Source organism: Benincasa hispida, chromosome 9, assembly GCF_027475165.1.
Source record: "Benincasa hispida cultivar pf3 chromosome 9, pf3_genome.v1.1, whole genome shotgun sequence".
NCBI lineage: Eukaryota > Viridiplantae > Streptophyta > Magnoliopsida > Cucurbitales > Cucurbitaceae > Benincasa > Benincasa hispida.
Window position 1 is genome coordinate 78,890,728 of NC_143486.1, and position 72,089 is coordinate 78,962,816.

The 72,089-nt window shown below is 36.3% G+C and overlaps 3 protein-coding genes across 3 annotated transcripts; all 3 read right to left on the reverse strand.

The window, feature by feature from the left end:
- Positions 1–18,646: 18,646 nt before the first annotated feature.
- On the reverse strand, positions 18,647–22,133 carry LOC120085226 (uncharacterized). The gene is made up of 2 exons (XM_039041124.2): positions 21,762–22,133; positions 18,647–18,953 (listed from the first exon to the last, which is right to left on the reverse strand). The coding sequence occupies exons 1-2, from the start codon at positions 22,057–22,059 to the stop codon at positions 18,895–18,897; spliced, it is 357 nt and encodes a 118-aa protein (XP_038897052.1). The 5' UTR covers positions 22,060–22,133; the 3' UTR covers positions 18,647–18,894.
- Positions 22,134–24,166: 2,033 nt separating this feature from the next.
- On the reverse strand, positions 24,167–41,285 carry LOC120085430 (Acyl-CoA N-acyltransferases (NAT) superfamily protein). Its single transcript, XM_039041392.2, has 4 exons — positions 41,268–41,285; positions 40,716–41,135; positions 26,727–26,794; positions 24,167–24,653 (listed from the first exon to the last, which is right to left on the reverse strand). Exons 2-4 carry the CDS (start codon positions 40,980–40,982, stop codon positions 24,503–24,505), a joined length of 486 nt encoding a protein of 161 aa, XP_038897320.1. The 5' UTR covers positions 40,983–41,135; positions 41,268–41,285; the 3' UTR covers positions 24,167–24,502.
- Positions 41,286–49,998: 8,713 nt separating this feature from the next.
- On the reverse strand, positions 49,999–52,467 carry LOC120086948 (V-type proton ATPase 16 kDa proteolipid subunit-like). Its single transcript, XM_039043761.2, has 3 exons — positions 52,108–52,467; positions 51,128–51,413; positions 49,999–50,413 (listed from the first exon to the last, which is right to left on the reverse strand). Exons 1-3 carry the CDS (start codon positions 52,184–52,186, stop codon positions 50,281–50,283), a joined length of 498 nt encoding a protein of 165 aa, XP_038899689.1. The 5' UTR covers positions 52,187–52,467; the 3' UTR covers positions 49,999–50,280.
- Positions 52,468–72,089: the final 19,622 nt, after the last annotated feature.

Consider the following 72,089-nt stretch of genomic DNA (forward strand, 5'->3'; position numbering starts at 1 on the left):
TTCTTTAATTCGGTTTAAAGAGTTTAGTCAATTAATCTCGGATCATTAATAACTTGTAGGTCCATTAAGACCTCCTGCTAGCTCACAAATGGATTAAATCTTAGAATAGCATGATGAGAGAATTTGAAACATTAAAATTCGAATTAAGGGTATCAGTAATTATATACGATATAATTGTATATTTACTTATTGAATTAAACAAAATTGGAGAATTGGATAACATTCAAATTTGATTTAAAAACTCATTACATGAATAGGGATTCATGATTGTGGAATTGGTGATTTAATAATTTAATATTGGATATTAAATTATTAATTAATTATTTAAATAAATTTTATTTAAAATAAATTGTTTAAATTAATTTTAATTTCAATTAAAAATTTGAATTTTATGAAAATTCAAATGATATATTTAAATTTGTTTTATTTTAATTTTTGGAAATTTAAATTAAAATTTGAAAAAATTGAATTTCATTTTAAAATTGGAAAATCATGTTTAATAGGGGTTTCCCACTTTGAAGACCTATATTCCATCCAAATCCTCAAGTGTTGGTGTCAAATTTCAGTGCAATGGCGTGACATGCCAAATTTGATAAAGAATCAAATTCAATTCAGTTGAGAAATGGGACTGTTGAACGAGAAATTTTGGACTAATTACAAACTGTAATGTCATTTACTAAATTAATGACAAAATTACAAATAATTGAATTTTGGACTAATTAGAAGTCGCCATGTGTCCCAAATTGAAGTCGAAAACAAATTCCGAAGATGACACATGATTTCATCATGACCGTTGAATCATATAAGATTAATTTGACCCAATTTGATATTATTGTATGGGTTGAAGTCTAACTAAGCCAAAAAAAATGGGTTGAATTTGACCCAAATGTCAAATCAAGCCAAAATCCAACTAATTGGGCCCAAAGGTCAAGTATATGGACCAACCAAGTCCAAGCCCACGAAGCCCACCTATGAACTCTATAAATAGAGAAGGTATCCTCGTTTGGAGGGGTCAGCAATTCTATACTCTAGATAGCTTAGAGAGAATTCTCTATAATTAGAAGACTCCTTGACTCCTGAAGTTGATCACGCTTGAAGTCTGAAGTCCTTTGGAGATACAGGCATTCTGAAGACTAAAGTCTTTTGAAGATGCAAACATTCTGAAGGCTAAAAAAGATACAAGCATTCTGAACACGCTTGAAGATTGAAGTCCTTTGAAGATACAAACATTCTTCCAAGACTCGAAGCTCAAGAACATCCACATGCCCCCGCTTCTATACATCAAGTGTACACATTCAACCGAGAGAGAATTAGAGGATCAAGTACTAAAGATCGAACCACATCGTATCAAATCAACATAAACACCAACTCAAGTTCAACTCTACGAAATAAGTTTCTCCAGAAGCCTCATGCGAAGGCCGATCGATCATCCAAGAAGATCAACAAGCCCAAAGGCCGATCACTCAAGAAGATCATCAAGCCCAAAAGGCGATCATTAAAGAAAATCAACGAGTCCAAAGACCGATCATTCAAGAAGATCAACCAACTTAAAGACTATAGTTTATTTTAAGAGCATCAAAATATTATGTATTAGAGATTGTACTCACTTTCCAAAAAAATTAATACAAATACATAGTTCAAGTTCCACGAAATAAATTTCTCTTGAAATCTCGTGCGAACAAATTGACACGCCCAGTGGGACCTCTCTACCTCTCATCTCTCTCTCGTCATCCAAGTTAATAAACCTACAAATGGCACCAGAAAGTTGTATCTAAATCTACCGTCGCAAGCAATACTTACATAAGCTCTGTCATCACGGAACAACTAATGGAATCTACTAAAGGTGGGATTGTTATTAGAGAAAATCCCTTATTCGACGGCTATGTTTCTACTATTGATCCATCAGATAAAGAATCGCACTTTGATGTAGTATTTGTCATGGTGACTGACGTAACGGCTGAGTCAGCCATGGCAGAGATGAAAATGAAGATAAATTTTCTAATGAAAGCTGTTGAAGAGCGAGATCATGAAATCGTTGCTTTAAAAGATCCAACAACAAAAGCCAATGACAAAGGAAAGACTGTCTTGCAAGAAGACCAGCCGCAACAATCTACCTCTGTCACCACCTTATCAATTCAACAGCTGCAGGATGTGATTATAAACTCCATAAAGGCTCAGTACAGAAGACCATAACAGTCCTCCTTTATGTACTCCAAGTTTTACACCAAGAGAATCGACAACCTGAAAATGTCAGCTGGGTATCAACCTCCAATGTTCCAGCAGTTCGATGGAAAGTGCAATCCAAAACAACATGTTGCACACTTCATTGAAACCTGCAAAACTGCAGAAACCAGAGTAGACCAGCTAGTCAAGCAATTCCTTCATACCTTGAAAGGAAATGCTTTCGATTGGTATACTGATTTGGAGCCAGAAGTGATTGACAATTAGGAACAGTTGGAAAGAGAGTTCCTCAACCGTTTCTACAGCAAAAGGCACACCATTAGCATGATGAAGCTGATGAATACAAAATAGCAGAAAGAATAGTTGGTCATCGACTACATCAACCGATGGAGAGCTTTAAGTCTGGATTGCAAAGATAGACTCACTTAATTATCTGCAGTGAAGATGTGCATTCATGGCATGCACTGGGAACTTCTCTACATCCTACAAGGGATAAAACCTCGTGGCAACACGCAACAGGGGAACTAAAGTTTTACTAGTCCCTGAAGGGAGAAAATACAAGAATGAAGCCAAGGGCACTGAAAAGATCGTGGATAGTGCCACAAAAGAATCTATGGTCGTTCATGTGACCCCTTTGAAATTTTCCTCAAAAGGAAAACATACAAAATTTGAAAGAAGGCACAATGAAGGTGAGAAGCGTCGTCCAAATCTTAAAGAAAGACAGGAGAAGGTTTATCCATTCCTTGACTCTGATGTGGTAGATATGTTGGAGCAACTGCTAGAGAAGCAACTTATTCAGCTGCTAGAATGCAAGCAGTCAAAACAAACAGGAAAAGTAGATGATCCTAACTACTGCAAGTATCATCAGGTCGTTAGTCACCTAGTTGAAAGGTGCTTTGTGCTGAAGGAATGAATTTTGAAGTTGGCTCGTGAAAATAAGATTGAGCTAGATTTGGATGAAGTAGCTCAGACAAATCACGCTACAGTAGCGACAACTTCAAGTATTCTAACACTGTCTGTGTCCCATGCTCAAAGACAAAGCCTGATCTAGTTTGGAGCCTTCGAGCCTATAGTTGTTCGGTTCCAGCAAGAGATTCAAACAACAAATTCCAAAAAGAAAAATGAGCTTGTTGAAGATGACATCGAAGGGTGGATAGTTGTGACTCATCGAAAAAGAAAACAACCAAACTGCACCCAAAAAGAGTCGCTTTCCTATCGAAGCTATAGAAGAAGGAACAAGACTCATAAAAAGAAGAAAAAAAGATGACATGGAAGCCTAAGCCTGCTAAGAAAGAAGACAAGGACTTCCCTCAATTTCGACAGCCGAAAACTTTTGCAGAATTTCTCCCAAGAAGCTTTCTCAATAATCATCTAGAGAAAGTATCAGAAGTTATTGCATGTCACCTTGTCGGCATAGTGGAAGTCGACAACAATCATATAACTATCGAAGAAGTCAACGACTAAGAAGAAATGAAGCAAAGAATTTTTGTCTTCAATCGTATTAAGCCTTCAAGTGCTCGATCTTCAGTCTTTCAAAGATTGAGTATGGCCACATTAGGAGAAGAAGACCAATGTCCAAAAACTACTTCTACTCGAACTTCAGCCTTCAAAAGGCTAAGTATATCCACATCAAAGTAAGATCAACCTTCAGCATCTACTTTTGATCGTCTCAAGATAACAATCAATCAACATAAAGGAATGATGAAAATCTTGAAGGCGACGCCATTCTATGAAGAAAACAACAACGAAAAGATTCACAATCGTGTCCCTTCACACATGAAAAGGAAATTTTTTGTTGACATAAGTATAGAAGGTTCCTTGATAGTGAAGCCAAAACTCATCATATTGATGAATCCTAAATATGAAGAGGATGATCAAAACCATGATGAAATAAGAGCTTCTGAAGTTTAAATGAAGAAGCTTCTCATCGCAAGAGCCTAAACTACATGATGCTCCTGGCCCGCATGAGCTTAAAATGTGAATGGTGCCCCCCCCACCACCCCCGCCCCCCGAAAAAAAAAAAAAAATAAAATCTTTATATGAACTACATTACGACTTGATCCCTGTCATTATAAAAGGTATGTAGGCAACTTAGAGAAATTTAAGTTCAGTCGCGCATAAAAAAAACATTCTTTTTGAACTACGTTATGACTTGATCCCTATCATTATGAAGGGTACGTAGGCAATATGCTTGATCGTGTAGGAAATGGTAAACGATCGTCTATACGATCATGTGAGAAAAGGGTGAGCGATCGTGCAAAACGATCGTGTAGGAAAAACTAAGCGATTATCTATACGATCGTTTAGTAAATACCGGGAGCTAAACGATCACTTAGGAAAAAGATAAACAATTGTTTAGATAATAGCGCACGATGGTGTAATCGGTATGCAATCACTTAGCAAAATCGTATATGTAAGCGATCGTGCAGTCCTATCGTATAGGCACTGATTTTCGAAACGATGACACTATATTTTTCACAATCCCGCGCACACCAAGATCAACATACCGTTTGCTATTTATAATGCACTCATCTGTTATTTTAAACGAAGAGGCGCCTTCCCATTTCCTTTATAACCGTCCAATTAATGTGATCTTATCACATTCATAACTTATAAATTAATATCAAATATTAATTAATATTTTTTCCTCTACTAGATATAAATCATATTTATATCCAATTTCCTCCAAATTAATGTATCTCATACATAAAGTTAATTATATCATATTTAATTAACTCGTTCAATTATATCATATATAATCAAACTCCCTCTTGTCAATTGAACATTTCAAATTGACCCAAAAACTGATTCTCAACTTGTATCCAAGCTACCAAGGGGACCTTATGAACCTATGGCTCGAAGACCGAAAATTGAACTCTTCTTGCCATAGATATATTTCTATGTCCATTGGATATAACCAATCATCAGTACGATGACTCTTCACAGATGCTCGTAATTATAGCAGGCCAATTTACCGTTTTGGCCCTGTAATTACATCTTCCTCCTTAAGTACCACTGATCCCTCTAATGAACAATACAATATAGTCCTACTATGTGTGAACACCTCTCGGTCCATGAGAAGGTGCGTGGCACCACATCGTTCAAGCCCTGGAATCAGCCCTTAAGGGAGCTATCTATCTACTTACCCCTGCCTCGGGGAAGGAGTGAATTCCATCTTGTGTAGCTGAGTTCCTAGCTCCCAAATCAGACAAATCCCCAAAATGTTAGGTTTGAGTCGGCGTTATGGCCACTTGCACCCATGCAAATCAAAGGACCGCCCTCAATGGTAGGAGTTGCCAACTCACTTAGGATTGAGGTCATGTTACCTATGGTCATCCTAGTGAAGTGAAGTCTCAGTTATGAACGGTGTTATATAACGAGAAGTTAACACTTCATGGTCAAGTCTTATACAAACTCTTTGTATAGGACACCCCTGCTCGCATGTCCCCTACACGAATGATTAGGATCAGATCATTTGTGACAAGTCACAACACTTGTGACCATTCCACAAAGCGGGCCGCATCCGTAGCGTTACCAGGATAAGGTTTCCCTCCTATATCCATATACTACAAACCATTTTGGTTATCACTCAAGACATGATCCACTTGTATGTCACCACATACATGCTTGAGTCACATACAGATAACCTGGGATTTTATGTTTATTGGTTTGTGGTAAAATCTAAATGTGCAAAGTCAAGTAGTGAAGTAAATATCATTTATATTATACATCACAAGTGCTGTACAAAGTTGTTACAACCTACTAGACACGAAACTTTAGGGCACAAACCCTAACACTCCAAGTATGAATTTTGGCTATGCCAGGTGTCCTTTCTAAGGTACGTGGTGTCAAAAGAAGAGGTGTGAGGTAGATCCAACGAAGATTGAGGCAGTTACAAGTTAGCCTCATTCTAAGACAGCCAGTGAAGTGCACAGTTTTTTAGGGTTAGTAGGCTATTACCATTGGTTTGTTAAGGACTTTTCTTGCATAACCACTCTCTTGAATCAGTTGATCAGGAAGGTAAAGAAACGGTGGAGTTCCATTTCGAAAGCGAGATCGTCCCAATCTTTTAATTTTACAGAATACAAAAATCACAGAACAAGATTATGCAAAATACAAAAAATTTACAACATGCAGTTAAAGGAGAAATTTAGGGTTAGAAATAACATACCCTTCAAGAAACCAATTTCTTCAGAAATTTCCTCTTCTCCGATCACGAACAAGAAACCACAGTAAAGAAACGAATTCCAAAGAGGACACTACCAAAAGAGTTTCCTCGGTATTCTCTGAAGGGGCTGAGAATTATAGGAGATGTGGGCTCTGTGATTTTGGAAGAGAGAGAGTTTAGAGAGGAAAAGTGTTTGGGAAAAATTATAGAGAGATTAACTCCTACAGAGAGACTCACTTCTCTGTTAAGCCAAAGAAAAAGATGAGGATCTCGCAAAAACTACTCATCACACATGTTCCACTGAGAGAAATTTAAGGGAGGGAAGTTATTTCCCTTCCTTTAATTTAAAAATAATTTAATTTAAATAATAACTATATATATAATTAATATTTAAATTAATTAATTTTATATATATATATATATATAACTATACGTTATATCATATATAACACATAACCTGTAGTTTTAATATTGTATCCAATACAATATAACCTATGGTTTAATTTTCTCTAAAAAAATGCATGACATTTAATATAAATCACATTTATAATAAATTTAATTATATGAATCTCATTCATATAATTAATATTTGAATCATATTCAAATATTTAATTTCTCTCAAAATAAACTTGATATTAAAATGTATCGAATAAATTATATTAATTATATCATATACAATTAAGTTAACATATAATTAATTTCCTCAATTAATTTGAACAAATCAAATTAATCCAAAATTTATTCTCAATAATCCCTGTTGAGCTACAAACGGGATCTTATGAACTTGTAGATTGAAGCTCCAATGGTATTTGAATAATTAATTAAACTCTTTTAATTAAATTATTCGACATCTAATAACTGTTGGTCACTCCACTAAAGACCGGCAGTTGCAATCTTTGTACTACAGATATATTTCTGTGTCTATTGGATATAACCTGTCAATAGTGTGATGACTCTTCACAAATTGCTCGTAAATACAACTGGGCTAAAACTACCGTTTTGCCCCTGTAGTTACATCTAATTTCTTAAGTACCATTGTTCCCTTTAATGAATAATAAATCATAGTCCAACTATGACCAAACCCCTCTTGGACCAAGAGAGGGTGTGGCGCCACATTATTCAAACCCCAGAATCAGCCCTTAAGGGAGCAATTTATCTACTTACCCCGATATTAGGGAATGAGTGAATTATGTGTTGTGTAGACGTATTCCCAGCTCTCCAATCAGACGAATCCCCAAAATGGTAGACTTATTGAGTCGATGATCTGGCCACTCTCACCCATACAAATCAAATGACCGCCTTCATAGGTAGAAGTTCATAACTCACTGAGGATTCAAGCATGCCACTATGGTCATCCTAGTGAAATGTAAGTCTCTATTATTAACGGCATTATATAATGAGACTATTCATTTCGTTGTCCGGTCTTATATGAACCCCTTTGTATAGAACATCTCTGCTCATAGAAGGGAGCTTCCTTTGTTTGGAATAGGACTTGTGAGGACATCTTCCAAGATCTCAAATAAAAGTTGGTTTGTGCACCAGTTTTTACGATATCAGATGGATCGAGAAGTTTCATTATTTATTGTGATGCCTCCAAGAAAGGATTGGGGAGTGTGCTGATGCAACAAGGTAAAGTAGTTGCTTATGCCTCTCACCAGTTGAAGAATCATGAACGAAACTACCTTACGCATGATTTGGAGTTGGCAACAATCATTTTCACTCTAAAGATTTGGAGACATTATTTATACGGAGAGAAGATACAGATTTTTACAGACCGGAAGAGCTTAAAATACTTCTTCACTCAGAAGGAGTTAAATATGAGACAATGCCGATGGCTGAAGTTAGTGAAAGATTATGATTTTGAGATTTTGTATCATTCAGGCAAGGCAAATGTAGTGGCAGATGCTCTGAGTAGAAAGACAACCCATTCAACATCCTTAATTACTAAGCAGATACATTTATGCAAATATTTTAAATGAGTTGAGATTGCAGTAGTGGTGGGAGAAGTCACTTCATAGTTGGCATAGTTGATAGTACAACCAACCTTGAGACAGAAGATTATTGATGGACAACAGGGCGATTACCTCGTAGAAAAAAATCGCCAAGTGGGGGCAGAATCGGGTGGTGAGTTCTCAGTATCTTCAGGTAACGGTCTCCTTTATCAAGGACTTTTATGCATATATGCAGAGGGGACCTCAAGAGCAAGTTGTTGACAAAAGCTCACAGTTCCCCGTTTTCAATACATCTTGCCAGTACCAAGATGTATTAAGACTTGAAACGGTTTTACTGGTGGTATGATATGAAAGATAGTCGAGTTTGTTAGTAGATGTTTGGTGTCACAACAGGTGAAGACCCCAAGACATAAGTCAACAGGCTTGTTGCAGCCCTTGAGCATACCAAAATGAAACTAGGAAATTGTGTTTATGGATTTTATAGTGAGGTTGCCACGAACAGTAAAGGGTTTTATGGTGATTTGGGTTATAGTAGACAGACTCACTAGGTTAGCACATTTCATTCCAGGGAAGTTTACTTATTCGGTGAATAAGTGGGCATAGTTATATATGAAAGAGGTGGTGAGGTTTCATAAGGTGCCAGTGTCTATTGTGTCTGATAGAGACCCTCGTTTCACATCTAGTTTTTGGAAGAGTCTTCAGATAGCATTGGGTACTAGGTTAGATTTTAACACAACTTTTCACCCATAGATAGATGGGCAAGCGGAGCATTTAAACCAAACATTGGAGGATATGTTACGCGCATGTGCGTTAGAGTATTTAGGGAGTTGGGACTCTTACTTGTATCTGATAGAGTTTGCTTATAATAACAATTACCAAGTTACTATTAGCATGTTGCCATTTGAGGCCCTATATGGGAAGGGTTGCAGATCCCCTGTTTACTTGGATTAGATTAGTGAACGGAAGTTGTTAGGGTCTTAGCTAATGTGAACTTCGAATGAAGCAATATAGAAAATTAGAGCTCGGACGCAAACATCCTAGACTATATAGAAGAGTTACACCGATGTTCGACGTAAGGACCTTAAGTTTGAGGTAGGTGATGAAGTGTTCTTGAAGGTGGCACCTATGAAAGGTATCCTGAGGTTTGGCAGAAAAGGGAAGCTAAGTCCTCGTTTCATTGGGCCTTTCGAGGTTTTGGAGCGAATTGGCCATGTGGCATATCGGTTGATATTGTCACCGTCTCTCTCTGCAGTTTATTATGTTTTCCATATTTCCATGTTGAGGAAATATGTGACAAATTCATCTCATGTGGTGGATTAGGAGTCATTATAATTGAATGAGAACTTGAGTTATGAGGATAAACCTACCCAAATTCTTGTAAGAGAGGTGAAGACTTTGTGTAATAGGGAGATAACATTAGTGAAAGTTCTATGGCAGAATCATCAGTTTGAGGAAGCAACATGGAAACGAGAGGATGGGATGAGGACTCAGTACCAGAGCTTTTTCAGGATTAAAACTTTTGAGGACAAAAGTTTCTTAAGGAGAAAAGAATGTAAAACCCGATGTTGAGGTAATTTTTAATTTAATTATCTTAAATTATTTGGTTGTTCTTTTGAGTTTTGAAGTTAATTTTTTATTTTAAAATTTTGGAAGGAATTAATTGAGATTTGGAAAAAAAAATTGAGTTAATTTGGAATTTGAGGAATTGTTTTGAGGGGGCAAAGGAAAATGAAGTATAATGTATATATATATATATATATATATATATAAGAGGTGGTAGATGACAAAATAAGTTGCACGTAGCGCTAGACGACTAAGCCATCATCTTCAACTCCCTCCCATCTTTCCACAAGCTCTCTCTCCCTCGATTTTTCTTCCTCTTCAGCCGGTCGACAAACCGACTTCCACCTGCCGTCTGTCAGACCACCATCCGTCGTAGCCCGATCTTCCAGCCGTCAGTCAAGTTGCATTGCACCGTCGATCATTAGTCACTGGTCATGGTTCGGTCGTGCCTCCATCTGCAGCTACATCATTCTTTCTCTCAACACTAGTCTCTCTTCCTTTTGGGCCCCACAGGTTGCTTCATCGTCCGCCGTTGTTGGTTGTCTTCGGTTGGGTGAGTTTTTTATTGTGTTGAGAGAGTCTTGGGTGGCTTCTTGACATTCTTGATTGGGTCTCGAATGCCCATTGAATTTTGGCTTAATTTGTTAGGACCTGTTTGGTAGAGGATCTAAAAACAAAAATTTGAAAACAATGGATTAAATAAAAACAGAGTAGTATTTCATATTTTCAAATATATGTTTGGTGGTAGAATTCAAAAATTGAATTTTAATTCAAATAATTGCAAACTAGTTGTAGTTATCCACTAAATATTAGTTGATAATAAACTATTATTAGTTTAATTATGAACATGTTTTATGTTAAAAAATTGTAAAATTATTATTTTGTAATAATATATAATTTATAGGATAAATTGAAAATTTTGTCCCTATGGTTTGGAAGAAGTTAAAATTTAGGTCTTATAATTAATTTGAATTTATCCCTATGATTTGATAAAAGATTCTTCCCTACTGTAGAGATTATTTAAAAGGATTTAACAAACCATAGAGATTATATGTGAAGTTCTAACAAATCATAGGAACTAAGATCTAAATTTTAGAACCATATATATGAACTAACTTTTAACTTTATCTTAACCATAAGGACCAAATTTGGAATTTAACCTAATTTAGAATATATTATATAATAAATATACTATATTTCTAAATATTTTTACATTATTTAATATAATTATGCATTTTAAATTTCAAAATCTGAATATAATGAAAACATAAAAATCTTGTTTTCAGAATTTACACTATTTAGATCACAGAATCCGATAACAGTTTTCAGAAATGGAATCAGAGTTATCTGTCAAACACATATTCACTGAATTCATAAATCTGAAAACATAAAATAGAATATGGATTATGAACCAAACGGGCCCTTATAAACTCATTATGTTTTGGATTTTAGATTTGGGTTGGGAATTTTGGAGGCAAAAATGGGTTGTCTGGCATCATTAAGGGTGTTTCGACAGGATTTTGATACGTGTTTATGGATTTCTTGAAACAATTGTAGATGCCCATTTAATTTTTTGTCTAAACTTGTTTTTACCTAATGTGTTTGACCTTAGATACAAGCTCTAAGGAAATTCTAAGGTTGAAAATGATGGAATGTACAAGCATATAGCGGAAGTAATCAAAATAAAAAAGCACTCTACAAGCATGTTAAAACAATTGTTCAAAGAATGGGGTTTCATGAACTTATACCTTTGAAGAAATGCTCCAAATCCAAGTTGCTCTTCACGAATTTGAACTTCAAATCCACGATAAACCACCAAGAGATCTTTTCTACTATTCTCCAACTTGGATTTGAGTGGTGGAACTCATAATTGATGAGAATTGAGCAAGAGAAGAAGAGGGTTTGGGGAGGGATTTGAGACAGAACATAGAAATCTGTAGAATTTCCCAAATTCAGCATTTCTCACTCTTTGAATTTCCAAAATTGAAGCTTTTATTCTTTCAACTCATGCAAGCACTAAGCCATAATACTAATAGGAATGTCCACGGGGCAAGGCGGGGTCGGGGATGCCATTTCCCATCCCCATTCCCATTTCATTCCCCCATCCCTGTGAAATTTCCCACGGGGATCGAGGTGGAAATTTTCCGCAGGGAATTCGCGCGTATCGGGTTCCCTGCGGGGAATTTTTCCCATCACTTTTTTTTTTATATATATAAAAAGTCAATTAATTTAAATCACTAATATAAGCAAATTTTAATTAAATAATTAACTTTATCATTAAATTGTTTATTATGGATAGTTTTGAATGACAATTTGAATTTAAAGATAAATTACTCAAATTTTGGCCTAAAAAAGCTAATTAATTTTTTTAGTAGAAAGAAATAAATATAAATCAAATTATTCACATATATAATCTAAATTTAAATATTCAATTTAAACATATTCATTATCTTTCCCAATAAATAATAAAATTTGAAATTTAAATGTAATATTTACATACTAATAATAATAATAATAACATATCATTAGATAACTATACTAAATAAATATGTAAAAGCTAATCGGGGCGGAGACGGGGAATGCATTTCCCGTCCCCGTCCCCGTTTAGCTCACGGAAATTTTTTTCCCTCACTCCCTCCCCCATTCCCCGCCTAATCGGGGAATCTCCACCCCGTCTCTGTGGAAAAATTGGACATCTCTAAATACTAATTGACACCTCAAAAAGCAACAAGGAAGTGGGCTAGGTGTTAGATTTACCAAGCAACTAAAAAATCTCGGAAATTTCTACTATCAAAATTGATTTTCAATTTTTTAATTGATTTGATTTAAAAAATTAATCAAATATAAAATTGAATTTAAAAATTGAAAAATAATTTGATTTTAATTAATTAAATAATAATTTAGTATCAAATATTAAATTAATCAAACACCTAATTCATACATAAATCCTATTCATGTAATTAATATTTAAATCATCATTTAAATATTATTAAACTCTCCAATTACGTTTAATTTCGATAAATTAAATGTTAATTATATCGAATATAATTATCCAAACCCTAATTTGAAATTGAACCATTCAAATTCAAATCTTAATTCAAAATTTGAACACTTCAAATTTAATTCCCAAATTGAATTTGAACTCTTCAAATTCACTCAATATACTAATCCAAGATTTAAGAGTTAGTAGATGAACTTTATGGACCTATAGATCAGGAGCTCCAATGATTTGAGATTAATTAGCAAAACTCTTTAAACTGAATTAATCAATATTTATTAACTACCGAGACACACCACTATAGCTCAGTAGTTGCACTCTTCTCACTGTAGATATATTTATGTTCACTTGATTTAACCATAACCAGTAAGTCGACCATTCACATGTTGTTCGTAATAACGGTTGGGTCAAATGTTGTTTTACCCCTGAAATTACATCTTGCTCCTTAAGTCCCACAGATCCTCTAATAAACAATTGGTATGTGATCCAATCACTAAACTGATTCTATCTCGGGTCAATGAAAGGGTGGGGCCCCTTGTTCAAGACCTAGATTTAGTATTTAAGAGAATAATCTCTCTACTATCCCTAAATCGGGTAGGTGTGAATTCCATCTTGCACCCTATATCTCCAACTATATACTCGGTCTTATCCCTGAAATGGGAGGCTTATTGAGCTGGTGCTGTTGAGCCAACCCTCACCTATGCAAATCTAAGGATAATCCTGAATAAACAGGAGTTCATAGTGAGCTCAGGACATCAATTTGAAATAGTCAGTCTTAAACAGTAAACTCATCGCATAGGACGCCCCCGCTCCTCATGTCATACATGAACGAATCAGGATCACTTCGTTTATAGCACTTTACAACAAATTGTAACAATTACAGAGTGGATCGCATCCGATAGTGTTACCAGAATAAGGCATCTAACCTATTCATATAATATAGACCATTTTGGCTATTTACTCGAATTTGATCCATCTTTATGTCACCACATAAAGTTCAAGTATTCATATAATAGCCATGAATCTTTAGTTTATTGAATTTAGTATTTACAAGTGCAATTTACATATTCAACAACAGTTTTATTGAATAAATGTCAATAATATGTTTATTGATTATAGAAAATGTTTAACATTACAAACTGCGAGTATTAGGACATACAACCCAACAGAAAACGTGTTTTCTGGAGTTTTGGAGATCAATTTTCGGTGGGTTCAACAAAGATTGTTTGTAAGTATTTCAAGTTGGAGTTACTTGGTTAGTTGGTGTTTGAAATTCGACTTAAAGACATGAATTCAAATTTTGGTTTATGTTGTAGGTTCCAATTTAAGAATCTATTAAGAGGTTGCTTTGTTGGGCTTAATTATTCTTTTTTACTTAATTCAAGATAAGTGATACTATTATTGATGTCTTTGCACCAAACGCCCTAGTTAGATTTACCAAGTTATTTAATGGATACTAGAAGCATGATTTGAAATTTGTGATAGTCATTTTGTTGCACAGAAGTTATGAGAATTATGAGCATGATTGAATCTATATGATATGTCATGATTTGTGTTGTGGGACCACTTGTAAGATTTATGTATGTGACGGATCAGTAGGGGCGATCTACCGTCTTGCCTTGACAAATGTTTTTATTTCAGTAGAAGGACAAGTTCAGTTCCATGTTTTGACGGTGCGCCATCAGCCCACTAGACATGCAAGATAAGGCAAGATAAGTTAACCCCTTAGTTTTCCATTCAGGACCAGTTACAGTATGCATGCCCCACTAACCCAAGCAGTCACTGCATGCAAGCATAGCTTGAATCCTGATAACAAGGTCACTTGCTAAGTATTTTTATACTCATTCTTTATGTTTACATGTTTTTCAGGTAAGGGCAAGGATATGCAAACGACTGATAAGAGGAATCCGTGACAATACCAATGAGACCAAAAAAATGCTTCCGCATTTGAGTTCATGTGTTTTTTTTTTTCATGTTTTACGGTTTTCTTTTCATGGACTTTGTTTTGACAAATTCTAGGTGTTAGCGATTTTCAATTCTATTTATTTTTTCTTATTTTAAAATTTATGCTTTAGGGGTATCCCGAATCAAATCGTCATGAAATTTTGAATGGAAATTTTGTTTGAATTCTTTATTTAATAAAACAGTCAAACTTTCTTATTTTAAATGTGAATATTCATGTGCAAGTTTATGCATGCATGAAGTAACGACCCTATCAGATGTCTTAGGAATTTGGGTCGTTACATTTAGAGCTAAAAAGTTCTATGAATTTGGGGCTTGTCTTATCGCAAGAGGACAAAAATTCGATATTGGCGTCCATAGTTCTTGGATCGAATAGGCTGGGACAATGAAAGAATTAAAAAGTCTTGTGAAAATTTTGAAATCTTACACCTCTGAAGCATGGGCGCTATGGAGGGAAGGAGTTAGCTTAAGAGGGATGGAGAGAAAGAAGAATGGGGAGAGAGGGAAAGAGATTTAAAAAAAAAAAAAAAAAATCCACCTACCCTAACCTTAATAAACAATATAGAAATAGTAACAAAATGACATCACATCTAGAATTTGTCAATTCATTGTGCTACATCATTTTTTTTTTGTTAGTCAACTAACAATCAAATTAACCCAAGGATCATTTAAAACTATTTTCTAAACTTCAAAGACTAAAGTGTCTCTGTTGAAATTTCAGGAACGAAAGTGTCTTATTTGAAACTTTAGGAACTAAATAGATACTAAATTCAAACCTCAGGGACCAAAAGTGAATTTTACCTCAGATCAAATAACTCTATACTCCAAATATAGATATATGAACTCCAAACATAGATATATGAACTTCAAACATTATATCTCAACTCAACGCCTTAAACAGTTCTTTAGTTATTTTATCTAAAAGATCTCATATCAATTAAACTAATTGTCCTTTCTTATATATCGATCATCATTTCCTCATCTAATTTAGATGGGAGTTTAGTCGCATTCTCTAATAAATTTATAGAAGCAAATCAACGGCATGTGGGGACATCTTGGAATGTGCCATAAAATTAGAGAGGAGAAGGAATGAAAGAGAGTCGGCAAATTATTTGGTCAATTTCTTAGGAAGCAAAAAGGGGTTTTATTTTTATATTTTTTTTATTCTTTACAAAGAAACAAAAAAATATTATATATTTTTTCTTTTTTTTTTTAAAAAAAAGAAAATTATCTATCTATTTCTTTCATGTGATGTGATTTGAGAAGTGTGTGCGTTAAGATAGCACAATCAAAGTGTTTTGGCAAAAATGCAATGTTCGGAAGTGGTAATGCTCTCGAGAGAAGCCAACTCCATCCTCTCTTCTCCCACTTAATTTTCAAACCTTTCATTCATTATTTTCTATTTATATATTGATTTTTCCATTTTCTTTGTTTGTGAGAAATCATTTGACAATCTTATTCATACTTAATTTAATTTCATGATTATTAGAGAACATGTAAATTATTGAATCTACATTCAATCGTTATTATGAATTCAACTTCATGTAGGAAGAGATTTTAAAGTTTGACCTCATATAATAGTTTAATCATATATATTTTTTAACTAGTTAAATTAAAAACAATTTAATACTCTTTGTTTGGACATATATGTATTTCAATATCGACTCAATCATTTTTTACTACACTAATTCTCCTTGAGTTTGAATATGAAAGTCATATAATAAATCAGCTGGTTTTTTTAAAATCAAGAGTTTATTATTGTAAAATTCAATTAATTTTTAAAATAATTTTAGAGAAAAGAGAGAATTTTTTAAATATTTTTAAAATTTAAAATTTGCATAATTATTTAAAATACTAAAAAGATTTACTTCATGCCCTTATAAATCTATCCTTAAAAATTTGGAAACTACCAAATATACAATTTTGAAAACTTAAAAACGAAAACAGCTATTTTTCAAAACTCAGAAAAAAAAGGTACTTTTTCCAGAAAAGAAAAATAAAATCCAAAATTTTGAGAGTTGCAGCAAATTACCGATAACGTCGGTGCTTTGATTGATTGATTTATTTATTTATTAAGACGATTTATTTATTTTCATTTTTAGACAAGTCCTCTTCAAATTTTAATAGTGCTTTTTCAGGAAGATTCTCAAAGAGGGGACATTTTTCTGATTCTGTTGACACGTACACATTTTTATTTATTTATTTATTTTAATTTGAGAGAAACGTACACAACTCATTAATACTGTGCAATATTTATTTTTTTTTTTAAAATACCGTTGAACTTAAATTCACTTTGTAGTTTTTTTTATTTTTTTTATTTTTTTTTTATTTTTTATAATAGGTCATGTTTACTCATATGAAAGGTATTACTTTTGTTGTTTACCTGTGTTCCATAATTGCAATGAGCTATAGGAACTACCTGTTTAATAAAAATTTGCTTGAAAATTAGTGAGATCCACTACCTTTATCATTACCATTATAATTATTATTACAATAACCGTATAATAATTATGAATATGTCACATTTATTGTTATCTTAACCTTTACCGTTACTATTACCATTAGGATCAAATAGTAATGGTAACAATAAGATGTGACAAAAGTTCATAATTTTAGGCAAACGCGATAAAAAATAATCCAATTATAGTTGTAATTCAGATCCATTACGATTCATGTATCAACAAAATCTCACTTTAATTACACCAATTTTTATTAAAGTATACCAATTTTTATTACAGTTTGGTAATGTGACCATAATTCATTACAAATGTGGGGTTACTGCAATTATATAAAAAGAGTATACATTTAGAAGAAGAATTCAAACATGTTTGCCTAAAATAAAAAACAGTTGAAGATTTAAATGGAATCGCACCAATTTCAAAACTTCAAATGGAATGTCGGTATATAGCCACGTCAAAAGGAAATAAAAATGAATTTAATCCACAGTAAGTGAAAAGATGCTTTTCCAAAAGAATTCGTTTCAATATACCAAGTAAACTGTGGTTTGTCATCTTATTTGTGGAAAATATTCTTTATAGTTCTCTAAATATCCTTTTTAGCTTTAAAAAATTTAACTTTTATTTCATTTTAATTCATTTTATTTTCAATAAATCTTAAAAATAGTAGAGTTAATTTCAAAAAGCAAGTTAATCCCAGTAAGTATTCTCTTTATAAAATTTAAAAATATATTCATATAGTACAATTTTTTTTCATGAAATTTGATATACTATTAAATTAACTTCAATCAGAATTAATTTTAAAGAATTAAATATAAGACTTATTAAAAGTTCCTAGAGTACTATTGAAAGTATAAAAGTCTAAATGATTAGAAGTATAGAAACTAAAATAAAATAGAATTTGAAGTATCAACCAAAATAATATTCTAACCTATTTAATATTTGTTATGTATTTTCACTTTCTATAATATTTTAAAAGAAGGAATGTGCCTTTTTTTTTATATCCAAATTCATATTATAATTAAATTAATTCATGATTTTCTCAATTGTATTAATAAAATGAAGTATCAAAACTCGACTTAGACAAAACTCAATTTAGAATCCATTTATTCTATGATTACTACTCTTATGATTGTATCATATTCGATTTATAAACATTGATATAAAACTTTCAATCAATTGAATTATATGATGAATAAGTTGTTGGATGTTTAGTTACCCGAGCATTTGTGCACTAAAAATCTAACATGTGGCATGTGTGAAATAAAGTGATAGTATGAAATAAGTGTAATCTAGACACCTAATCATTACAATTTTAAAATAGTTGCAAAAATGTTGCAGGATGATGTTGGGGGCATCATGGAAATTGTGGCCACAAGATTATATAGCTGTTTTATTCTTGAGGAATTAATGACAAATGAAAAGGATTTTTTCTTTTTTCTTTTTGACAATGTGAGGGAATCGTATATCTGTCTGTCATTGAAGTTAAGTTGGTAGTACTTTTGGAAAATCTAATTCCTAATACCCTGCATTATTTTATTTTAGCCTAAAGCATACAATATGCAATTTCGTGAACCAAGGAAACAAAACCTCAAAAACTAGAGTAAACTAACATTAAACCATAAGTTTGGAGCCTTGTGAATTTGCATCTTCGGTTGCAACATGCCCTACTCCTGTATGGTCCATAAAAATTGGATCAGTGGATAAATCCGTAAAAGCTAAGCTTATACAATAACGATCACCTTCTCAGATCTCACTAAGATGATTTCGGACCTATTTGAAATGACTTTTAAGTACTAAAAGTGTTCTTAACACTTAAAATAGTCATTCTAAGCCAGCCCTTCTTTTTGTAATCAAACTTGAAAAAGCATTTTCAACAGAGGGAGCATTCGAGTCATATGTTCGACAACTATAAAATATGGATGGGATTTGACCAAATCTTAATTGAGACCTGAAACTCTTAAATAATACATTATGGTTATTACAGGTAATCATTTTATATATTCCCAACATTGTCATGCAAGAACTCAACCAGCAAAAAAGGTAAAAGTTTTGCATCAAACCATACATTAGAATTGTTTCTTAAAAAATCCACTCATGCCGTTTATCCTCCAATCTACCTGGGCTAACTATTCGTTTGTGCTGAAAGCAGACATTTGAGTCGTGAATACCAATTCTCGACCAAAGATCTTTATAACTCCTCACAAGTTGTCAAATACATACTACAGTCATCGTCAACAGGGTAATATTTTTCACAAGATTGATAAAAGTAGTACATGTCTATTGACAAATGACAGCTCGATAGCAGACTGATTTCCTTGCTACATAGAAACTAGTCACTCTCAATTAGGAAAGGTAACAAACCTATAAGATCGAGCATCACTGCTGGTTTGTGTCTCTTGATCTAAACACAATGGAGTGACACAAATCCAATTTGAATATGTCCATTGATGATCTTACAACCAAGTTAAATTGGTGCTCATTATGTAGGAATCCAAAGGAAACATAAAGCCATTTACTAGTTTTCTTATCTTTCGGCAGAAAGGTTCATGAAGATCTTTTCCCATACATAATCTTTTTCTTGATTTTTTATGCAGCTTCTGTGTGGATAACTTTAAAAGAAAGACAGAGATCATCATTCTGTTTTTTAATCGACATTTTGTTCTTCCCCCCTCCCCTTTGATTTCATTGTATTTTTCATATATTGTTGGGATTTGTCTTGTTGGTTCATCTTGTACTTGGATTTTGTTTGTACTTTGGATATTTCATTTATTAATGAAATGGTTTCTTATTATTATTATTTTTTTTATATAGAAAAAGGACAGAGATCCTATAGAAGAATGCAGTCCAGGACTAGGCGTGGGACCTTGTGGCTTGGCTAGAAAGAAATTAACAGATTTCTAATAATAGGGAGAGATATAGGGAAGAAGTTTAAGCTTTGTTTTTTTTTCCCTTTCCAACTCCTTTTGACTATTCTGCCTTCGCAATTAACTTGAACTGAAGTGCCTTCCTTAAACTCCCAATAGGAGAAATTACTTCTTTTTGCATATAAGTTTTCCAAGCGTCTCCTTCTCATCTAAAAACACAGTACAGTAGCAATGTTTTCCCGGTAAAGTTTTATGAAGCATATATTAATATCAAACTCTTCTACAATAATGACAAACCTCTGCATCAGTTGTGCAGGAATATGAACTTTAATAGGACATGGTCTATCCCGTTGAAATTTCCGCCCATTGTCGAGCGGTGCATGAGTGTGGGGCGTGCTACCAGAAATAAAAGTGGAATGTGTAAGAGACCTAGTTAGAGATATAATGGAGTTATTAGTAGAATATTAGTATGGTTAATAGAATGGCAAATTAGTAAATAGTTAATAGGCTGGTTAGGTCTTTTGGTTATAAATAGAGGAAGTAGGGTGGGAATAAGGGTATGGAGAATTTTATGTGAAGATTTCCTAATTGGGAATTTGGGAGAGTCTAGCCCTCTCGAAAAGGCTAGGGTTTATCTTGTTACTTTGCTTATGAGTTATAATTCAATACATTTTCCTATATTTCTATAATTGAATTGTCCTTGAATTTATTCTGTATTCTTGAGTATTGTTCTTGTTAGGAGAAGGTCCTAACAGAATGATGACTCAAAATGAAGGACAACGAAATGGTACCACAAATCAAGTGCAAAAAGATGATGAAGGAAATGAGAATTGGAGAGTACATATAGGAAATCATCTCCGGACCTTTCCTACTCTTATTCCCTCTTTTGGACGACGCTAACGTTATCATAAACCTCGATTTTGCTAAGCTCAACAAGAAGCCAGAATCCTTTTACTCCAGATTATAAACACCCTGATCGGATCTTGGTGATTTGTAATAAGATGCGGGGGTAAGAAAGGATGAAGGTATTGAAGTGTTTGTTGGGTTTAGGATTTGACTGGATTTGGTTCCTTCTTTATCTTTAACTTTAGTTTTCAACTTCAGCATCCAATGGTAGAACATTCCATTCTTAGAACTCAAGGATACAGTTGTACAACCTATAGGATCTGAGGTCGTTAGAACATTCAATTCTCATACACTCTTTTCATATAACGGTGATAAGAACCATTCTCTATCGATTCAGAATCTTTTACTTTACTTGCTTCCTGGGTTTTGGCTGGTACTTCCGAGACAATTAGAATCCATGACAACCAAGAACAACTTGATTATGACAACATTTGACTTCATAATTAGACAATGAGAAAAATCAAAAGATAGATGAAGTAGTAACGGAACCCAATAACTTTCTAACTAGGAGTAGGGAGAGTTTGAAATGCTTTGAACAAGCCATCATTCTCAATGACGACAGTCAATTTCTAACAAGAATCTATATGTGTACCATTTCCAGTCAAAATTAACGAACATTTCGATATATTCAACTAAACACTCACTTTTTAAACAACAGCAAGTAAAAAACACAAAGAATAGATCAGAGAGAAGGAAGGGGTACACTACCGGAAGGGGAAATCGGAGCTTCGCCATAGATGGCTTTGATCCTGGCGAGGGGGACCAAAGCGGAGTCGGTTGAGGCTTCGGCGAAGAGCTGTTGCTTCCAATCCCACATGGTTTTCTTCAGCGCTTTATTGGAATTCAGAAGTGAAACTTTCTCGGCTTCCAGAGCTTCAATTTCCCTCTGCTGCTTGATCGATCTTGCGCTCAGTGCCCCAAAGGAAAGGACCAAACAAACGTTGATAAGGGTGTTGTTGTTGGTGGCATTGGTCACAGTTCGAAGAAATTTGGAGGCTAAGTCCATTCTGCAATGAAGCTCCGAGAACCCTGAGAAGGTTTTTCAGGTTCGTCGTTTTCTTGAGGGGGAGGAGGAAGACAGATCTTTGTGGGCTTTCCCGGCTTGGACTTGAAATAAATTTGGATCGTAACGTGGACCTACGGCCCACTTATTTTAGTCCGAGGAATATTTTATAGGGGATATTTATGAAAGGGATTTTTACATAAAACATCATAAAATAGCCGGACATTTAAAAAATGTCTTTAAATTTGTTTTTTTTTTTTTAAAAAAAGTAGTATTATTGAATTGAAGCTATAGTATCATCATTCGTTGGAATCGAAATATCTGTGAGATCGGAGTCACAATTTGTATCAATTAAATAAATAGTTGAAATTTCCAACGTGATACATTCTTGAAGAGCCCGATATTCTTCTTTCTGATATTATTATGATATTCCAATCCGATTGGGTACCATAAATAGATTCGGGATTTGATCTGCAGAAACAATATAGAATTTTTTTATTTTAACAACATGGAACTTTTTCGTAGATTCCACTGTTTAAAAAAATTCACTTCTACCATAATTCTTAGCAAATAATCTCAATTTTAGTTTAATAGTACATCCCAATAGAGGGCAATCATACTTGTTCAATTTATCTCTTTCAACCTGGATACCATGAGGTGAGAATTGAACCCACGCATGATGGATTCACAATCCACTGCCTTGATCCACTTGGCTACATCCGCCCCCTACCCTATATATAAGTAGAAACTAGAAAAAAAAAAGTTATGTGAATTTTATTAATAATAAAGTAGCATTACCAATCCTTTCGAGAAACAATAAATTGGTTATTGCTCCTTTACTTTCAAGAACTCGTATACACTAAGGCACCCCATAGCATGTTGCCACCATAAGCAGAACCCCATATTTCTTCTAGAGAATTTCCTAATTTTCCAGAGCAAGTTTTAACAAATTTATCATTTTTTATTATTTTTATATATATTTCCCTATTTATGAAATTTTTTTAATGATGGAGAGAGAAATTGCATTTATTATGAAGAGAGAAAATGCATTTAATATGATTTTTTAACATTTTCAAATTGAGAGAGAAAATACATTTATTTTTTTAGATTTTTCCCTTTATTTAATTTAATTGAAGAGAGAAAATGCATTTAATGAAATTTTATTTTCTATTCGTTGGTTTCACGTATTGTTTTTTTTTTTCTTCAGATTTATGGTTATTTAAAATATACCTCGAACCATTTTATTAGGTATTTGAAAATATTCTAACAAATATATGAAATATACCACAATATATAAATTAGAGATTGATTCGATTTTTGACATAAATCACCATAGAATATAACATATAAAATGTACCATGATATATAAATCACATATTGGTTTAGTGTTCGACGTAAGTCATACTATATTTCATTAGTTTCATTTACAGCATATATATCTATTTAAGCAATTAGAAATCCCAACAAATCAAAATTTGTATATATCACAATACATAAAATCTTTAAAAAAAACTCTCAATTTTTATATTATGTAATATATTTCATTGTTTATTTGGAAATATTATAACATATATTATGTATATATTATGTAATATATTCCGTTGTTTACTTGGTGTATATATCGTAGGTATTCTAATAATATATTCCCTTTATGTTTTGATATGTATGTCAATGTATTTCATTGTTTATTTGATGTATATGTCCAAAGCATTATGATATATATGTACTTCTAATTAGGTATCGATATCCCGTTGCTATGATATGTATGTCTCTATACCTTGAAACATTATTTCAGATGTTTGCAAATATTCAAATCAATATATGAAATATACTAGTAAAATGGTAAAACATTTTTAAATATTCTAACATATTTTAAATATACTAGTAAAATGATTATATATATATATATATACACACACACACACATACCATAATTTAGATTCATGGTTATTTTTAAATATATGTTACAAGATTTGCCTTAAATATTTACAAATATTATAAACAATATATGAAATATACTAGTAAGATTGGAAACAAATATATATAAATCACAAATGAACTTAATGTTCATTATATATGGGTGTATATATCATAATAAAGAAAGTCTCAATAAAAAAATCAAAGATATATATTATCTTATATATATCAAAAAGAACATATAAATATATATATATCACAGTATATTTAAAAAAACCACCCTATATATCGAAAACGAAAAATCACCATATGACAGTATATATCAAAAAACCACCATATGACAGTATATATATATATATATAAACCACCCTATATATCACTGTCGACCGTCATCATTCAAAACCCTATGCAATCGGTTCATCTCGCGTTGGATCTGCTCGCCCCATGCTGAAAAAATATCCCTACACTCGATCTGCTTGCCTACGTCGGAAAAATCATCCCATGTCGGAAAAATTGCCCCACGCCAGATCTACTCACCACACGCCGGAAGATGAGCCGAATTTGCTCGCCCTGCGTTGGAAGATTCGCTCCACATCGTCTGTCTCCCGTAGCCAGCCATCTGCAACTCACATTGCCAAGGAGACAAGAGAGGGAGGAGGAAGGAGAAAAGAGAGGGAGATCTGAAGAAGAAATACACAACAAGATATGAGGAATGTGATGACAGCTAGTTAGTGGCCTAAACAGAGGGAGGCGACGGTTGGATCTTGGCAAACGCGTCGTCCATGGTGGCAAGGTGGCAAGGTGGACGGAGGGAGGGAGGCGACGACGGAAAGATGAGAGACAAAGTTTTGAGAGGGAATATTTTGAGAGAGAAATTAAAGATGAAGCGTGGGTGATATATGAAAAAATGAGAGGAAAAAATGAAATTATAAAAAAAAAAAAAAAAATCATTAATGGAGCGTAGATAGAATATGAAAAGTTTTTCCTCTTTTTTAATGCTTGGAGGGTTAAATAGTAAAATGTCATTTACTTTCTTGAAAATATGAAGCTCACTATGACATTTATGAAAAAAAAATGGAAAGTTCAAGACATAAGTGTAATATTGGATTAAAATTAAGGCCTTACATATATAAAGCCCTTTATGAAATTTTATCCAATTATAATGATAAAATTCTAACTTTTGAAACTAAATAACTAAATTTTAACTTTTCTGAAATCATAAAGACTAAATGCATAATTTAAACTCAATTTTAGGTATGCTACAATACATATATATTAGTTGTTAGCGAAAAAACCTAAACTTATGCTCTCAAATTGATGAAATCAAACCCTTTTAGATTTATGAGTTGGGAGTGAGGAAAATCCAACCGAATGGATCTAGATAAATATTGTAATCTTAATTTAAATTTATTTGGAGTTATCATTTTGGCCCTTAAAGAAAAAAAAGTATATAGTCTCAGTCGTGTTTAATAAAAGAAAGTGGCAAATATAACAATGAAGTCGAAGCCTGAAATATTAGGATATATAACAAAATACAAAATACATACATACATACAATGTACATACATATATATATATATATATATAACAAATTTTAGAAATAGTTCTTAAAGTCTATCAATGATAGACCATATCACTAATAGAAGTCTATCAATAATAATCTATCACTAATAGATTTTTACTATATTTTCAATTCTTTTAAAATATTGTTATACACTCTATTAACTCTAAAAGTGCTATCTATTATAATTACCTAAAGTGCTATCTATTATAATTACCTAATAGAATATGAAACATAAACTTCATACACAATGGATGGGCAAGACTTTTGAGAGTTTAATGGATTGTAATATTGATGAAATTTTAGAGAAATATGACACAATCTGAATAGTTTATCAATTTGACAGCAAATTTTGAATGACTCAGCTCACATAGAAATTAATTACTTTCAGAAGAGTTTTACATTGCCTTTTACATAGATATAAGCAAGAGTTGAATAAAAGGTGATAATTCAAGAAAATTGAATCCTTAAATCTAAAATTCAATTGGATGTGACTGAAATAAATACTTCTGATCAAATTTAAAAGTAAAACTCAAAATTACATGCATTGAGTGGTAACTCAATTTGACAATTTACTGTGTATTATAATATCATATTCCTTTTATTCTAGTTTTCACTTCCACACAGCAAGCACTTTAGGTGCATTCTTAAAGTGTCCAATTTTTTTATTTTATTTTTTTTTTGGAAAGAGCAAAGTGTATCCATTTTTTAAGTTAACACAATATTTAGGAAAGGCGTGATTTGAAATTTTGACCTCTTGGTCAAAGACATATATGCTTAAATCAGGTAAGCTTAGATTGACATTATAATATACTAAGCTTTTATTCAAGTTTCACAGTATTACCCCGGAAGTCAATTTGGGAAAATAGATATTCATTTGCATTTAATGTCTATGGGGAGAATACATTTATGTTATTGTAAACCTATTTGGGTAGACTAACAGAGAACAACATATCTCCATGAAACCAACTTAATATTTAGGCCTTAGGGTCTTAGATTGGGGACAATATATTCGACTGCTGATGCAGAAAGCAGATCAGCTCATTCCTAAATGTAGTAATATAAGCTGTAAAAAGTTGCATCAAACCCTTCAAAGCAAGCCACCTTTCTCAAAGAACACGTACACATAAGGAGCATCTACGACTCAATGGTAATATGTACAAATTTGTAAATATAATAAGAAGTTGCTTACAGGTTTGATTTCTTATCTTCAGAGTACAAAAGATAGTTCCAAGTTGGATTCCTGGGGAGAAAGGTGTCCTGAGAGACAAAAATGGTTCACTTAGTAAAAGATGCCATGCAAGACATAATACCGAAACCGAACTGAAAAATAGGTTCTAAATATAGAACAAATGAATTAAAAGATCTCAGCATTGCACTTCATACGAGGGCCAAAACACTTCAAACACCCAACTCCTAATTTAGACAACAAACGAAAAAGAAGAAGAAATAGAACATGCTGATAGGTAAAGGAATAAAGGATTATGAAGAGTTGCAAATGGCTCTTTGATTGGGTGACGAAGCAACATCTGTCTATTGAGTATTCCCTTATTTTAGTTAAATAAAATATCTTGAAGAAAGAAGAATGAAAGTTGAAATATTGGAAACACCAATTATAGAGTATAAACTTAATGACTCTGTTGTTTGTAACAATCAAAAGAAAGAACAATTATAATTCTTCAGCAAGAGTATATCTTCAAGATCCTACGAACAACAAATCTCTAGATAACCTGAATATTCATGGAAGCCCAGTAAAAACCTCTCATTGTTTCTTTCAGTTTCAATCCAAATTCATAGGTCAGCATATTTAACCCAAAGAATCCTTGTATTGTCCTTGAGTGTCTAGCCACGTGGTCCTTTTCTCATTCAACAGATTTATAGACAGAAAGGAGCCAGTTCAGCGGACTTGTGTTTCACACAATCCAAGCAAGTATGGTTAAATTCTATAGAATCTACATTGGGGATTCTTAAGCCATCCTTGTCTTCCCAAGTTGTGTTTTATTTGCCTTAGAATCAGGCATGATAGTTGAGTTTGGTTCTGGGAAGACCATTGGCTTGAATACGGTCCACCATCGTAAGGGTGATTTTGGCTTCTCTCTTGTGTTTTGGTTTCATCTCTGTACTATAGAGTAAGGGATCGGCAAGTTTGAATGATGGATTCCTCTAGGGTCTTCTCTTCCATGTCTTTCTATCCTCACTGATATTCATCTTCTTCTCAAACTCCCCCTGTTAGGTTCCAGCTCCTGTAACCAATGTAAACAACACAAGAAACAAGAATGTGCACCAGAAAAACAGGGTATTCACCCCTCTCGAGTATTATTTATATCCCAGGTGAATGTTTGCACAAGAAATCTGAATAACTCAGCCACTAACAAAAGAAAGAAACCAGAACAAATATTCAACAAAGGAAAAGAAAAACCCAACAACACCAGCCAATTCGAGAGGGCTAGCTTTCTCTCCTTCAGCTTCGGATGCTTCACCTCCAATTCATTTCCTGCCTTCTATGTCTCCCTCCATTCCGTTATATAGCACAGCCTCATAGTCCCCTCCTCCTATGATTCCCTCATCCAAACGGTTATGATCATCCTCCACTATCCTAGGAGCAATTCCCCTTTTATCCCTCCTCTTGTATGTATGAATGATTGGGGGTCTAACAATACCGCTCTCTTCGAAATGCACCTTGTCCTCAAGGTGTAGTTGGGGAAATTGCTCTTCCATCAGATGCACTCCTCCCATGTAGCGTCGCTTTCTGGCAGCCCCTTCCATTTAATCAACCATTCGTTTGCAGCTACTTCTCCGTTCCAACGAATTCCCATAATGAATTCTAGGACTATTTGAAGTTCAAATTCCTCGGTCAAGATAGGGTGGTAAACCCTTGTTTGTTCCCCCAATTTCTTTTTCAGCTGAGATACATGGAACACATCGTGAATTCTTGCTTCAGGAGGTAGCTCTAGCTTGTATGCGACTTCCCCAATCTGTTCCTTCACCTTGTATGGACCGTAGAATTTTGGGACCAGTTTTTCACACCTCTTCCTTGCCAAGGACCTTTGTCTGTAGAGTCTTAAGTTTCAAGAACACCTCTTCTTCCACCTCCAATTGTAATTCTCTTCTATTCAGATTTGCTTGCTTCTTCATCCTATCCCTTGCCAGCACTAGATGTTCTTTTAAGGCCTTCAATGCAGCATCCCTGTCCATCAACTGTTGTTCCACCAAGTCATTTGAAGTTTTCTTCTCACCATAGGATACTAGTGATGGTGGTTTCCTTCCAAATAGAGCTTGATAGGGTGTAGTTTTGATGGAAGAATGGAATGTGGTATTGCCCAAGGAATCCATCCACTTGCTCCCTTTCAACGGTTGTTCATTACAAAAACATCTTAGATACATCTCTAAACAACGATTTACCCGTTCTGTTTGGCCATCTGTTTGCAGGTGGAAAGTCATGCTTCTTTTCAATACGGTTCCCATCATTGAAAATAATTCCTTCAAAAAATGACTGAGGAAGATTTGGTCTCGATCTGTCACTATAGATTTGGGAACTCCGTGATGTCGTACGACCTCTTGTATGAAAGCCTCAGCCACTTGCTTTGCAGTAAAAGGATGTCTTAATCGTACGAAATGAGCATGTTTGCTAAGTCTGTCCACAACCACCATGATAACATCAAATCCTTCTGATTTAGGCAACCCTTCTACAAAATTCACCGTTAGATCATCCTAAACTTATTCAGGAATAGGTAAAGATTGTAACAGCCCAACTGGCTTTAAGGATTCTGCCTTATTCCGTTGGTAAGTGCCACATTGTTCCACATACTTCATTCCCGGCCAATAAACTTCCCCTGACATCCTCTTGTATGTTCGAAGGAAACCTGAATGCCCACCGAGTACCGAGTCATGGAAGGTATGCAACATCGAGGGTTTCTTGGATAGCACTAATCTCCCTTTATAAAACAGCTTCCCACGAATCAACTAGTAATTGGCCTTTCCCTCCGGATCTTCCTTGAGTTTAGCTATTATGGCTTGGAGCTCTTCATCTTCTCGGACCTCATCGAGTATCCTGTCAACATTGAGTAAAGCTGGAGCGGACATGACCATCAGTTCTTCATTAGGGGGAATTCGGGAGAGTGCATCCACTGCTTTGTTCGTGAGACCGGGCTGATACAAAATCTCAAAATCATATCCCAATAATTTGGTTAGCCATCTTTGGAACTGTGGTTGTACTTCCCTCTGCTTAATAAAAAAATGCAACGCTTTTTTATCCGATACCATGGTGAATTTGCTTCCCAAGAGGTAATGCCTCCATTTTTGGACTGCCAATACTACTACCATCAGTTCCCGCTCATATACTGACTTTCTTGTGCTCGTGGAGATAGTTTTTGACTAAAATACGCATTCGGCTTCAAATTTAGAGTAAGCACTGGTTCCCAACCCATGCCCCAAAACATCTGTTTCAATCAAAAAAGCATTGAGAAGTCTGGTATCGCTAACACCGGAAGTGAAGTCATGGCCTGCTTTAGTTCCTCAAAGGCTCGATTCGCTCGCTCGTCCCAATGGAAGGCATTTTTCTGTAATAACTGCATACTTTTGTACAAACCGTCGATAGTATCCCGTGAGGCCTAAAAAACCCTCAACTCTGTTACTATAGTAGGCCTTGGCCACTGCAATATCACTTTTACTTTCTCCCCATCAGCTTCCACCCTTCTTGTGATACCCAACGACCGAGATATTGAATTCTAGGCTGACAAAATATGCACTTCTTCTTATTTGCGAATAGTTTATGATCTCTCAGAAGGTTGAAGACCACAGCCAAATGGGTTTCGTGAGTGGTAATGTCAGGGTTGTAGACTAATATGTCATCAAAGAAAACCAAGATAAACCTCCTAAGGAATGGCTTGAAGATTTGGTTCATCAATGATTGGAATGTTGCCGGTGCATTAGTTAATCCGAAAGGCATGACAAGGAACTCGTAATGGCCTTCGTGTGTCCGGAAGGTTGTTTTCTCAATGTCTTCTTCCCTCATACGTATTTGGTGATACCCAGACCTTAGGTCTAATCTAGAGTAAACCGGAGAACCATGGAGCTCATCGAGTAATTCCTCGATCACCGGAATAAGGAATTTGTCAGCGATCCTTATTTGATTCAATTTCTAGTAATCCATACAAAATCTCCAACTTCCATCTTTCTTCTTTACCAACAATACCGGACTAGAATAGGGACTTCGGCTAGGCCTGATAATTCCCACCTCGCGCATTTCCCCAACGAGTTTCTCGATTTCTTCCTTTTGCTTGTACCCATATTTATATGGTCTTACATTGACGGGCGATCGTCCTTCCAAGGTGTTGATATGATGGTCTACCTCTCTTTTGGGAGAGAGTTCGGTTGGAATCCCAAAAATATCTTCATTCTCTTCGAGCAAACATTGAATCATCACGAGCAACTTCTCCACCCTTTGAGCAACTTCATCTTCAATCACATCTCGATCATCCGTTATTTCAACGTTCTTAAAAACCCAAGGTCCTCCTCCTCCCATACTTTGGCCAAGGCCTTTAATGATATTTCTGAGTGAGTGAGTGTCGGATCCCCTTGTAAGGTTACTACTCAATCCCCCTCCATGAAGCTCATAGTCATTGAGGGCCAATGCACCCCCACAAATCCGATAGTGTAGAGTCACTGCATTCCTAAGACCACATCCATCTTGCCCAGGTCTATCGAAAGAAAATCAATTGTAATAATCAATTATTGTAATATTAATGTAATAGATTTACATACCCCCTTGCCTTGAAGCGCTTCCCCATTGCCTATCACCACGCCATAATTTCTAGTGGACGTTATTGCAAGCTTCAACTCGTTGATCAGCCTCTGATGAATGAAATTATGAGTCGCTACACAGTCTACAAGAACGATTACTTCTCTTGCCCCAATGTTTCCCCTCACCTTCATCATTCCTCGTTTCGAAAACCCCATCATAGAACACAGGGATACTTCGGCATATTCTATCATTTCATTGTGTTAAGTTCTGGCGCTTCTTCTGCTTCTTCTTCCCCGGTTTGATCCGTTACCTCATCTTCTGTGGTAATGAATAACATCAACTCATGATTCTCTCTTTATTTACAATGATGACCGGTCGCGTATTTCTCGTTACAACGAAAACAAAGTCCTTTCGCCAACCATTCTCGATACTCGATGTCCGATAGTCGTCTGACTAAGGGTTCTATCTTCGTAATGTTCCCTTTGATGGGAATAGTAACCTGTTTTAACTTAAGCGCCAAGTTACGATCACTAATCAGATGGGCCTTGCACATATTGGCGTCCAAGCCCCCAGGTTGTCTACTGATGACCTCTGCACGTATCGCTGGGTCCAATCCATTCAAGAACGCGCCGACTAGAACCTCTTCTGGCATCTCCAGTAGTGGGGCCGAGTATGTCACAAATTTCTTCACATAATCCGCGTAACTGCCATCTTGCTTAATCCTTAGCAATCCAGCTCCGAGGCTCCCCTCTGTTGAGGGTCGATAATGCTCGAACATCCTCTGTTTAAGTTCCTCCCACGTTCCAATAGGTCTCTGGTTATGGCTCCACCTGAACCAGTCCACCTCGTCTAGTGCGAAACTCACCACAGCCACCCTCACCTTCTCTTGGTCATTGAGTTCATGGATCTCGAAGTAATGCTCGGCACGATATACCCACGATTCCGGATTCTCACCATTGAAGACAGGCATTTTCGTCGTTTATATTTATTTTTATCAGTGCTTCCACCCCCCGTCTGATGGGTAGACTCAACTTCCTCCATCTTCCCCTTGGTTTTGTTTCGTGAACCTTCAGTAAGTCCCGATTCTTTAGTCCTCTTCATCGAGTTGTTTTCCCTTATATCCTCGGAGAGTTTTTTCCACGCTCTTACATAGACCCAAGAGTAGGTCCTTCATAGCTGAAATCTCCTTCGTGGCTTCGACCCTTTCCTCGATCTATTTTTGTGCCATTTGCCTTGTTCGCCTCAGGGTTGTAATGGCTCTGATACCAATTTGTTAGGTTCCAGCTCCTGTAACCAACGTAAACAACACAAGAAACAAGAATGTGCACCAGAAAAACAAGGTATTCGCCCCTATCAAGTATTATTTATATCCCAGGTGAATGTTAGCACAAGAAATCTGAATAACTCAGCCAGAAAGAAACCAGAATAAAGATTCAACAAAGGAAAAGAAAAACCCAACAGCACCAGCCAATTCAAGAGGGCTAGCTTTCTCTCCTTCAGCTTCGAATGCTTCACCTCCAAATCATTTCCTGCCTTCTATGCCTCCCTCCATTTCGTTATATAGCACAACCTCATGGTCCCCTCCCTCTATGATTCCCTCATCCAAACGGTTATGATCATCCTCTAACACCCCCTCACCCAACTTGCAAAGTTATGGTAAGTCAAAATTTGTCTCTCTTTTGGTCGGTTTCTGTTGTATATGGAAAGTCTTCTCCTTCCTCTTACCCATTTGGAATGTTATTTCTTGCAATTAGTATTCATTCTTTTTCTATATTATTCTTTCCTTATTTCCATTCTTTTTACCATTAAGTATCTTTGTCATATTTGGCAATTATTATTGTCATATAAAATCGACTTTAAAGACTCTGGATGGGTATATTTCGTTCCTTGGCAGCAACAATTGCATGCGAACACGGGATACCTAGTGAGTCGAATTCTTTACACATGCATTCCTTCGTGTGAAGATTAACAATACCGTCCAATCGATTATCTCGCACGTGACCCGATAACAATCAATAGGCTCAACCTGATATCGTCTACCCTTATCGACCTCACTTGCCAATCGGGTTTCACAGTAGTCAGAGTGCAATGTCGCTCGAGATGCCTAATAATTCCTCCGTTCGTAGAACCACGATTGGAGCATTCCTCTAACATGTTCAATCAAGCATACTATGGGCAATAGTCGATACTCTTTAGTTAACAAATTGAAACATTCTGCACTGTTGGATGTCATGTTATCATATCTTCGTTCTATTTGGTAAACTCGTGCCCACCTTTGAAGACCGATGTCTTCCAGATATTTCGTGAAAGCACTGTCTCGAAAACTACAGAGTTCGTCCCATTTTGTCTGGAACTCTGTCATGCGAAATGCCTTTGTTGCATCTCTAAATATCCCAACAATCGTGCTATCCTTAAAGTTTGTAACAAAATTTGTTCTATGTGTCATGTGCACAATCCATGAAATGTCGTGGGAAAAAATACACAAATAACATTACTGATAGATACCATCCGATCAAACACAATCACCAGATTATCGGGTTCTTTGATACTGCATTTCAAGTTTGACATAAACCATTTCCATGATCGATCGGTTTCATTGTCCACTATTGCATATGCTAGTGGGTATAATTGATTGTTCCCGTCCATAGAAACCGCAACCAACATGGTGCCTTTGGATTTTTCTTTCAAGTACGACCCATCAACAATTATCATAGGCCGACAGCTTGCAAAAACACTAATACAAGGCCCTAATGTCATAAACATATACTTGAAATGCACCTCATCTTCAAGTTCGATCTCAAAGACTGTACCCGGATTCTCTATTTTTAACGTTTCTTCATAAGCATGTAGTATGGAGTATGAGTATTCTGGAATACCTCTAATGAGATCATATGCGGCTTCCCTTGCACGCCGCGCTTTATCATAACTTATGTTCACGCCATAATCTCTCCCCATATTCTCAACAATATGACAAGGTTTATAAATACGTCCTATTCCCATTAACTTATTTTTAATCAACTGACCAACAACCGTAACAATTGCTTGTCTATGATCGTGATTTAGAATTCCAATGGAACATGTGTGCAAACTGCGGTACTTTGTGATCTTGAATATATCAGACCCTTCCATTTTCACTGCACGAAGGCTCCAATTACAAGTCTCCCCAATATATTTGACATTGAACAAAGATTTGGTTGACTTCCTGAACCTAAATTCAAAATTTTTGTTAATGGACAAAATAGATAATCTCATTTTCAAGTCCTTTTTACTCAAAAATAATTGACCAACTTCAACATCCTCTATCCTAGATGAAGAGGTACCAGGCATAATCAACTCTGCCCTATGACTTGAAGACACAGATGGTGGAACCACTGAAGCTGCTGTAGAATGATGCACATCTCCATGATCACGATCCATTTCATTCAATCTTGTTGGTTACTCATTAACATCCACTGAAGGACCACAACTTTGCTCTGGATGACCACAATCCATATAATCGAATCTAGATGGTCTCTCATTACCAACAACTGAAGTACCGCCCAATTTTGAATTCAATCCTGTTGGATTAGTGCGGTTGTTGTCTAGTGATATTGTTGATGGTACAGTGTTGGTAGACAATGGAATATCATCCTCTTCCTAACAAAACTGATATGATTCCTCGTATTGTCTGTCCACAGTCATATCATTATAACTCACATTTCCAAACCACATTCTAATATTTTCGTCCAGATTCGATTTCAGCGTTACAGATAACTGAAGTCTACTAAGGTCTTCTCGAAAAAGAAGGAAGCTAACATCGTCAGCATTCCTTATGTATTGTGGAGGGGCTTCATATTCAAGCTTATATTTAACTCTCAGTATAAGATCAAACTCTGAAGAACTGATATTTATAACCATGTAAATGTGAGATTTAAGTTCTTCATACTTCAATGAAATAGGCACAATGATTCCTGTCAACTGTCCCCCAATATACAAACTTTCATTCTCATCTCAATCACCTCCATATCGAATAAGTAGAAACTTTTTTGTCATCTTACAAAGCAAGAGAACATTTGTCATTAAGTTGTACAAACAATTGAAGTGTACTCTCGCTCTCTCTTAATCTTGCTCTCTCTCGTAATCTCGCTCTCCCTTAATCTCGCTTTCTCTCTTACTCTGGCTCTCTCTCTTACTCTTACTCTTTCTTACTCTCGTTCTATCTCTCGCTCTCTCTCTCCCAATACAAAATTTTGTAATGCTACCTTTCCAAAAACAACACAGCAAAAATAATTAAACGGACTCAAAATAATGAAAACCTGTTTCGTTCTGAAAAAACCTCGTCTTGGAAATCCCCGTTCAAAAAATCTCCATTCAACAAAACACCGTCGAAAACCAGAGAAGTAATCACCGTTGAAATGGAGTTTAGAGTTTAAAAAAATCACCATTGTATTGTGTTTAGGTGTTATTGATTTGAGGCTTCCGTCATTAAAATTGTCAAATCATTCGTACACTGACGAGCAATCACATCAAACTTGGGAATTTCAAGCGAGAGCGAGAATGTTTAATCAGACAAGAGCGAGACTTACCTCGTGAGACACTTGTGAGGGCAATTTACGTAATTTGGCATGGCGATGATGTCAGCAAAAGGTCAATTAACATTATTTTTTAAAAATGGATCATTTGACATTTTGGACCAAAAAATGGGTCATCCATACAAATTTCCCAATCCTCGGGTCTCTACATACTGAATGCTCTTAAGTCTCAAGTCAAGGAGTTAGGTCTTAGCAAATCTACTTTTGTTATTTCTAACGACAATTATGATAGTACAACTACTTTTGTTGCTTCTAAAGACAATTATGATAGTACAATAATGTTATGGCATAATCGTTTAGGACATTCTAATTTTCTAGATTTGAAACGAATCCTTCCAGATATTTTTAATAAAAGTTCTCAATTTTTTCAATGTGAGTCTTATGAAATGGCAAAGTTGGCTCGATCTTCATATCCGATAAGTACTTATAAACCCACTTATCCTTTTCCTATGATGCATAGTGATGTTTGGGGGTCTAGTAGAGTTCAGAATGTAACAGGAGTAAATGATTGTTTTCTTTATTGATGATCACACTAGACTTACTTGGGTGTTTTTAGTGAAAGAAAAATCTGAGGTCATTGCCATATTTCAAAACATGTATGTCATGATTCTCAATCTCTTTAATACTAAAATCCAAATCCTTCACACTAATAATGCTAAGAATTTTTTTAGCACATCCTTAAGAAAAATTTTGAAAGAAAAAGGTATTGCCCACTTAAGTACATGTCCTAACACTCCCTAGCAAAATGGAATTGCGGAGAGAAAAAACAGACATCTCTTAAAAGTTTATAGAGCTCTAATGCTTTTCGCTAACACCCCCCATCAGTTTTGGGGAGATGTTATTCTGACAGCCACATACCTTATTAATAGAATGCCCTCTCAGATATTATGATTCAAAATTCCCTTACAAAAATTTAAGGAAGTATTTCCACATAATAGATTATTTCTCGAGTTCCCTTAAAAATATTTGGTTGTACGGTCTTTTTGTTCAAGATCATTGACCTAATAAGAGTAAATTAGATCCTAAGGCAATCAAATGCATCTTTCTCGGTTATGCTCCAAGCCAAAAAGGATACAAATGCTATTCACCAACCATTAAAAAGTTTTGTACCTCCATGGATGTAACTTTCTTTGAAACTCAACCTTATTTTCAAAACAAGGCACCATTGAACCTTCCACTCACCTGAAAACGAAATTCTTCTTGAAAACGAAGGAACCCCAAAAACAGATTTCACTGAAGAGAGTACTCCATTTCTACATGAAACTGATGTTTCCAATCAAAATACACTTGAATGTAGGAAAGATCCTATAGTCTATACTCGAAGAAAAAACACTCTTGGACATGAACCAGTACTCAGTCAAAACCCAATCGGAATGCAGGAAAATCATGTCTCCAACTCCACAACGGAAACACTCACTGAAGACATTGATCTTCCTATTGCAAAACGAAAAGAGGTAAGAACTTGTACGATGCATCCCATTCAAAACTACCTATCCTACAAACATCTCTCTCCCAAGTTCAAAGCATTTACAACTACACTATCCAAAATACACATTCCGAACAATGTCTATGAAGCCTTCAAAGACATCAATTGGAAGGAAGTTGTACTAGACGAAATAAAGGCCTTGGAAAAGAACCAACACATGGGAAATAACAGACCTACCTCCAAGGAAGAAAACAGTAGGATGCAAATGGATATTCAACATCAAATACAAAACTAATGGAGAAATAGATAGGCTCAAAGCTAGACTCGTCGTCAAAGGTTCACCCAGTCTTACAATGACTACCAAGAAACATTTGCCCCGATAGGAAAATTAAATACTATTTGTGTCCTTTTTTCCTTAGCAGTGAATAATGATTGGATACTTCACCAATTAGATATAAAAAATGTCTTCCTTAACGGAGACTTAGAAGAAGTGTATATGGATATACCTACCGATATAAAATCAACTAAAACCATGAATAAGGTATGCAAACTCAAGAAATCCCTTTATGGCCTAAAATAATCCCCTAGGGCTTGGTTTGAAAAATTTTCAAAAGTGGTAAAGAAAAATGGGTACTCGCAATGTCAATCTGACCATACTCTTTTCGTCAAACATCCTTGCAAGGGTAAAATAGCAATTATCATTGTCTATGTAGATGACATTATTCTTACCGGAGATCATGAAGAAGAAGTAAGAAATCTAAAGCTACTCTTACCAAGGAATTTGAAGTAAAAGGCTTAGGCAACCTTAAAGACTTCCAAGGGATGGAAGTGGCCCGCTCAAAAACAAGTTTGAGCATTTCTCAAAGAAAATACATCATTGATCTTTTAAAGGAAACAGGTATGCTTGGATGTAAGCCCACCAATACTCCCATTGACATAAATCATCACATAATCAAAGAAAACACAATGGTTAACAAAGATCAGTATCAAAGGCTAGTTGGAAAATTGATTTACCTAACTCACACTAGACCTGATATCTGTTTTGCAGTTAGCTTTGTAAGTCAATTTATGAACAGTCCAACATGCAAGCTGTTTACAGAATACTTAGGTACTTGAAAGGAACTCCAGGAGAAGGATTATACTTCAAGAAATCTAGGAAAAGAAACATTGAAATTTTCATAGATGCGGATTAGGCAAGCTCAAAAATAGACAGAAGATCAACTACTGGATATTGTACCTTTGTTTGGGGAAACTTGGTCACTTGGCGAAGCAAGAAACAATCAGTAGTATCCAGGAGTAATGTCGAAGCTGAACTAAGAGTGCTTGCTCAAGGAATATGTAAGGGAACGTGGCTCAAAAGCATCCTATCTGAACTTAAAATCAAATAAAAAAACTGATGGAGATACACTGTGATAATAAAGCTACTATAAGTATCGCCAAAGACCCGGTTCATCATGATCGCATAAAACATGTGGATATTGATCGACACTTTATTAAGGAGAAAATTGAAAACAAAAGTATCTCACTCAACTGCATACCTACCAAGAGGCAGATTGCTGACATTCTTACAAAAGCCCTATTCAAGAACGTGTTTGAAATCTTAAAAGCCAAGCTGGACTTAATCAACATATACAATCCAGCTTGAGACAGAGTAACGAATATGGAAAGTTTTCTCCTTCTCTTTACCCATTTGGAGTGTTATTTCTTGCAATTAGTATTCATTCTTTTTCTGTATTATTCTTTCCTTATTTCCATTTTTTTACCGTTAAGTGTTTTTGCCATATTTGGCAATTATTATTGTATATATAAGGGATACACCCCCTTGTAAAGAATGAGAAAGTAAATTGAGAAAATTCAGAAATTCAACAATTTCTTTCTTGTGAGAGAATGAATGCCACCGATTTCATGTAGAATTCCTCCTCGACAACCATTTTCCTGTATTCTCTTTGCAGGGAGGACCCTCAAGGATCATATAACGTCCTATGGTTGTGTTGTGCCATCTTTCCATGCCGATTTGAGGGAAGTTTTTCCAGGCTGTTGTAGTTGTGTCAGCCCCTCAAGGTGATAAGCTAAGTCTGATGAGATCTTGGTTCATTCACCCTTCCCAGACAGACAGGCTATGTTGTGGAAGGCAGATTCATATTTTGTTTTGTGGTCTATCTGATTTGAGAGAAGCATAAGGATGTTCCAAAGAAAGAGAAAACATTGATGTTTTGCCCTCTTCACTTCACAGCATCCCTTTGGCCTGCTGATTGTAATTTATTCTGGAATTTCCATCTGTTTTTACTTGGTAAATAATCGGGGGTCCTTATCGTAATATCCAAGCAACGATTTACTTTGATTTAAGAGTAACTGTACAGATGAACCATTCATAAAACCTAACCTCCATTCATAAAACCTAACCTATCTTTTAACTTCATGAACTATCATGTTGAATTCGAGAGAGGTAATCGTTTAATGAGAAAAATGGAGAGATAAGGGAAGAGAAACCTATACGGAATATTCCCTGTCTACCCAAAGAAAAAATGGCAACATAGACATCTATTGGGAAAACCAATATATATATGCACCAAAGCATCATCGACCATTGAAAAATACGCAAATGGGTAAAAGTAAAAATCTCAGAAGTGATTTCTGTGAGTTTATTCTATGTACTTTCTTCTCCTATCCAGTCTTCATAAGAACTCTTCTCACTTTGCCTGTCCTTTCTGATTTGGGACATATAGCAGGAATGCAGTTTCACATAATACATTCTAAACATATTGGTAAACTATCAAAGTAGAATGAAACAGCACAGACGAAGGAAAATGAGATGACATTTACAATTCTTTTGCAGATTGTGACTTCTCTTTAAGGTGCTGCACGATGTATTGGCTTGAACATTCGCATTCTCTTTTGATTTTCTCTTTTCTCATACAATGGAGTGGCCATATTTCCTACGGGCCTACAACTAATCACATTTCTTTCTCGATTCTGGTTATTTGGAAGTTGCTTTCAAACGATTCCACAAAATTGGAGTATTAGATGATATGATATTAAATTTATCTTCACCCATCATTGAGTCACTCAGCCATTTAAAAAGATGAAGTCTGCTGGCCACTAAAATTCGAAGTTACCATATAGGAAGAAAGAACAGAATTCACTGCTAAAATCGAACCCCAAAACATCTACTACAAATTTAAGAGTTAAGTAGGAAAAACATCCAAACCCATTAATCTACTTCCATAGCCATATACAATCGCAAAAGAACAATGGTATTAAATTTCAAGATGAGTAAACACGCACCCAAGAACGCAGCCATGACCCCAAACGATCAAAATAAACCAAAACATAACAAATCCGTAGTAAGGAATCAAGAGTATGAGAAGTTAGTCAGAACAAATTGAAACCGAAGATCAAAATTACAAGAAACCCTAGAAAATTGGAGAGAAGAGAACTCACGGAAATGTAGGAACAGGAGGGAATGACGGGCAAGGAATTGGCGTCAGCGTGATTGAAAGCGGCGACGCAGAGATGAGAAGCCAATCCCAAACCCCTTTTGGAAGAAGGAACGAAAGTGTGGATCATATCCATGACTTTACCCCCATTTTTTATCACGTACTGAAGATATGCCTTCTTGTCCTCTGTTTCGAACCTCTGTTGAGCTTCATTCCAAATAATCTTTGGGGCGTCGGTTCCAGATCCTGCTACAGGGTTTGTATTTGTCATGTCTACCCGATTGAAGTCCTCACCAACGCATGAACTCCGTTGATTTGGATCGAGTTTGAAACTGACAAACAGAGGGAGAAATTGGACGACGACAAGAAGTGTGATGCAAGTTCCCCCAGCCGCCCAAGACAATCGAACGTTATATAGATATACCTTAATAAGAGAACTCAACTATGCTTAGATTATCAATTTAACTTGGAAAATCGAGCACTTTCAAAAGAGGGAAAAAAAAGAAAAAAAAGAAAAAACACTTATAAAATCGACCAAACTAATAACAATGCTCACCTACAAACTAATAACAATGCTAGATGTCTTTTTCAGTTTCTGATTTTATATTTGAGTCGGATTTTTCCTTTCGAATTTAGCAACAAATATGGTGAAGGGTGTCGTGGTCAAGTCGGTTTATTTGAAGAACATCCAAATGGCTGTTTGAATAGCAAATATTGTTTTAAGAGGTAGATATTAAATATCTGAATTTAAATATTTAAAATATTTAATATTTGTATCCATATATGTAGAATAATTAATATCTTGAAGTTAAAAATATATATTCAACTTATCAATTTTATATATAGGAAATATATATTCAACTTATCAATTTTATATATAGGAATCAAAATTAAATTATTACTTAATTAAATAAAAGAATCTGATCGATGAAGTCATCAATTAAATTTAACATTATTTAGTTTATTACGATATCAATTAATTATTTAATTAATTAAAATAAAAATAAATGAATATTTTTATATTAAGTGTAATTAAATTATTAAATTTAATTACTAAAATATTTAAAATAACACAAATTAATTAGGGTTGTTTTCAAATATAGAAAAATGAATCAAAATATTTTCAACTAATGATAAAATATCATAGTCTATTTGTGATAGACCGCAATAGACAGCGATAAGACAAACATAGATAGTAGTCTATTGTGGTTTATCACAAATAGGCTATGATATTTTGCTATTAGTTGTAAATATTTTGGTTCATTTTCAAAAATATTTACTATCAAATAGTCTATCACGAATTTACTATCAGATAAACACATATAGTAGTCTATCGTTGTTTATCACAGATAAACCGTAAAATATTACTGTTAGTTGTAGATATTTTTAACAATTTTGTCATTTAAAATAATTTTTTAATTAATTATTATATCGATAATTAATGACAATAATTTATTAAGATAACATAAAATATTATTTATAAAAATATTAGTTAAAATTTATTATGTCTAAATAGTATATTTATATTAATTGAAATTAATAGTAATGAATAATCGATATTAATTTATTAACTAATTAGGTTATATTTTCTCTTCATCTCCCTGACATAAAAATCTTACCATTTTACAGGATATTAAATCCATGCCAGTTGGATTTTAAAATTTCTTGGATAACAATATCTTAGATTTTAAAGAGTTAAAGTCTCATTAGAAGTAAACAATCGAAACCTAATAAAGATTGAGGATATTCTTTTTCGTGCCATATTTTTCTTATTTTCTTTTTTAGAAGGGTTTGTAAGAATGTTGCTCATGCCCTTGCATTGGCAGAGGCCTGCCTTTTCCCACCTCATTTTTTTGGTAGTTATCCATATAGAGTGTTCTCTGCTTTTCTAAGGATCTTATCCATTTTCAGTTCTCGCATTTAAATATATTTATGTCCATGCACTTTTGGATCTCAAGTTCTAAGATTTATGTCTATTTGGTTCTGAAATTTTAAAACACACTTTGATCTCTCATGTTTGCAAAATACTTCTAATGATGCTTGAGTTAACTTTAATTTAATGGAAGCTTACTAGATCGTTATGTGTTGATGTGGATATTTATTATATTTGTATCTAAATTTCAGTTAATTTTTCTATTTTAATTTTAGCTCAGAAAGTAACTATGAGCAATAATCATACATAAGAATCAAAACTGAATAAAGGAAAATTATCGATAAAAAAATTGATTAACCTTTTGAATTAGGTTCATAGAATAAAATTTTCTCCATAATTAATTCTTCTAATTATTGTATATTCTAAAATAATAAAAATGCAAATTTAAAAAAAAAATTGAAAAATTTTTATAAATAGAAAAATATTTACACATCATGCCAAAAAGTTCCAAAAGTACAAAAAAAAAAAAAAATTCTCAAGAACCAAACACAGAGAAAAAAAAATCATAGAAAAATGCTGTTTACCGAGTTCAGGTCAAAGTTGGTGATCTTGAATAAACTTCCATCCCTCAGTTTTTACAACAAATTTAAAACGATCTTGAATAAACTTCAATCCCTATGTTTGCTGAACTAATTTAAGATGATATTGAATAAACTTCCATCCATTAGTTTTCTCAAATCTCAACTAATCTAAAATGTTCTTGAACAAAATTTAATTCTTTAGTTTTCTTGCCGATGAACTGAAGAATATAAATTCCAGCTCCAAATTTCCATTTTCAATTCCAGATTTGGGTCTCCATTGAACGACCAGATGTATGAATAAGATTTGTGAGTCTTGATCATTAGATGGGTTGGCAGACACTAAGATCGGTACAATGATCTATTTCTGTTTTAAACTTGTATGTTTTTTAAATTCATTTTTAATTAATTTTATAACTAATATAATAAAATGGACACATATCATCAAATACCATAAACATCTATATCAACACTTAACAGTCTAATAATCATTCCGTTAACCAAATAGACATTATCCTCAAAACTCAGAGATCAAACGTACATTTTGTTCTATATTTATCCTTCATGTAAAGAAAATTTTCTTGGTCATGAATATAAGCCCACCTCAAGTTGTATTTCTATTTCTATTGTAATTAATGGTTAACTTGACCTACAACCACTTTTAAGCTACTAGTGCATCGTAAAGTTAGTATTGATGAGGTACATCATAAAGTGTCCCTAAGCTTGACGAGGTGCATGCTTCATGACTAAAAAATTTTAACACTCCAAATGAAATTGACAGAGTACTCCAAGTGTTTATGCAAACATTGCTCTAACTTTTTAAAACATTTAGAGCAACAGTCAATTTGAACTGATTCAACTCGGTTAAGTTCTCCAAATTGTCCGATTATTCAAACGTGCACACTTATATAAACACATTCTTATTTTAAGAACATAATAAGGTTGGTGACCAATGCTTTAAGTATTGAGTTCTTCTCACCTTAATAGTGAAATTTCACTTACAGTTTAATCAAGAAATTTTATGGATTTAAACTTATTGAAATAGGGAAAGAAGACGACACAAGGAGTTTACGTGGAAAACCCTAATTCAGGGAAGAAAAACCACGGTAGAAAAGAACTTATTATTTTTATGTCATTTTTACAATAGACCCAACCTCAGATATAAATAGAATAATGTGAAACCCTAATTTAGCAAATATGGTAAAAAGACAAAAATGCCCTTAGGGCTAATTTAACGTATTTCAACACCCCCCTCAAGTTGGGGCATAGATATCGGCAAGACCCAACTTGCTAATACAAGCTTCAAACGTCTGTTTCAATAACCCTTTCGTAAAAACATCGACAATCTGTTGGACTAAAGGTACATAGGGAATACAAATAGCTCCGCGGTCTAACTTTTCTTTAATAAAGTGCCTATCAATTTCAACATGTTTGGTTCTATCATGTTGTACGAGATTATTCGCAATACTGATGGCAGCCTTATTATCACAATACAGCTTCATAGGCCCAGGACTACTCTCGTGAAGATCAGATAAAACTTTCTGCAACCAGATTTCTTCACATACTCCCAGATTCATAGCTCTATACTCTGCCTCAGTACTACTTCTGGACATTACACCCTGTTTTTTACTCCGCCAAGTTACCAAATTTTCCCATACAAAGGTACAGTACCCTGAGGTTGACCTTCTATCAGTCACAGATCCGGCCCAATCTGAGTCAGTATATGCCTCGATGCTTCGTGTGTCATGTTTCCTGAATACCAAACCCTTCCCAGGGGTGGACTTTAAATATCTCAAAAATCGAGTCACAGCTTCCATGTGCTCCTCATATGGACTCTGCATGAACTGACTCACTACACTCACAGCATAGGAGATGTCGGGTCTAGTATGAGACAAGTAAATCAGTTTTCCTACTAGGCGTTGATACCTCTCCTTATTTACAGGAACTCCTTCCGAAACACTTTTCAGTTTGCTATTGACCTCAATAGGAGTGTCAATAGGTTTGCATCCGGTCATTCCTGTTTCTTTTAACAAGTCCATAGTGTACTTCCGCTGAGAAACAGATATTCCTACTTTTGATCTTGCCACTTCCATCCCTAGAAAATACCTTAAACTACCAAGATCCTTAATTTCAAATTCACTTGTCATCCTTTGTTTTAGCTTAGCAATTTCTGCCGTATCATCCCCTGATAGGATGATGTCATCAACATACACTACCAACACAGCAATCTTTCCTAAGGGTGATTTTTTGGTAAACAAGGTATGATCAGAATGCCCCTGAACAAACCCTTGGGACTTAACAAATACGGTGAACCTGTCAAACCACGCCCTAGGAGACTGCTTCAACTCATATAAAGACTTCCTGAGTTTGCAAACATGATTCCCAAACTTAGCTTCAAAACCTGGAGGTGGACTCATATAAACTTCCTCTTCCAACTCACCATTTAGGAATGCGTTCTTTACATCTAGTAGATGTAGGGGCCAATCTTTATTCACGGCGACAGACAGAAGAACACGAATCGTGTTTAACTTAGCCACTGGGGAAAAAGTTTCTGAATAATCAATCCCATACGTCTGAGTGAATCCTTTAGCAACTAACCTGGCTTTATACCTCTCAAGTGTTCCGTCAGACTTATACTTCACTGTTAACACCCATTTGCAACCAACTGTTTTGTGACCTCTAGGGAGAGCTACTAACTCCCAAGTCTTATTTGCCTCAAGAGCTCTCATTTCCTCCATTACTGCTGCTTTCCATTCGGGAACTTCCATGGCCGCATGTACACTGGTAGGTATTGTTAGAGCATCTAGCTGAGTAGTAAAAGCCTTAAAAACATGAGATAAGTTACTATGGGTCAGAAAGCTATGCAAAGGGTATTTTGTACATGACCTGGTTCCCTTTCTCAGAGCAATTGGCATATCCAGAGTGGTATCATAGTTGTCAGTTTTCGTCTGTCCCTCTTCAGTATCAGACTTTTGAGACAATTCTGCATCCTCTTGAGGATCTTTCAGCATCTCATCCCTTCCTGAAGTTTCAACCTTCTCTGAGCTCATTTCGTCATTTTCTATGTTCCCAGACTTTTCTTCAAGACCCTCCTTTGAAACAACGGGATCTTGAACTTGTGCTGGTTCCGACGCTTGGACACTTTCCGATGGAACACCAGAGGTTTCCTGAATTTCCGTTCTGAGATTCCTCCTATAATATGTTATCCAGGGCACTTGTTTAGTAGGAAGAACCGACACGGGAACAACAGGAGCAGAATTAGGTTCAAGACTAGGTAGACTAGGTCCAGGAATATTGGGACTAAGCTCAGGTTCAGGAATATTCGGACTAGGCTCAAGGTTGAGGCTAATGGGTATGGAGTACGTGGAATTGTTAGTCTCTTCATTCGTGGTCTCCCCCTGAAGATGACTAACGGGAAAGAACGGTTTGTCTTCAAGGAACGTGACATCCATAGTGACAAAATATTTCCTGGAAGATGGATGAAAGCATTTATAGCCTCGCTGATGAAGGGGATACCCGACAAACACACATGTTTTAGCTCGTGGAGCAAACTTTGTCCGGTGTGGACCATGAGTATGAACAAAGGTTGTACACCCAAACACACGAAGAGGAACCTCAGGAATAAGACGAGTAGACTGATAGGACTCTTTAAAGCACTCAAGAGGGGTTTGAAACTTTAGAACTCGTGAAGGCATTCTATTAATTAGATGAGCTGCGGTAAGAACCGCATCTCCCCACAGGTACGAAGGAAGAGACACTGGAATTATCAAGGAACGAGCAACTTCAATGAGATGGCGATTTTTCCGTTCAACTACCCCATTTTGTTGTGGAGTATATGCACACGAGTTTTGATGGATGATCCCTTTTGACACTAGGAATTCCTGGAAGGTTTGGTTGACAAACTCACAACCATTGTCACTTCGGAGAATGACAATCTTTGTGTTAAACTGTGTTAATACAGTGGTATAGAACTGTTTGAAGGTAGATAAAACCTCGAACTTATCAGCAAGGAGATATACCCATGTAAGTCGGGTATGGTCATCAGTGAAAGTTACAAACTACCGTTTACCAGACAGGGTAGCGATGCTCGAGGGACACCAAACATCACTGTGGACCAGGTGGAAAGACTGGGTAGGCTTATAGGGCTGAGAAACAAATGACACGCGAGGTTGTTTAGCACGTATACAGACATCACAAGATAATGAAGAAACATTCACATTATGGAATAAATGAGGAAACAAATATCGCATATATTGAAAACTAGGATGTCCAAGACGAAAATGCCACAATAAATAATTTGTTTCAGATATAGTAAACGAAGATAAAAGACTAGTCCTAAACAAGCTTCTGGAGAAAGCATCTATAGAAAGGAAATATAGGCCTCTGTCATATCGGGCAGTGCCCATCGTCCTCCCCGAGCTCAAGTCCTGAAACAAAGCAGTATCTGGTGAGAAGACAACTCTACAGTTCAAATCTTTTGTTATTTTGCTTATTGATAATAAGTTGTAAGAAATTTTGGGCACATGTAAGACATTTTGCAGAGTTAATCCCTGAAATGGTGACAGTCTGCCTTTTCCAGCAACAGAAGCGAAGGACCCATCTGCAATTCGAATCCTCTCATTTCCAGCACTTGGATAGTATGAGAGAAACCGGTCGGATGAGCCAGTCAAGTGATCGGTTGCTCCTGAATCTAGAATCCATAACTCATTCCCCTCAGCAAGGAAACTAAAGGATTGAGGATTACCTGATTGAGCAATTGTTCCGATTCCTACGGTACCTGAATCACCAGGATTAGTCATTGGAGGCTGTATCTGAGGTTGTGCAGCCCCTTCAACTGATTCACCCACTAGAGCACGCCCAGATTTCGACTTGTCATTCGGAGGGTGACGTTTACCATTTGGAGGGCGACCATGCAATTTCCAGCACTGATCCTTGTGCCACTGTTTTTTACAATGCTCACAAACTGGGGGTGTTTTACTATTCTGCTTGTCACCATCAGCTCCAGCGGACTTCACCCCGAAGGCAGCTGACTCTATAGTGGTAACACTTGGCCCGTTCATTGCACTCGATCTATCTTCTTCCAATCTAACTTCTGAATATACCTCCATGAGAGACGGAATTGGTTTCTGCCCTAGTATTCTACTGCGAACTGTATCAAATTTGGGGTGTAGCCCGGCAAGAAAATCATACACACGCTCAACCTCTTCTATCTTGGAGTATTGAATTCCATCTTGTGGGCAGGTCCAGATGATCTCCCGACATAGATCCATTTCTTGCCATAACAATGACATCTTGCTGAAGTATGACGTTACATCCATGCTCCCTTGTTTGCATTCGTGAACCTGTTTACGTAGAGTATACAGGCGGGATGCGTTCTGACGCCTCGAATATAACCTTCGGACTGCATCCCAAATATCTCGGGCAGTGGCTGAATAGAGTAAGGGTTTCCCGATTTGTGGTTCCATATTACTAATTAACATTGAGCGGAGCAAAGAATCCCCTGCCTTCCAGACACGCTCTTGAGGATCCCCAGGATTCGGTCGTAGTATCTCTCCAGTTAAATATCCAAACTTATGGCGTCCCTCAAGAACCATTTTAATGGTTTGGGACCAAGAGAAGTAATTTTGCCCATTCAACTTCTCTCCCGTGATCATTCCTGCAGAATTTCCAATTGTTCCAGATAAAAGATTAGAAGTTGGAGTAGGAAACATTGATACCGGGTTTTCTGAATACATCGGGGAAGAATCATGGCCATTCAATCTGGCTCCCAGGGCGACCATCTGTTGTTGAAGACTAACTAGAAGCTACTGCTGGAAGTCCACCAGCAGCAAAGTTCGGCAACCCGTGACCGGCGCTGCTCCCAGACGGCTGTGATGGTGGATAACGGACAAACGGCTCGGCGATCTGCTGCGAAGCTGAAGAAATCGCGCCGATCTGACCCGACCCGGCAGTTGGAGCAAGCCCATGACCGTCTGGTGTAGATCCGATTTTGTGCGACGCCGAGATACCTACTGGATGTAGATCGATCGCGTTCGCCGGCTGGAGAACGTGCGAGGCTGAGACGGTTGTGTGCGAAGTTGAGGGTCCGATCGGTTGACCCGTTCGCGTGCGTCGGCTGGAGCGAAGTCGAAAGTCCGATCGGTTGTGACCCGTTCGCGTGCGCCGGCTAGAAGGCGTGACCTTCCACCACCACCTGCTGTTCGGCTGGAAAGATCCGATCGATGGTGTTCAGTTGGAACGGCTGAGACTGGAAGCTAATCGACGCGCCAGCTAGAGCAATCTCAACACCTGATGGTCGGCTCGCCAGTTGGATCTGTTCGACTGAGCCACCTGGGATGATGGTTCGAAGATAGCGATCAACCGCTGCTTGAATCACAGCCTCATTAGTCAGCGTACCTTCACCTATCAAGTTTGATGACTGAATTTCTTCTACCGGGGCTAGGGTTTCATCACTTTGCTCTGATACCATATTGAAATAGGGAAAGAAGACGATACAAGGAGTTTACGTGGAAAACCCTAATTCAGGGAAGAAAAACCACGGTAGAAAAGAACTTATTATTTTTATGTCATTTTTACAATAGACCTAACCTCAGATATAAATAGAATAATGTGAAACCCTAATTTAGCAAATATGGTAAAAAGACAAAAATGCCCTTAGGGCTAATATAACGTATTTCAACAAAACTACAATATCCTTTCGTATTAGCATTTGTAACATACACAAACAAGAATTCAACTCACATAAAACAGGTAGGGCAGCACAAACCCAAACTGATTTGAGCCCCCATAATTATGCATACAAGTAGAACAAAAGTAGAGGGCCTGTACCTTGATGGTTTTTATTTGAAGAATATTAACGTAATTTTCAAAGGAATCTGCACCGCAAGGTAATGTCCACATAAAATCAGTTCACTACTCCAGTGTACTGAGTAAAATTAGAAAGAATATCACACAAAATGACGAGACGAGCATGGAGTTTGTCATAAAACCTGCTCATTACCATAACTCAATAAAATACAATAAGTTCAGTTTGACATGGACAGAAGTAACACAGTAACAAAATCTCCTTGAGACATTTGAATGACAAATTCAAAGATGATGGATCAACGTGGTGTACTTTAATCTGCACGAGATTGGCCTGCCCGAGATGAAAGAATGATACCAACAATGAGACCGTAGAGGGCAAGAGCTTCAGCAAAGATGAGGATGAGAATCATTCCAACAAAAAGCTTAGGTTGTTGTGCATTGGCCCTGAGTGCATCAAATACAGAAGAGCATAAAACATGTTATAGAGCTAGATTTATCATTTGACATTGACTAGCTATGTAGCGAATCAGAAAGGAAAAAGAAAATGATCAAATCATGCTGCATGTTATTATCCTTATCTAATTCTGGACGACAAAAGGTTCAGATGCATGAAAGAAAATCCACTAGAAATGGTCAAACTAAAGGACAGGAAATATTTTGGGCCTGGAACTAAGCCAGCATCAATACATAGTAACAAAACAAAAGGAGAATCAGATGAGTTACAGTCTCTAACACTCCAAGAATGAGAAAGAAGACTCATTAATCATGACAATGATGGACCAGATGGTAAAGCAACCCCTCAAATTAGACCACCACTCGTTCAACGATTAATCATCGGTCAAATGGAAAATTTAACAATGGATATTGATTTTCATATGACCTAATTACACATCATTATTGACACCTTATCACGTGGAAGCTAATGATACTATTCTCAAAATCTAACATTTCAACAAAATTCTATGCCAAAGCACAAGATATTCTAACACTAGAGGCGATTGTTATCCGCTTTCAGTTACACTAGTGACTTCACAAAGTTGAAGCATCTATCAACTCCATCAATCTGAAATATAGTCATTCAGGTAATTACACTATCATCAACCACATCACAAAAGCATCCACGCTTTACAGACAAAAGGTATAGAGTATAAACATTACCGAACACCAGCATCACCAACAATCCCAATTGCCATTCCAGCAGAGAGACCAGCGAGTCCACAAGCAAGTCCAGAAGACAGATGTGCATACCCATCAAACAAATAGTAAGACTTAGCTTTTGGGTTTATTCCGGTACTGATAATAACGGCAATGATCAACCCATAAATACCCAACACTCCAGCCATAACAACAGGAACTATAGATTTCATGACAAGCTCTGGCCGCATAACTCCCATGGAGGCCACTCCAACTCCACTCTTTGCAGTCCCATAAGCAGCACCCATGCCTGTAAAACAGAAATTATTGAGCACCAGTTCTATCACAATGCCACTTTAACTGGACAATCGTATCCTCCAATAGGAAAAGATGGGTCAATAAGGTACATAAGGCGTTACTTTAGTAGGAACAAACAAAGCACCACAAACCCCCATATATTGTACCGGAATACATAATAATACAAAAGGAATTTGCAGAAGTATGAATAATCCCTTTGAACAGTTCTTCAAGAGAACAATCATCCATCTTCTCAGGCTATTTAAAATTGTATCGGAGTTTTCAGGAGCAAATTTTACCATCAAAGTTACTTTTGTGGAGGTAGAAGACAAATGAGCATAAAACAGCATAAGATCCACTCCGACCAACCACAGGATCGGCCAAATCTCATCATGTCATCTCCTCCCAAATCGACCCAATTTCTAAAAGTAGAATAGGCAAATAGATCCACGCCATTTAAATCCAAGAACCAACCCCCCCTCCCCAAACAAAAAAAAAATCTCCAAATTGGCCAATTACAAAAGATACATCCCCATCAACTAAGCCTCAGAGTTCATGATCCTGAATGAATTCTCAGATTTAATCAACGACCAAACTAGAATTACACCCCAAAACATAATAAAAGATAGAATCAATCTAGTCGATCCGTGTCGCATCACAACTACAAGGGAGAAAATAAAAAAGAAAAAACAAGATACGAGGTTTACATGAGAATACAAGAGCTGCAGCGGCCCCGAGGAAGCCGAAGAAAGGAGCAGTTTCATCGCCGCTGAAAGTAGACGCCATTGGATTAACAACCAATAAAGCTTCCGACTCCGATCGTGGTCCCGATGCTCGGGTAACCTTTTCTAGGTTTTTTTCTTCTTCTCTTCTTTGATGAAGAAATAGCAAAACCGGTGATTCGGGAATAAAGGCTGGAGAAGGCGAGCAGAGGAGTAAGGCTAGGAGTACTCGTCAATCATACGAAATTATCTCAATACCCCTCTTATTCTTTTGTATTTACCGTTAGTGATGTGGAACGTGTACCCACGAGAACCTTGGGTTGTGGGATTTTTTGGGGTCGTTGTGGGATTTTATTTTCTCTTTTTAGTACGAGTTTATGGTTTTTTTTTTCTTTAAAAAAGTCATCTTAACTTTGATGAACATAATAATTTAGTCTTTAATTTTTTTATTAGTAATGATTTAATCTTTATATTTTTTGTTTTTATAATAATTTAGTCATTATACTTCCAAATTGTAACTATTTAATCCTTAACATAAAAAAAACATTAGAATTATATATCAATTTTTATTATTTTATGATACAAACTTTGTATTTTATAAAAATATATATTGAGTCTCTAATTAGTTTTTAGTTCATTTATGTAATAAATATCATTAAGTCTTAATACTAATTTCTACGATAGGGATTAAATCGTTATAATTTTTAAAGTACAAAGATTAAATTGTTACATATTAAATTTTAGGGATTAATTTGTTACAAAATTGAAATTATATGAACTACATTGTTACAAATCTAAATTTAGGGATTAAATTGTTACTTTTATGAAATTTTAGGTACTAAAATGATTTTTAACCTAAAATATGAATTTTGATATTTGTTTAGAAAATAACTTTTTTTAATATGTTTAAGGAACATACAAATAGAAATTCATTTGATGATTTTTTAACCATACGTTGGATTTTTATTGTACCGGAAAAGAAAGTGAAAAATTCATGGATTGAAATATACAAATGGATTTGATATATGTAGGTTAATTTTTCGTTGTAACATTTGTGTTAGAAACATCAAATTGGATTATGTTAATTTAACTTTCATGTGTTAAATTCATAACCTGAATTTGTAATTCTTCCATTTGATGATTTGTATTTGAAATCGGTCAAGTAACCATTCAATTGAGTTATGTTGACGTATATTTTAATTATTATTTTTATTTGAATTTATTTTATATATTTTTTTAGAGTTTTTATGTTGCTAGCCTATAGATAGCATTTTTTTTATTTGGATTATTTTGGCTTCATTTGGTAATCATTTTATTTTTTACTTTTTGATTTTTGAAATTAAATCTATTTCCTCTCCTTTCTTAGAACTAGTCGAAAATACATACGTTGTGTCACAATCACACTTTCCGAAGCTTCCCTTAGCGATTGTGTGGTACTTATTCCCGCTCACAAACAAGTCAGCCAATTCGAATACGAAACGTCGATGGCACACCGGGTGCCTCTCGCAACCTCCACCCCCGTTTTAAAGAAAACAAGTTTGGAGAAAAGGTTTTCACAAACAGTTTGATTGTAAGAATAGAGAAGAGAAAGATTGTAGTAGGCTAGAAAGCAATAAGCAACAACAACATCTTTATAACATACTACTTTGGGTATGGGGAAGTGATGGTTAGTCTTATCCCCATATTGTGCATTCTGAACAAAAACACACCCCCTACCCTTGCATATGGAAATGGGTGAGCGGTCACTCACTAAGAAAAGTACATATAAACCTAACTACCTAGCAAAAGGAAATACATAGGATGAAAGCATAGTAAAAGGAGGTGGAGGCGACCATGCGGCCATGGGCCACACGGCCGGGACAAGCATGACCGTGACATTCTTCCCCACTAAATTGGTTGACGTCCTCGTCAACCGACTCTGCTCGAACTCAGCATATTGTTGAGCAGCTGCCTTTGAGGCCTTCCATGCGCTCCCAGGGAACTTCTCTGTCTTTGAGGCTTCTTCACTTCTCCAGGAACTCTTCCCAGCTTGGTCCTGGTCTTTCTGCTCTGTCTCTCCTTCCCGTAAGTCTCTCGTTGGCTTCTTATCCTGCCATTCTCTTCGTTAATGCCTGTGGACGGGTCACCACCCTACATCTCTCTTTGGCATGGTTGGATAATAGGGTTTTAGTCTACTTACGTGGATGACAGGATGAATCTCCATCCACGGTAGTAACTGCACCCAATAAGAGGTTTTCCCAACCCTTTCGATGACTTCCACCGATCCTCTAAAGCTGCTCACGAGGCGATGTTCTCTTTGCCCTCGACTTCGAAACTGTCCCAGGCACAAATTTACTCGAACCCAGTCTTCTAGTAGAAACTCTCGGTGTCTGAGCTTCCTTTAGTAGGAACTCTCGGTGTTTGGGCTTCCTTTCTCTCCTTCTCATTCTCTTTGGAGTTGGGGACTTGTGTAAACTGCCCAACTCAACAACACGACATTGTTCCAAGACACGCAAAATGTCTTGGGGGGCCTTCTCTTCTGCGGTTTCGACTGACTCGTAGGTAACGTCCTTCTCCATCTGGAGGGCTGAGATCATCCTTATCCCCTTTGGCCATCTGATCTCAGCATGCACAACGTTGGGCATAGACCGGGTGATCACTAAACACTTGGTTACCTTGTGCTCAAGCAAGAACTTCATTCCCAACACCACTGACAATCACGAAATCGACAGGGCCACTCCAGTCCCCTAACTTTACGACTGTTCTCTTTGCCATTCTTGTAATCGACAAGGCCTTAGAGTTCACTGCTTTCATTTTACCTGCACCTCCTTCCCAGCGGAGATTCAGCCGTCTGGCTTTTATTTCAGACATAAAATTATGGGTGGCCCCCAAATCGACCATGGTACTTTTGGCCGATCTATGGTTGACCCAAGCATAAACATACATCAGTCCGCCTCCGTGGGATCCCTTTTCTTCTCCTACATTCTTTTGGATGGCAACTAAAAATCTCAGGGCCCCAACCCGTGGGATTCTATCTTCCTCTGCTTGCACATTCTTGTCTTCTACCTGAACAACTTTGTCTTTCCAGTCCGAAGCTAATGAGGCTTGGAAAGCATTAAAGACTGCTCGTTACATTCACTCGCCTTGTGCAGACCCTTGCATATATAACAGGATAAGGGCCAATAAAAATTCTTCTGATTCTACCTCCGCCATGTATTTTTAGTCGTCTACTAAGGGGTCTACTATCCCCATTGTTGTCTTTATCACCCCCCACTATTTCTCGATGGGCTCGAACCGTTGCTCTTTCTCCCCCTTATTAGGGGATCTTGAGTGTTGCCTCATCTCTTGAGATTCATCAATCAAGTCAAATAACCGTTCGACCGTTGCATATGCGGTAAGGAGATCTTGTATTCTCTGTTCATACAATTTTTTTTGGCCCACGGTTTCAGGTCTTCGATAAAATAGAAAACTTTTTCTTTTTTGGACATATCTCTTATGTCCAACATCAATCCGAAAAATTGTTTCACATAGTCCCTAATATTATCGGTATGTTTCAATTCTCGTAGCTTGCATTTTGCCAAAATCTCAACATTTTTGGGGAAGAACTGAGAACGCAACTCTTGTTTCAGTCTCTCCCATATGTCGATGGTACACCGTCCCTTTTGGACATCCATGAAACGGGACCTCCACCACAATTTTGCATCCTCTGCTAGGTGCATCATCGCTAGGGTGATCTTCGACTCTTCAGTCACTGTGTTTGTAGCCCTAAAGTACTATTCCATGTCAAAGATAAAATTTTCTAGTGCCTTTGCGTCGTGAACCCCACAGAAGGGCTTAGGATTGAGTATTTTTACCCTGTTGAATTGGGCTGCACCCCCGACTGAGGTTTAATTTCCCACGCTCTCATGGTGAGGTTAATTCTTGCACTAATGTCCGCAATCTCTACCTAGATGACATTGATGGTGGCTCGAAAGTCCTTAGACATTTCAATCACCATCTGAACGATCGCTTTCTACGAGTTGTTTAGTTCTTTGACACGCTCTTCTATTGGGGTAACAGAGTCTGACGTATTGGGGTTTGTGCCCTAAAATCTCGTGTCTTGTAGTTTGTAAACAACTTTGTAACAACATTTGTGATGCATAATATATATGATATTTACCTCACTTCTTGACTTTGCACATTTAGATGTTTTTTTATTTTATCACAAACCAATAAACTTAATATCCCCGGTTGTCTTTATGTAACTTAAGCATGTATGTAATGACATACAAGTGGATCATGTCTTAAGTGACAACCAAAAGAGTCTGTAGTATATGGATATAGGAGGGAAACCTTATCCTGATAACACTACGAACACGGCCCACTTTGTGGAATTGTTACAAGTGTTGTGACTTATCACAGATGGTCTGATCCTAATCATTCGTGTAGTAGACATGCGAGCGGGGGCGTCTTATACTAAGAGTTTGTATGAGACCTAACCTTGAAGTGTTATGTCTCGTCATATAACTCCGTTCATGACTGAGACTTCACTTCACTAGGATGACCATAGGTAACATGACCTCAATCCTGAGTAAGTTGGGAATTCTTGCCATTGAAGGCGGTCCTTTTATTTGTATGGGTGTGAGTGGCCAGAGCGCCGACTCAAACCTACCACATCGAGGATTCATCTGATTTGGGAGCTGGGAACTTAGCTTCACAAGATGGAGTTCACTCCTTCCCCAAAGCAGGAGTAAGTAGATAGATTGCTCTCTTAAGGGCTGATCCTAGGACTTGAACGATGTGGCGCCACGCACCTTCTCATGGCCCAAGAGGTGTTCACACATAGTAGGACTATGTTGTATTGTTCATTAGCGAGATTGATGGTACTTAAGGAGGAAGATGTAATTATAGAGGCAAAACGGTAAATTGGCTTGTTGTAATTACTAGCCTCTGTGAAGGGTCATCGTACTGATGATTAGTTATATCCAATGGACATAGAAATATATCTATGGCAAGAAGATTTCAACTGTCGATCTTTAGTGGAATGCCTGACAGTTAACAGATGGTGGATATCATGACTAAAGAGTTTAGTTAGTTATTCACGTACTGTTGAAGCTTCGAGCCTTAGGTCCATAAGGTCCCCTCGGTAACTTGGATACAAGTTGAGAGTCAGTTTTTGGGTCAGTTTGAAATGTTCAAATTGACAAGAAAGAGTTCGATTATATATGATATAATTGAACTAATTAATTATATATGATATAATTAACTTTATGTATGAGATACATTAATTTGGAGGAAATTGGGTATAAATATGATTTATATCTAGTAGAGGAAAATACTATAATTAATATATGAAATTAATTTATATGTTATGAATATGATGAAATCACATTCATTGAACGGTTAAAAGGGAAATGGGACAACGTCTCTTCTGTTTTAATAACGAATGAGTGAGTTGAAAGATCACTTTGAGATGCATAAATAGCTCACGGTGTGTCAAGCATGAGATGTGTGAACATTGTGTTAAAAAGTGTGTCATCGCTTAGAAAATCAGTGCCTATACGATAGTGCCTGCACGATCGCTTACCTATACGATATTGCTAAGCGATAGCTTACCGATTACACCCTTGTGCGCTATTTGCTAAACGATCATTTACCTATTCCTAAGCGATCGTTTAACTCCCGATATTTGCTAAACGATCGTATAGACGATCACTTAGGTTTTTTTTCTACACGATCGTTTAGACGATTGCTTACTCTTTTCCTACACGATCGTTTAGACGATCGCTTACCTTTTTCCTACACAATCGTATACTTCACCTAAACGATCAAGCATCTTGTCTATATGATAGACGGGCTCATCTCCCACTTGCTTGATTGTTGTATACGATCCCTCTTCCTTCTCCTCTCTACCAAATCCTAACAAAGCCCACACTTTAGATTCTCACTCAAAGAATACTGAGGGCTCTGAGTGGTGGTGTCATCTCCGTTTCCTTTTGTTCGTGTCGAGACTGTTCGAGGTAGACGATTGTGAAGGATCTCTTAACGAAGAACATCCATGAGTGCATTTGAATCTTTCCGATTTCATCGTGACCAAAATACAACACATACATTCTAACATATAGTTATGCAAAAACACACTAATTAAAGGCATGCTTCGAACAATAAAAATACAAGGAAAGAGTTCTCATACTAGTTGAAGACTCTCTTCAAGCTTTAGAACTCACATGCAGCAGAAGAACCTCCACCCGTACTCTATCGCCCAATAAATGCATTGGTTGTAGCAGCACGATCGTCTACACGAACAAGTGAACGCAGCAGGGATAACACCACCAAAATGGAGCCCTTGGTATTCTTGAAGTGAGAATCCAAAAAGTGGTATTTGGTGAATTTGGTAGAGGTTGGAGAAAGAGCAAATCATGTAGACAATAAGTAAGTGGGAGAGAAAATGAGCTATCGTATAGCTAAGTGCTTATCGTTTAGAAGAAGCTACACGATCGTGTAGGTTTTACTAAGCGATCGTTTAGTAAAAAGGTAGACGATCGTTTAGAAAACACGGCACATTGTGCTATCGTTTAAGAAAGCTAAGCGATTGTTTAGGGACTAGCGTGCGATCGTTTAGGCGCTAGCATGGTGTTCGATCGTTTAGGCGATGAATGACTATTGTATAGGTTCCCAAGCTATGTGATCGTGGCGTTTTCACACCGATGCCATTTTTTTTCGAAATTTTGCAAAATGAAACAAAATTTCATTTTATTCATCGGTTACCATAAACGAATGCGACTGCTTCCACTAACGCACGTCCGAGAGAAATGTTAGGTCAATTATCATATAATTAACCAATTTAATAATTAATAAATATAATCATATTATATTCTTACCCTATAATTTGATATCACATATCTATTATAGTAATTTCTTCTCTATTGATGTAAATCATATTTATATCTAAATTTTCTCCAAAAAAATATATCTCATACATTTAGTCAATTATATCATATATAATCAAGCAGTTCAATTATATTATATATAATCGAACTCCCTCTTGTCAATTTGAACATTTCAAACTGACCCAAACATTGATCCTCAACTTTATCCAAGCTACCCAGGGGACCTAATGGACCTGTAGCTCGAAACTCCAACGGTATGTGAATAGCTGACTAAACTCTTTAGCCACGAGATCCACCATCTGTTAACTGTCAGATATTCCATTAAAGACCAACAACTGAACTCTTCTTACCACAAATATATTTCTGTGTCCATCGGATATAACCAATCATGAGTACAATGACCTTTCACAGATACTCGTAAGTATAGCTGGGCCAATTTACCATTTTTTCCTTGTAGTTACATCTCACTCCTTAAGTACCATTGGTTCCTTTAATGAACAATGCAACATAATCCAACTATGTATGAACATCTCTCAGGCCAAGTGAAGGTGTGTGGCGTCACATCGTTCAAGCCCTGGAATCAGCCCTTAAGGGAGCTATCTATCTACTTACCCCTGCTTTGAGGAAGGAGTGAATTCCATCTTATGTAGTTGAGTTCCCAGCTCCCAAATCAGACGAATTCCTAAAATGGTAGGTTTGAATCGGTGACCTGGCCACTGCACCCATACAAATCAAAGGACTGCCCTCAATGGCAAGAGTTCCCAACTCACTCAAGATTGAAGTCATGTTACCTATGGCCATCCTAGTGAAGTGAAGTCTCTATCATGAACGATGTTATATAACAAGATTTTAACACTTCGTGGTCAAGTCTTATACAAACTCTTTGTATAGGATGCCCCCGCTCGCATGTTCCCTACATGAATAATCAAGATCAGATCATCTGTGACAAGTCACAACACTTGTGACCAGTTCACAAAGCGGGCCGCATCCGTAGTGTTACCAAGATAAGGTTTCCCTCTTATATCCATATACTACAGACCATTTTGGTTATCACTCAAGACATGATCCACTTGTATGTCACCACATACAGGTTTAAGTTACATACAGATAACCAGAGATTTTATATTTATTGGTTTGTGGTAAAGCAAATAAAACATGCAACTGAGCAAAAAACAATATGTGAAGTAAATATCATATATTATACAATACAAGCATTCATACAAACTGTTTACAAACTACAGGACACGAGACTTTAGGGCATCAACCCTAACAATCTCCTACTTGTCTTAAAGCGAAGTGGGGTGTACATAAAACTAGTACAAAACAATAAACTAGGGCATAAAAGCCAGTACAAGAAAATCTTCTACTTACCTTAGTCCAGCCGCGGGTGATCCTGTAGACCCATGCTCCGTAGGTAACCCTCAAACACTATAGTCATGAAAGCCTTCGTAAACGGGTCAGCAACATTATGCTCCGAAGCGATCTTCGTGACGATCACATCCCCTCGATACACAATCTCGCGGATCAGATGATACTTTCGCTCTATATGTTTGCCATGCCTGTGACTCCTCGGCTTCTTAGAGTTCGCCACTGCCCCATTATTATCACAATATAGGGTAATGGGCCTAGACATATCTGGAACAACTTCTAGTTCTGTCAAGAACTTTTTGAGCCAGACGACCTCCTTAGTAACTTTACAAGCCGCTACGTACTCCGCCTCCATAGTGGAGTCGCTGATGCACCCCTACTTAGTGCTTTACCACACTACAGATCCTCCGTTAAGAGTAAAGACTGACCCTGATGTGGACTTGCGAGAGTCCTTATCAGTCTGAAAGTCAGAATCCATGTATCCAGTAAGGATCAAATCCCTAGAATCATACACGAGCATGTAATCCCTTTTTCTCCGAAGATACTTGAGAATGTTCTTCACTGCGGTTCAGTGACCCTGGTCTAGGTTAGACTGATACCTACCGACTATACCCACAACATAGCAGATGTCTGGACGAGTACAGAGCATCGCTTACATCAAAATGCAACAGCAGACGCATATGGGACCCGTCTCATCTCCTCAACCTCTTGAGGCGTCTTAGGACTCATATCCTTAGACAAAGTGACTTCATGCCTGAATGGCAGTAAGCCCCTCTTGGAGTCCTACATCGAGTATTTGAGCAACATCTTGTCAATGTACGATGCCTGAGACAGTGCTAGCACTTTGTTCTTACGATCCCGAAAGATCTGTATTCCTAGAACAAACTGAGCCTCTCCCAAATCTTTTATTTGAAATTAGGTCGCCAGTTAATTTTTCTGCACTTAACAAAGGCAACATGGCTTTTGCCATTTTGAAACAGAGTTGTTGCTGAAAATACGAAAAAAACTTTATTATATTTTGCTAAACCACTTTTAACCAATCAGTTTTGCAGAACAGTTTCAAGTACCCTAAGTTAAAGACTTCTATTTTGCAATGATGCCCCAGTGAGGCAAGATAAACGTCACCGGTGGGGTGATCAGATGCCCCTTTGCTGGGATGAGACATTCTCAACCATTAGGCAAAACCAACTCTTGGAACTGAACCTATCAGTCACCATTTTTTCGATCCAGAACTGTTAACCTTTAACAATTCCGCGTAAGTGTGACCCCTCACTTTCGGTGCTAGAGTCCCGCCCTAATGAGCCCACCGTAGGGAAGAAGCAAATTAGGACAAGAGACTAAGTTAGCTTATCCTCTTATAGGAGATCAAATAAAGAAACGCGTAAAACTGTCATCCTTTAGAGAGACACTCCCAGGGTGCCTCGAGGCGATGCACAGTAACTTTATTCAACCTAACGAGGGAGACCGAGGGATATACTGTCGCACTTCCCACTCCCACTTACTATGAACATTCTCTCCATCTACCTTGATATTAACCTACCCAAACACCATTCATTAGGGGGACACGCCAAAGATGCCTCGAGGCCGAGGGTAGATCTCACGGTATGGACTATTTAGAAGAATCATGAAAGGTGTAAGTGAAGCATCTTATGCCCCAAGTACCTCCCACTGAATATTCTACCTAGAGGTTCATTAACCTAGACAATCCGACTACTGATTTTAGTCTAAGTCGTCTTTTTAATTCCTGCTCATAAACAACGTTTGTCTATGAAATATGAACAAGTTCAAGTAGTCACATTTAAACACTTTAATGGATTGTCCTTAACTTGCATGCATGCATCAAATCTATCTAATTCACCTTTCCAGGAAAATTCCCAGGTAGGGGTATTACGTTTTCGTCAACTTAAATATCCTAGCCTAGACAGAGCCCGCCTTAGACAAAAGGTCCCTTATAGATAGATTTGCTACACTTCAACCTTTTTAATAGTCAATTTAATCCTATTAAATTGATGAAAAAGATTAAAGCCTTAGGGTTGCTAATCATATTAGAACCGTGATCTTAGGTCTATGTGATCCAAGTTTTAAACACTTTAAAACCATGAATTAAACCTAAGTGAGCATGTATGTCATTCTTATTTCTTTTAGTTCTAATTTATCTTTAACTTTTAAAAAGAAACGACTAAAAAATGATTGCGCACAACGAGGTTTTTATAACACTTATAAAGTAACCTATGTGTCATGCTTCATGCAATGTCCGATCATTACTATACATAACTTTTATATAATGCGTAATAACCAAGTAAACATGCTATCATTTACCCTTATACTATAACAATTATAATATAAAGATGATGCATGTCAATGCTTTTTATGCATGCATAAATATAACTCTTATATTATATGATGCATGAGCATGCTTTTACATAATTAAATCATGCTTCTCTAAATTATAACATTTACAATAAAAGGATGATGCATGACCAATGCATAACCTAAGGTGGGATTTACTATATGTTCATACCATATGACATATAAACAACCATACATTGCACGTAATAAATTCAGGATTAATGGATCGGGATGAGCCTTTTGATGAGGGTAGAAATGCACGTCATTATAGGCCTTTTATTTAGAATTATGAGGGCTGTTAAGTAGAATATGCGGCGAATATGTTATGAATTCATGAGAAAATGAGTTTATGCCTATCGACATTAAGAATCTCGGCTAACCCACTATTATGTGTTATTATGCATTCAATTGTTTATTTTTGTAGCAACCGCAGAAATCGATCGCATACGCAGGATCCAGGTTATTGCGGAGACAATTGATAACGGTAGAAATGCACGTTATCATAGTACTAGGTTCTTAAACAATGTTGGATTGCGTTGATGAAATATGTTAAATTGCGTCCATTAAGCATAAATTCTATAATATTGTGGTCGCATGCGTCTAACGCATTAGAGCAGTTGATTTTTACATTTTTGTGCAGAATATGCGTTAACGCAATTCAGAGAGTGCGATCATAGGAATACATTGGTCAAGCGCAACTTCACTACAAGACTTTGCGTTGATCGTGCTCGCAAACATTCACCCAAGAAGAATCACCGAAACTTGGTCAGCGCAACATGGTGGAAGCATCTGGGTGAAAGGACAATCAAGAGCGATAGGACAGAAAGCTGACGGCAGTCGGATCCAAATTAAGTTGACAGCTGATAACAGTCACGAAGTACATTCAGCTTTATCGGTGACAATTATCCGGTGCATCAGTCAGGAATTAAAGCTGTCCCATCTGTACAACCGGGAGAGAGAAGCCGCCTTTCACCATGGAATCTCTATAAATACCAAGTGTGTTCTTCAGAGAAGGGGTTAAGCAGTCGATTACTTCATCACTTTATAAGTTCACGCCTCTGTCCATAGTTTTCTTTCATTTCAAGGCGGACGCGAGGAAGAATGTGTGCCGGTAGATCGTTCCGGTAAGTTTGGGAAAGCACCGGAAGCTCCAAGACAGAGAGAGGGCCGATGCCTGCGGAAGCAGGAACATTTGTAGATCAGAATAGAGATTCAGTGTAAAAAGCCTCGGTCAGCAAGGAATTGCAATCAGGCTCTCTACCTTTACTTTCCATTATCATTTTGTACTCAACTCAGTTATAAGAATGGAATGTCTTTCTCTATATCTGTTCACTCTCTGTTATTTATGCATGAGTAGCTAAATTAGTTGAATGGGTTGAGAAGTAGTAGCTAGCATAACGAGGGAATCTTCATCTTTTAGATTATCTTGTTTATGTATGCTTCATTCGTCTATTAGAGATACTCGGAAGGGTAGTCTAAGGACAGGATCTAGACTTGGGAAGGTCAAGTCAGAATCTAGGTTTGGAAGAACCAGATTAGAACGCATAAACGAGAGATAGGTGCTTAGGAATGAGCACTATATGTTATTAACGCATCGCATGCATCTTAGCAATAAGGTTTGATTGTATGCGGTCACCTTGCTTTCATGCATTTGCATCAACGCATAGGACAAGAGTAGAGACTTAGGGATAAGCTTTATGGACATTTTGCATTCAACACATGCGTCCTAGACTTAGGAGCATCGCATTTACATTGGGAAATGACTTGTTGTGCATGGTTGTGCTAGCTAACAATCTTCTCAACCCGTTCATCGCATACTCATTGCATCTATCAACGCAACTATCTTTCTCAAATCCGCCGCCTTTATTTACTTCTTTTTCATCAACGCAACAACACACCCAGAACTTATTTATTTACTTGGTTACCACAAAGTTTTCATAAATATTATCAACGTAACTATTTTCACAAGTCCCTATGTTCGACCTTGGATTTACCAGGAAACTCAGGGGAATTTACACTTGAATTTCGCTAGGGAAAATTGAGTGCACAACGCAATCCACCAACGCATATCATCCATATTTCCGTTTATAAAATAACGCATCAACGATTGCATGCGCGATCGCATACGCTCGACGCATGGATATTACGGCCATCAACCGCATGCGTCCATCGCATAAAAGTTGCGGCCGTCAAGAGAATGCGGTCATCGTAGAGAGATTGCGGCTACAGAATAATAACCATAATAGAAGGGCGATCGCAAGGTTGGTGGAATGCAAGCATGAATGCATACATTGGGATTATCAAAAGATGATGTTGACGTTTCACCTACCACGCCATTAGCAGCAGAGATTCAGAAAAGGACCATCGTGCCACGAGTGTCAGATTCAGAGCAAGTCCATTAATACTGTTGGCGATCAAGCTCTATAAATAGAAGCTGTTGAGCAGAATTTCAGATCATCCAAGGTTTTCCACCTAAGGTTCTCTGCCTTAGGGCGGATCCTTGTGATCCAGACCAAAGCGTGAGAAGAGAGCTTGAGAGTTCTTCATCCTCTTCAATCATTCCAAGTGACGGCCGGAGTCTTCGCCGAAGTTAGAGCTCGAGAGAGTCTGCTCCATTACCCATCCATGGCACCACCGGTAGCCTTGACACACATCTGCTGGAAGCAAGACATTGCTTCCAGCTAGCCCTCCATTTCTCTTCTCTCCTTGTATTGTATTACATTTTGGTTTAAGGAATTAATACATTTTGTGATCAATGCATTTATGTATTTTCCTTCGATTCCATCTTCATCTTCATTTACTTAGCATCATTTACTTTCATTGCATCACTGAGTAAGATTGCTAGAGTATCGCATACTTAATCATGCGGATTAGGGATATGAAGTATGTAGCAAACCACCGGGAGGTGTGCGTTGCGTGAGTGTTATGAGGAAACCTTATTTGCTTAGTGTGAAGCTGTAGCAACACTTGTCTATAAGCGGACGCAATGCTTGTCTATGAGTAGAATCGGCAACAATTAACTGCCCGGGAGGGTAAGTAATTGATCGCATTAAGCAATGTAAGCAAGTGTTCACTAGAGATAGGAATAATCTTACGTCAGCCAGGCTTATATGATTACTTTGTCTTACGTATGCGTCCATCACCCCTTTAAAGCTACTCGAGATAGAGTCTAAAGAAAGAACCTAAGACTTGAGAGAGCTAGGTTAGAATCGAGGCTTGAGAGAGCTAGATTAAGATCGCATAAGCAAGAATGGAGACTTAGGAATAAGTTCCGTTTGTTATTACACATCGCGTGCGTCTTCGTCAGGTATGTATAGCATGATCGCATAAGTTTGCGTTGGCTGGGGTTACCCTTGCGGTCAAGCTTAGGGTTACGATGAAGATATCCTCACCATTTTATCTATTTTTCCATGCATTTTACTACATGTCAACCGTTGTCGTGTCTCTACCTCTCAATCACATTCTCACTGCTTAATCTGTTAGTTAGGAGTAGGAGTAGTTTATAGCTTATAACCCCCATCATTCTTTTATTTATCCGGCGTAAACACATTACCGCATAACATTTAGCTACAAGTCCCTGAGTTCGACCTCGGATCACCCGAGAAGCTTGCGATCTCGTTACACTTGGCGAGAGCGCAAAAAAACTTGTGACAGGAACGCATGGTCATTGCATATGAGATCAACTCATATTTTCTATTCCAACGTATGACCACCGACGCATGAGAACCAACACATAACCTAAGACATGCATCGCATAATTATTGCGTTAATAAATTTACGTCATCAAGTTTTTTGTCTCCGTTGCCAGAGACTTGGCAGCTAATAGTTTGTTGAGTTTTGTGTTTTCGCAGGTAACCTTTTTACCTTGTGAGTATTATAGCTTGTGTGACCAAGTTGCAAATAATATTGAAGTGTAGGCGATGTACCGAAAGCCAGTATTGACCCCATGATAGAAGGGCAATTAGTCGTATGAGCTGAAGGTAGTTCTAAGCACATGGTGGCCAACATGTGCCCAACAATTGCCAAAAGTTCCAATGGTCACGGCGAGCCCCTTGATCTAAGCAGTTGAGAGAAATCTCCTGCATGGGAGACTCCTTGCGGTGACATCACTCCAATTTCTTCAGGGACGTCTTCTACTCTATTTTTACCTTGCTTTCTTAGTTTAGTTTATTTTAATTGTTATTTTGGATATGCGGCTTCTTCCTTGGATGTGGTGCATTTGCTCCTTGTAGGTGCGACAATAATTCTCCTCGGTGCGCAGTTACAATGGAAGAATCCTCCCCATCATTTAACGGATGGCTTTGACCACATGAATTTCAAAGCATGGTCGCAAGTGTTATTCTACTCAAGGTCCTTTTCTTGTTATCTTTTATGCATTATCCTTTTGAAATTCTCTTTGTCTGATTGCTTTCCTTTGCGATGCATCTATGATGGTACGTATAATTCATTACATCAACTAACTTAGTATCGAAAAGCTCTCCTCACTTTTAATAGCTTCTTCAAAATTTGACAGTTTGAGTTTTATTATGCGCAAACCTCTGCTCAATATTTGTTATCGCATTCCTGTTGAGTTTGTCTTTAGCTTTGCGGCGAAAGTGCTACCAACCTCTAAGTTTAGGGGTGACAACAGTCTCGAAGAAATGCGTTCACTACATAGTGATGCTATTAAAAAAAAATTTGGGAATAACAACTTCACTGTCAGCGCAATGGAAAAACCCATGCTGATAAGAGTTAAGTTGTGAAAGGCACTTACCCGTAGTTGGATGTTCGCATGACACATGTGGGGGCAAGCCAAAACGAAAGTAAGTCGCCAGGATCAACGCATAAGCGCAACTCCTCTGTCTGGCGCATATCTACTATAATAATTTCTTCTCTACTTGATATAAATCATATTTATATCTAAATCTTCTCCAAAAAAATATATCTCATATATTTAGTCAATTATATCATATATAATCAACCAGTTCAATTATATCATATATAATCGAACTCCCTCTTGTCAATTTAAACATTTCAAACTGACCCAAACACTGATTCTCGACTTTATCCAAGCTACCCAGGGACCTAATGGAACTGTGGCTCGAAGCTTTAATGGTACGTGAATAGCTGACTAAACTCTTTAGCCACGAGATCCACCATCCGTTAACTGTCAGGCATTTCACTAAAGACCAACAGCTGAACACTTCTTACCACAGATGTATTTTTGTGTCCATCGGATATAAACAATCATGAGTACGATGACACTTCACAGATTCTCGTAAGTACAACTGGACCAATTTACCATTTTGCCCAACTATGTGTGAACACCTCTCGGGCCAAGAGAAGGTGTATGGCACCACATCGTTCAAGTTCTAGAATCAGCCCTCAAGGGAGCTATCTATCTATTTTCCCCTGCTTCGGGGAAGGAGTGAATTCCATCTTGTGTAGCTGAGTTCCCAACTCCTAAATCAGACGAATCCCAAAAATGGTAGGTTTGAATCGGCGACCTGGCCACTCGCACCCATACAAATCAAAGGACCGCCCTCAATGGCAGGAGTTCCCAACTCACTCAGGATTGAAGTCATATTACCTATGGTCATCCTAGTGAAGTGAAGTCTCAATCATGAACGGTGTTATATAACGAAACGTTAACACTTCTTGGTCAGGTCTTATACAAACTCTTTGTATAGGATGCCCCCGCTCGCATGTTCCCTACACGAATTATTAGGATCAGACCATCTATGACAAGTCACAATACTTGTGACCATTCCACAAAGCGGGTCGCATCCGTAGCGTTACTAGGATAAAGTTTCCCTCCTATATCCATATACTACAGACCATTTTGGTTATCACTCAAGACATGATCCACTTGTATGTCACCAGATATATGCTTAAGTTACATACAGATAACCGGGATTTTATGTTTATTTGTTTGTGGTAAAGCAAATAAAACATGCAACTGAGCAAAAAATAAGATGTGAAGTAAATATCATATATTATACAACACAAGCATTCGTACAAACTATTTACAAACTACAGAACACGAGACTTTAGGGCATCAACCCCAACAGATTGAGTTTTAGATTTTCTGTGAAGAAGAAGTCTTCAACTGGTATGATCTCTCAATCTCTTTAGCATTATGAATGCATTTTAGTATGTTTGAATGTACATGTGGTAATTCTATCACAATGAATTGGAAAGATCCGTTTATGCTCGTAGGTACTTTTGAATAAGAGTTCCTTCAATTGGTATCAGAGCAAAGTTTTTGATATTCCAATTCATTGCTGCAAAAGAATTGCATTTACATTCATGGGGGGTGCAACATGTCTACTCTCTATTTTAATTGTTAATTCGTTCGTGGATGTGTGGATTAATGGAGTTTTATGGGATGTAACCTCAGTCTGTTGAATTCTCAAGTTATTTGTAAAGGCCCCTACGTTTCTGGGCACAATTAATTACTATCGAGTCTATAAATTCAAAGTTAGTTTGAGTCTTGAGTCGTTCCTGATGAAGTTCAGAGCAAGGGTTGCTATTCTTCGTGGAAGAAGACGATCAAGTGTTGGCCGTGTCATGTAGACGATCGCTGTGTATCAGATGCTCAACTGTCATTTAACGCGCGCACACACTAGACGATCGTATAGCTCAGCAAGCATCATCGCTTAGTTACTGACTATACGATCGCGGAGTAATTGCATGGTAAATCGTTTACCTTTTGCGTGCTAAGCGATCGTCTAGTCGATCAGGCTTTGCGGCCTCATTGTTGTCTATGTGATCGTTTAGCTTTTACGCTATTGTCTAGTTTGTACTACACAGTCGTTTACCTGGAGGCGTTTACTAAACGATTTTTTTTAAACTATTTTTTTTTTTTTTTTTTAAGATTTTGAATTGATTTTTTCATCTCTTAGTTCAAATCTTTTGGTAGTATAAGAACAAACAAACAAATAATTCTTGCATTTATAATAAGAAAGCTTTAAAATAAAAGCTCATCACTTTTATTAGAAATAAAAACTTGTTTCTACTATATTTATTTCAAAATTATACATAGATAAATTTCTGTATATTTACAATAAATTTAAAAAGAGAAAAAAAAAATACAAACGCATGTAAAAATAATAAATTTTTATAAACCCGCTCATTGGTGTGCATCTACAACAATTAAAAAGCGAAAAAAACAACAAAAGCATAAAATAATCGATGACTCTCTTTATTTATCACTCTATCGATCTCTAAATTGCTTGAACTTTTAACAAATTTCTTAAACCTCATATTTTTTTTAACAAATATATTTGGATTAAAAGTTTTCTACGTAGTACTTTTTTTCTTTATATTAAAAAAAAACATATTCCTAAAAACAAATTTGAATTGGTATATGTTTTTTAAACTATTTTTTTTAGATTTTGAATTGATTTTTTTTATCTCTTAGTTCAAATCTTTTGGTAGTATAAGAACAAACAAACAAATAATACTTGCATTTATAATAAGAAAACTTTAAAATAAAATTCCATCACTTTTAATAGAAATAAAAACTTGTTTCTACAATATTTATTTTAAAATTATACATAGATAAATTGCTGTATATTTACAATAAATTTGAAAAGAGAAAAAAGTACAAACGCACGTAAAAATAATATATTTTTTTTATAAACCCACTCATTAGTGTGCATTTACAACCATTAAAAAGCGAAAAAACAACAAAAACATAAACTAATCAATCGCTCTCTTTATTTATCACCCTACCGATCTCTAAATTGATTGAATCTTTAACAAATTTATTGAACCTCATGTTTTTTTAACAAGTTTATTTACAAATTATAAAACAATTGGAAATGATCTTTTAGATAAAACGATATCAAAATTCTTTTCTTAAAAAATTCTTTAACATCAATTATTATTATTTTTAGATAAAACAAGATTTTCATTCATAATTTTTTAGATAACCATGAGATTAGAAATAAAATTTAAATCTAGATTTTTTAATAAAAAATATTTTTTAACGTGAAGTATTCTTAGATAAAATCAATTATTTAATATATATATATATATATTTTAAATGACTCATATGATTTTAATGATTTTAACTAGGCCGTTAAAAAAGACATGCATGTATAAATTTCAAAATGACCCTCTCATAAATTTTAACTAAGATCAATTACTAAATAAATAGTTTTTGGAAAAAAAAAAAATCTAAATAACCGAGAATCTTTAGTTGGGGTCCCCCTGAAATAAAAATGAATTTCATGAAGCTTTACAAATAAAATTTTAAACAATATAACTCTAAGTTCAAACATCAAGCCTCGAAAATATCAAAACATGAGAACATGAGCGGAAGCATCTCTCTGGTCCCAATGGTACGTCCTTGCAGTTACCTGAAAAACATAACATAAGAAATGATGAGAACAAAAATATTCAGTAACCCCACCACTGGGGTTAGGCTAAGCATCTATGTCATCTAGATGCCACTCCCTAATGGGACATGCATAAATCTCTTTCTATAGAATGAACACCTAGTGGATAATTGAACCCGCCCTACCATAGGTGAGATGTACCCACAAACCTCTCGTGAAATCCCATAGGAAATCACCACCTTTGGTGATCCCGAAGGATACACAAACCTCTGGTGAAATCCCGAAGGAGATCACCATCTTTGGTGAATCTCGAAGGACACACAAACCTCTAGTGAATATCTAACTACGGGTAGAGGGTAACTATTGTTGTCATAAATAACATGCATCATCGAATAGAGTCCCACACACAAATCATAATATAAAGGTCATCTATACTCATACAGGTCAAATAATATCTAGATCGTGCTCATACATCCTTGTAAAATACCTTATAAAATAAGATCATGCTCATTTTTATCACATACATCAAACAGGACAGTCACATGTTCATATTTCCTCTGATTTCATGAAACCACAAATAAATGAATAGTCAAACCTACCCTACCGTAGCTTAACTGTACCCACGACCTTTGGTGAATCCCAAAGGAAACACTACCTAAATTCCGAAAGAAACACAAACATCTGGTGCAATCCCGAATGAGATCACCACCTCTACTGAATCCCGAAGGAAACACAAAACCTCCAAATCACTTGATCCACCTCAATTGTATCCATAAAATCTTCTCTAAATTGAAATAAATTCCTACCAATTGAATTATCTCAACCCAAAATCCAATTTTAGCCTCAAAACTCAAAATAACACCCAAGTAATTTAAGGTAATCTAAGTTTATAATTACCTAAAAATTTGGGTTGTTACATAAAGTGATTTAGGGTTTTATTGTGGTTTTTTTTTTTTTTTTTTTTTTTCATATCACCTTTTAGATTTTATATTTATATAAATTATTTTATTTTATTTTATTTTATTTTTTATAAAAATTCCTTTACGTCAATTATTATTATTTTTAGATAAACGGAGGT

Excerpts from the sequence above, each read along its gene's own strand:
- LOC120086948 (XM_039043761.2), bottom strand. The coding sequence starts at position 52,186 with ATGGCGTCTACTTTCAGCGGCGATGAAACTGCTCCTTTCTTCGGCTTC. Across the intron at positions 51,414-52,107 it reads TGCAGCTCTTGTATTCTCAT|GCATGGGTGCTGCTTATGGG; the intron begins GTAAACCTCGTA and ends TCTGTTTTACAG. Across the intron at positions 50,414-51,127 it reads GTTGGTGATGCTGGTGTTCG|GGCCAATGCACAACAACCTA; the intron begins GTAATGTTTATA and ends TGATGCACTCAG.
- LOC120085430 (XM_039041392.2), bottom strand. The coding sequence starts at position 40,982 with ATGACAAATACAAACCCTGTAGCAGGATCTGGAACCGACGCCCCAAAG. Across the intron at positions 26,795-40,715 it reads CCTCCTGTTCCTACATTTCC|GACACCTTTCTCCCCAGGAA; the intron begins GTGAGTTCTCTT and ends TTTGTCTCTCAG. Across the intron at positions 24,654-26,726 it reads GAAGATAAGAAATCAAACCT|ATCTCCCTCTCTTTTCTCCT; the intron begins GTAAGCAACTTC and ends TTTCTTCTTCAG.
- LOC120085226 (XM_039041124.2), bottom strand. The coding sequence starts at position 22,059 with ATGGACTTAGCCTCCAAATTTCTTCGAACTGTGACCAATGCCACCAAC. Across the intron at positions 18,954-21,761 it reads AGCTCCGATTTCCCCTTCCG|GAGTAGGGCATGTTGCAACC; the intron begins GTAGTGTACCCC and ends TGGACCATACAG.